At 38.4% G+C, this 72,089-nt stretch overlaps 1 long non-coding RNA gene and 1 other non-coding gene across 3 annotated transcripts; one reads left to right on the forward strand and one right to left on the reverse strand.

Annotated features, from left to right (window-relative positions):
- The first annotated feature begins 23,516 nt into the window (after positions 1-23,516).
- On the forward strand, positions 23,517-54,138 carry LOC103350142 (uncharacterized). Of its 2 annotated transcripts, none has more exons than XR_007923576.2 (4): positions 23,517-23,605; positions 25,070-25,164; positions 29,187-29,376; positions 53,474-54,138. It is a non-coding gene; the product is annotated as an uncharacterized lncRNA (long non-coding RNA). The 2 variants fall into 2 exon arrangements; XR_001794354.3 differs by having other exon boundaries at positions 25,120-25,164.
- Positions 31,696-31,802, reverse strand: LOC127493799 (U6 spliceosomal RNA). The gene has a single exon (XR_007924343.2). It is a non-coding gene; the product is annotated as a U6 spliceosomal RNA (small nuclear RNA).
- Positions 54,139-72,089: the final 17,951 nt, after the last annotated feature.

Here is a 72,089-nt window from a genome sequence, read left to right on the forward strand (position 1 = left end):
TAATGTGCTGTACATTGAGACTTAATGCTATAATGAGTACTCAAACAGTATATTTCACTTTGTGTTTCTATGGGGGTGCAAACTGTTGAAATCTTTACTTAATGTATACTAAACTGATCTTCTGTAAAAAAAAAAAAAAAAAAAAAAAGAAGAAGAAATTATCAATTCCCAGCTTGACTCTCACTGGGATTAAACATGACAATAGGTCTTATCTGATTTCATCATCATTTAAAAAATCATCTATTATTTTTCACTTTATGTTTGTGTGGGAGCAAACTGTTGAAATCTTTACTTAATGTATGCTATACTGATCTTCTGTATATAAAGAGAATCGAAAATGAATCCTCATGTGAATGGAAGGGGAGAGGGAGTGGGAAAGGGGAGGGATGCGGGTGGGAGAGACGATATGGGGGGGAAGCCATTGTAATCCATAAGCCGTACTTTGGAAATTTATATTCATTAAATAAAAGTTAAAAAAAAATGTGAAAAAAAAATTTAACTGTTGTCATTGCAAAATTCTGTGATCATACAAGGAACTATTGGATCGTACATTTTAAATGACTGAATTGTATGATAAATAAATTATATATCAATAGAAAAAAAAAGAAAAAGAAAATATGATTACTTTCTTAGAACTGTACTTTAGGAATCCATGAAATCCTTTCTCTTTATAATAATAAAAATGAAAAAAAACTATGACTGTCAACAGGACAAAGATCTTGCCTAGCATTATATACAACACCCTGCACAATGTCTGAGCTTACTAGCAGTTATGACTGTAGGTGTCAAATGAATTAATTAGTGACATATTAATAAGCAACACAAATAACTTATTGTCACATTAATACATTATAGTATACTATAAAGATATAAATTTTAACTTACCCAGAAGGAATTGAAATAAGACTTTTAGCACCTTCATGGTATAGTTTAGAGTATTCTTTCAACTATTACAAAATGTCATGTGGTCTTACTGTTTTTCCCTTTTTTTTTTTTAACTTTTATTTAATGAATATAAATTTCCAAAGTACAGCTTATGGATTACAATGGCTTCCCCCCCCATAACATCCCTCCCACCCGCAACCCTCCTCTTTCCCACTCCCTCTCCCCTTCCATTCACATCTAGATTCATTTTCGTTTCTCTTTATATACAGAAGATCAGTTTAGCATACATTAAGTAAAGATTTCAACAGTTTGCTCCCACACAGAAACATAAAGTGAAAAATACTGTTTGAGTACTAGTTATAGCATTAAATCTCAATGTACAGCACACTAAGGACAAAGATCCTACATGAGGAGTAAGTGCACAGTGACTCCTGTTGTTGACTTAACAAATTGACACTCTTGTTTATGGCATCAGTAATCAGCCCTTAAGGCATGCGGATCCGGCTGAAAAGCCCATGAGAGTATTTCAGGCATGGAAAGCCAAGACACTCTGGGGGAAAAAATAAAACAAACAAACAAACAACAACAAAAAAACCACCTAAATGAAAGTTCTCCGCGAGTGAGATCCCAGTGGAAAGAACGGGTCATCAAAGTAGGAGGTACCTTTCTCTGAAGGGAGGAGAGAACTTCCACTTTGACCATCGCCTTGTCTAAAAATTATCAAGAATCAGTGAACTCAGGGGGCTTCCATAGCCTTGGCAGCTCATGACAAGAGCCTAGGTTGATTACTGATGTTTTTCCCTTTTTAAAAATATTATTAATTCATTTGAAATGCAGAGTTACAGAGAGAGGGGAGAGAGTAAAAAGAGAGAGAGAGAGAGAGAGATCTTCCATTTGCTATTTTATTCCCCAAATAGCCTCAATGGCCATGTGTAGGCCTGGCAGAATCCAGAAGCCTGTAATCTCATCTGAGTCTCCATGTGAGTGAAAGGGTCTCAGATATCAGATGCATTAGCAGAGAGCTGGATTGAAGTGGAGAAGCTGGGACTCAAACCAGCACTCATGGGATATCAGTGTCACAGAGAATGTCTTAACCTGCTGCACCACAACACTGGCTCCTAAATTTTTTATCTTTCAAATCACAGCGCTCTATCTTGTCTAGTATACTATGATTATCAGTCTCCATTTTTACCATAATTGCAGGAGTGCATAAAGAAATAAAAAAAAGTTTTTGAAACATGTGAAAATGAAAACACAAATATCAAAACCAGTGGGAGATGGCAAAAGCAATATCAAGAGGTTACTATTGCATTAGTGTTTGCATGAAACAAATAGAAAGAATTCAAACAAACAATGTAATGATACATTCAAGTACACAGAAAAATAAGAACAAACCAAACAGCAAATTAGCAGGAGGTGAGAAATAATAAAGTCTGAGAATAAATGAAATTTAAGTTAAGAAAACAATACAAAAATCAACATAATAAAAAGTTGTTTTTTTAAAAAATAAACATTTAATTAAAGTTGTTTTTAAAAAATAAACAAACTAGATAAATCTTTAGCCAATTAAAAAGACAAAAAATTTAAATAAATAAAATTGCAGTTGAAGAAGGAGACATTACCATCAATACACAGAAATCCAAAGGAGCATAAGAAACTGTTAAGAACAGCTATATTTTAACAAATTGAAAACCTTAAAGAAATGGATAAATTCTTGGGTACATATAACCTATGAAGACCATAACAAGATATGGAAAATTTAAACAAACCCATAACAAATAACAAAATTGAAGCAATAGTTAAACTCTCCAATCAAAGTCCAGGACCTAATGGCTTTACATGTGAATCCTATAAAGCATTTAAAATGGCACTAACTCCAATACTCTTCAAACTATTTCAACATATTGAATATAGTGGAACCCTGCCAAACATATTTTATGAGGCCATCATTATTCTGATATCAAAATAAAACAATACAACACAGAAAGAAAGCTACAGAGCAATATTCTTGATGAATATAATTGCAAGATTCTCAACAAAATATTAGCCAAGCAAATCCAACACTATATTAAGAAGATCATACATCATGATCAAATAAATTTATTCCTTGAATGCAAGGGTGGTTGAACATTCATAAATCAATGAACATCATAAATCACATCAACAGAATGGGAGCAAAAACCATATGATCATCTCAATAGATGCAGAGAAACCATTTGTAAGATTTAACATCTCTTCATGACTAGAGAACTTCAGCAAATTAGGTATAGAAGGAATATGCCTCAAAATGATAAAGGCTATATGTGACAAACCAACAGTCAATATCATAGTGAAGGGGGAAAAATTGGGAGCATTTCCCCTCAGAACTGGAACAAGATAGGATGTGCACTTTCACAACCCTTATGTAACACAGTATTGGAAGTATTAGCTACAGCAATTAGGGAAAAGAATTTTTTTTAAAAAAAAAGGCATTAAAATTAGAAAGGAAGTAATAAAATATTCAAGTTTGCATATGACATTATTTTATACATGGAAAAACCTACATATTCCACCGAAAAGTTGTTAAACCAGTTCAGTAAGGTTGCAGGATACAAAATCAACATACAAAAATAAATAGCATTTTTATGCAACAATAATGATTTCACTGAATGAGAAATCAAAAAGAAATCCAATTCATAAGAGCTACAAAACATTTAAATATTTAGTAATCAATTTAACTAAAGAAGTGAAAGATCTCTGCAATGGAAATTATGACATTGATATAAATATAAATGACATACCAAAAAATGGAATGATAGTCTGTGTTTATGATTGGAAGAATTAATATTATTAAATGTCCATACTTCCTCAAGTAATATACAGAAACAATACAATTTCTATCAAAATATCAGTAACATTCTTTACAGAATTAGAAAAAAAAATCGAAACATTCATTTGGAACCACAAAAGACTCAGAATGACCAAAGTGACCCTTAAGGGGGAAAAGTGTCAAGCTGAAGCAGTCACAATATCTGATTTCAAAGCATAATACAAAACTATAGTAATTTAACCAGCATGACTGGCATAAAAACCAACACATCGATCAATGGAGCAGAATAGAGAGCCCAAAATTCAATCCATGTACATGCAACCACCTGATTTTTGACAAAGCTGCCAAGAGCATACATTGGAGACAGGAGGATCTTTTTAGGAAATGGTGCTGGCAAGACTGAGTATATGTAGAAAACTGAAAATAGATCCCTACTTCTCACCAGATACAAAAATCAGTTTAAGATGGATCAAGGCTCTAAATATAAGAATTGAACCTATGAAATTGCTAGAGGAACACATAGAGCAAACACTTCAATATTGGTGTAGGCAATAATTTATTTTTGCATAAGAACCCAATAACACAGGCAACAAAGCAAAACTAGACAGATGGTAGTATATCAAACTCAGAAGCTTCTGAACAGCAAGGGGAACAAGCAATAGAATGAAGAGACTTTCCACAGAATGGGTGAAATATTTGCAATATACCTATATGACAAAGTCTTAATATCCAGAATATATCAGGAACTCAAAAAACTCAACAACCCCCAAAACTACCAATTCAGTTAAGAAGTGGGCAAAGGACCTGAATTGGAAGTTTTCAAAGCAAGAAATACAAATAGCAAACACACACACACACATACACACACACACACACACACACACACATATATATATATATCAGGGAAATGCAAATCAAAATCTCTATGAGATATCACCTCACCCCTGTCAGAATGACTGTTTCCAAAATGACAAAAAGTACCAAATGCTGGCCAGAATGTGGAGAAAAGGGAACTCTAATACACTGTTGTTAGGAATGTAAATGAGTGCAGCCACTATGGAAAACAGTACGGCCATTTCTTAAAAACTAGAAATGGAACTGCTGCATGATGCAGCAATTCAACTGCCAAGTTTATATCTGAAATACATGAAATTATTGTATCAAAGAGATACTTGCTCCATCATGTTTATTGCAGTACTTTTCACAATAGCCAAGATGTGGAATCAATCAAGGTGTCTATCATAAGGATAGAGAAAATATGGCATATATACACAATGGAACACTACTCAGCCAAGAAAAGAATGAAATTCTGTCATTTGCAGCAAAGTGGATGGAAGTAGCAGACATCATGCTAACTGCAAAACATCAGACACAGAAGTGTGGTTGAATGAGAAGGCCATGCCAAGATGGCCACTGGCAAGCGAGCATCAGTTACTCAGGAAATGGCTTCAGACCCCACTAACAAAGAAGCTTGCCTGGCAACAGGCAGTGATTGGTTATGGCATAAACCGCTCCTTGACTGGATTGGCTGCCTCAGCTATACAAGCTATACAAGCTCTGGCCTGCCCTCACTTCCGGTGTCTGTGTGGTGACTCCACACCTCTTGCCCCCATAGCACTCCTCCTCTCAGAACAAATCCACATTAACATCTGGCGCCCAACATGACTGAGAAAGAACCAGCATGTCAGATTTGGCGAGGTCCCCTCTTGATTTCGGCAAGTAGGCCCCTCAGTGTTTTGTGTGCTGTTCATTTCTGTAAGGGTGAGCACAGAATCCCCTCCTAAGGCCCTTTCCTTGTCCTTGTCCTCAGTCGAAGTGACCCCAGGTTTGGCACACACCTCCCAGAAGCGTAATGCCGCTACTGGGCTCCTCCTTTTACTTTCGGTTTGTTCAGCAAATTCACATAAGGGACTGATCATCCCAGAATTCAGAACCAAGTCATCTTACCTCACTCGAGAGAGGTGATGCTCCGGAGATATTGGCCTTGACCTAATGAATCAAGGAAGTCCCCCGCTAGGCATAGGACATACTTACGATCTGATACACCACTGTCTGTTCATCTAACATAGGGATCCCCTGCAAAATACCATCAGCCACCGAGGTTCTAGGAATTTGTTTTGTTATGGCAGCAGTACTGTGAGTGTCTTTCCTTTGGCTAGAGTTGGCGTGGCACACCACTTTAAAGCGCTCAAACATGGGAAAGATACCCCCCTCTCAGAAGCCCACGCAGATTACCAAACATAATGAATCTGTGAGTGATAAGAGTCTGTCACTCCAGGCCGCTGCCTCACAGGCAACAGTTGATGACTTAGGGAGAGAACTCTGACAGTGAAAATGACATGACAGCCAACAACACAGCAATGCCTAGTCAGCCACCCCCTCAATATCCATGGGATGAACTTAGATGACCTCGAGGCAATAACCCATGTGAAATCATCTCATCTGCACCCAGTGAGGATCCCCACATTTGTGGCAGTCCTTGGGCACCTCAGGCTCTCAGGGCAGCCACTAGAGCCCATCTCACCTGTATGTTTGCCGTTAATATAGGAGCAGACGCAGAATTCAGGCCCTGGATTCCAATGCCCATAGAAAGGCTTCTGCTAACCAAAGGCCAAGGATATGCTTGTGTCTTTCTTTTATATATATATATTTTTTTTTTTTTTTTGACAGGAAGAGTGGACAGTGAGAGAGAGACAGAGAGAAAGGTCTTCCTTTGCTGTTGGTTCACCCTCCAATGGCCACTGCGGCCAGAACGCTGCGGCCAGCACACCGCACTGATCCGAAGCCAGGAGCCAGGTGCTTCTCCTGGTCTCCCATGGGGTGCAGGGCCCAAGGACTTGGGCCATCCTCCACTGCACTTGCTGGCCATAGCAGAGAGCTGGCCTGGAAGAGGGGCAACCAGGACAGAATCTAGTGCCCCGACTGGGACTAGAACCTGGTGTGCCGGCACTACAAGGCGGAGGATTAGCCTATTGAGCCGTGGCGCCGGCCACTTGTGTCTTTCCAGAGAATGTGGGACAGCCCATTTGGGTACCAGCCTGAAACATCAAGCCTGCAACTGACAGTCAACCAGAACCAGCTGAACAAAACTGAGAGAACCGCCTTGTTAGCAGATGCAGATGCACCTGTCAAGCTGATGCTCTATCATCCTGTCCTGAGGAACTGCCCATAGCCACATCCATTACTGCTTTATACCCCACTTAGCTCTGGTCAGCCATTTGAAAGATAAACAAAAAGGGAGAAATGTGGTGGAATGAGAAGGCCATGTCAAGATGGCCACCGGCAAGCAAGCGTCAGTTACTCAGGAAATGGCTTCAGATTCACCTGGCAAATACACCTGCCTGGCAACAGGCTGTCATTGGTTATGGCATAAACCGACCCTTGACCGGACTGGCTGCCTCGGCTATATCAGCTGGTGTACCAACTGAAATAAATGAGTATGCGAGTTGCTTGCCTCTGGCCTGCCTCTAGCCTGCCCTCACTCTGTGTCTGTGTGGTGACTCTGCACTTCTTGCCCCTGTGGTGCTCCTCCTCTCAGAACCAATCAACCTCAACACAGAAGGACAAGTACAGCAGTTCAAACAATCCAAAACCTCAACATGAATAAAGAATGTGGATTGCAAGATGCAGGGATGTGTGGAAAGGATTGAAGGAGTTTGGATTTAAAAAATAGGGGGAGTTGGATATGATTTATGAATTGTGAATAATATACTAATATAGGATATATGTGGGTACTCTGTCAAATTCTACAATGTTTGCTTTGTAAATTTGAAACTATTCTGAGAAAAAGATTAAAAAACCCCTTCTTTTAAAGGAGATTTCTTTCTGAAGAAAATCTAAGGAATGAACCATCCATTGGGAAGAAATATGGCCAGATTACACACAACATAAAAGTGCTAACCATCCATTCCTCACGGCTTTACTTATTTAGTTCTCAATATCCTCTATAGCATCAGACCTGGCAAGGGCCTGATGAAGCAACTGCTCAGGCAACTTATTCTCTATGTCCTGTCCAATCAGTGGTGACTAATATAAAAGGGTAAATTTCCTTCAAACTGACTAAATGATTCCTGAACCAACATCTTTCCAATACATGTAACTGGAATCGCTTAACAGCCAACTGGCAAATTAAGTGCCATCTCTGGTTCTTGGAACAATCTTCTTCCCAGGGAGAAGAAATTTATCTTCTTTAGTCTAATGGATACAGGAATGAGCCAAAAGGCAATTTGCAGCTAGTCTGCCTTTGATATTGGATCTAATTTCTGGATTCTGTTTTGATCCTTATGACCAAACCTCCCAAATCCAGATCAGCCCCCCAGAGAATTGGAAATGAATCTTTGGTAAATGATGCTTTGGATCTTTGGTAAAGTTTTCTCTGCTGGTGGCCATTTTCTTGACAATTATTATTTCAGGGTTTGGGCTCTGGGATGAGCCAGATTTGGATGTGAGTCCTTCTGTGGAATTTTTTTTTTTTTGGAGGGAGACCCACAAATTCCATATTCTAGGTACTAATTTTCTTATTTGTATAGAGAATATAGTAACACATGTTTTCCTCATAAGAATATTGTGGTAATTAGTTGTGATTAAGAATGTGATTTGCAGAGGACTGCCTTGGAATAGTAAAATATCTTTCCTAGAAAATGTGATCAAGCAGTTGATAGACAATCATGTCTATTATCTTGAGATCAAACAGGGCTTCCCCGTTTTGGGAGATAGAATGCTTAATTTGCCCCTCTTCCTTAACCCATCTTTCCCCCACTGTTTTCCATGGCATTTAATGGGACTATCAGCTAAAAATGCCAGATTTCAAAGGTGCTCTTGATTCTTTTTCCTTCCTTCCTCTTTATGTACAGTCTTTCATCAAGTCCTTTGAACTCTTTCTCAAAGCATTTCCTGAACTACAGCACTTCTCACGGTTTTCATTCTTAACCACAAAGGTTCAAGTTAATATCATCTCTACCTGTACTCTTGTGGCAGACTCCTGATTTCTCATTTACTATCATTTACCTAAGGTGCACATATCAGCAAATGGATGTTTGAAATATATATGTCATAATATAACGCTCCTTTGCTTAAAACCCTACAAAAATTTTGATTGAATAAAGTCTTCTCATCATGGTCTTCAAGGCCTCCCTATTTTGGGCTCCAACTAACTCTTTGGCTTCATTTCCTCCATGTCTTGCTCAATTTTCTCAACATCCCTCTTTTCCACACATGTGGTAGATTTATTATTACCTTTGAACCTCTGTACATGGGGTTCTGCCTATGTAGAATACACATTTTTCTTTGGGCTATGCCTGACTAACTCTTTCTCATGACTGATATGCCAACCTCATTGTTATATCTTCAGAGTCGCCTTCCCTACTGCCATTTTTTTGTTATTGCTGAAGGAAACCAGCTACTGGGTCATGGGGGTTGGAGAAGCAGCTCCTCTCTCTGCTCTTTTGTTAAGCTGTTTCTCCTCCTCCTCCTCCTCCTCCTCCTCCTTCTTCTCCTTCTCCTTCGATATCTATTTGAGATGTAGGGGGAGAAAGAAATAGGCAGAGGGCTGCCATCTGCTAATTCACTCCTACTATGCTGCCAGTAGCCCTTGACTGGGGCCAATGTTGAGAATCGGAAACCCAATCCAGGTCTCCCAAATAGTTGGCAGGACCTTATTACATGAGACATACCCACTGCTTCCCAGTGCCTGCATCAGCAGGAAGCTGGAGGCAGAAGTCAGAGGCAGATAGCAAACGCAAACACTACCCTAGGGGATGCAGGCATCTCAACTGGGGTCTTGAGTGCTAGGCCAAACATCTGCCCCCCATGACCATTCCCATCAATCTAGTCCATCTCTAAACCTAGTAATAAATATTTTCCTCCACAGCAATGATAACTATATGTTTAATTTTGTTTTCTGTCTCACCTACCCATTCTCTAAGACTATATACTCAATTATTAAGAATCCTTAGCTCTCATGGCATCCTCAATGTGTACATCAGTGAAGGCACATGGTGGTGCATAAAAAGATTGGACACATTGTAGTTAATAAATGTGTGAATCTGCACCTCTATGGCCTGCCAATTATCGATAGAAACTAAGAAAGCATAAAAAGAAGACAGTTAGTTCTGAATTAGATTTTGCTGCCTTTTCAACAATTAAAACCAAACCAAACCAAAACAAAACAGACAGAACCTTTAGATCTGACCTTTTTAAGGAACACCTACAATTGAAAGGTCAAACTTTATTGCATTTCTACCACATCTGCATATTTAATAAAACAATGGTTAGCAAGAAGAGCAGTAATTCAGCAATGAAACATGATAACGATTCTTTTAACTTTTTCTATAGATTATTTGAGGCATTAATGTTCAATGGAGAACACATTCTGAGGGAAATTTAATAAATATTCAACGTGAAAATAGGTACAAGTAGTAAATATAATCATGGATTTTCTCCTAATTTCCATTTTCTCTCTTTAAGATAGTTAAGGTATATATGTTCTCCAAAGGAACGGAAGAAATTCAAGGAGTTATTCCTTGTTACTATGACTCAATAATTTGGTATTCACCATGGAGAAGATTGATACTACTGGTCAATAGAGGAACTGAACAAGCGTATAGTTTAACTTCAGTTCAAGGTACGTTGTTCCTGGTTTTTGGAAACATCTTTCCAAAAATTACTTTGGAGTTACACATAATAACTGTACATATTTAGAAGGTATAATGTGATCTTTTGAAGCATGTATACATTGTGTTGAAACATGCATTTTTGAATAGCTAAGGAGCTAAGATATTTTGATCACAAAAAGACTAAAGAGTACATACAATATGACCCTTAAATTCTGTAAATATCAAAGTTTAGGTTTCTGTAGACAAAATAGAGTAAACAATTGATATGCACTAATGAATGAAGTCAATATGGACATTGCAGTTTGCCTTAGAACATTTGATTTCTTGTGAAGCAACTTTTCATATCTATTTACCTGTTTTTATCTTTGTGTTAAAAAATAGATGACAGAATAATGAAAAGTAATTTTATCTGTTCAGCAGATAATATATTTTCACACACTTTCAGGACCTTACAGTATCAAAAGAGGAATAGTAGCAAAGATTTATAGACAAAAACAAAATAAGCCAGAAAGAAAGGCTGCAGACACATAGAGGCAGGTAATGGATTTATTTATTAACTTAAATGAAATAAGCCTTACATTTCATTTTATAGCAAATCCATGCTTCAAAATGTGCCTTTTATATATATCTGTACATGTGTGCATTTTTACACATAAATCAGATAGTTTTAAAATTTAGAGCAACATAAAAGTTGTAAGTATAAATTACCAGTCAGTACTCTCTAATCATATGGCTATAAAGTAACAGAATAGTGAAGAAAAGTTTGTGAATTTCATATAGGCGCAGAAGTTTAGTGTCGTTTAGGTTCTGGACATTGCTGATTTTCCTAGCTATGTAAAATATTCTCAACCATTTCCATGTGCTGTATCCCCATCCTTGCACAGAAAGCGTAAAGGACAGTTCCTGAGATGTGAATGCACAGCAGTGAGGAGATGGGTGAGTCATTCCTGGAAGCTGCAGGATGGTTGGGTGCTGATTGCAGAGAGGGAGAGCGTCTCAGAAGACATGCCCCACATCGTGAAGATTGACGAAGACACCCAGCACATGCTGCATAATAAAGTTCTTAGCAAATGGCAATAAAAATACACTTGTTGGAAAGACAGTCTGTAATCTTGATGTTAAAAGAAGTTTAATCAAGTTGAAATGTGTTTCAGTCTCCAACTGGATGCAAAAACTCTGAACACCAAAGGTTATTTGCCTCCCACAAAAGAGTCCCTTAAGTTCTGACATATGACATATAATTAAAAAAGCTGCATATGCATTCATTTTTCAGTTAATATAATATGTTAATTATTTAATATTTTATTTTTCAGTTAATATATAATGTTTTAGAGCATTAAAAGTGGCCACCAGGGGCCAGTGATGTGGCGCAGTAGGTTAACCTGCAGCCTATGATGTCACCATCCCACATGAGGGCCATTTGGAGTCAAGGTTACTCGCTTCTAACCCATTTCCATGCTAAAGCACCAGGGAAAGCAGCAGAAGAAAGTCTAAGCCCTTGGGCTCCTGCCACCCATGTGGGAAACCTAGATGAAGTTCTGGGCTCTTGGCTTTATCCTGGCCCAGTGCTTGCAATTTCAGCCATTTGGGGAGTGATATAGCAGCTGTCTTTGTCTCTGTCTTCCCTTCACACTTTAACTATACTTTTCAAACAAATAAATATTTTTAAAGTGGACACCATAAAAAAGGGTTGGAGGTGAAGTCAATGAACAGTTAACCATGTGACATGGGGAAAATAAAAAAGCTCTAAGTACGTACAATGCAACTCAAATAGCACCGTGTTTTGGATTCATTCAGCACATGATCACAGAGCCCATGTCCTTCCTTACAAATCAAAGCATCTTTTCAGGTCTATTTAACAAATTTTCATTTTCTTGAGGTGAGAGCTGAGTCCTCACAGTTATATTCCCACGTGAATATGGTAACTGACAGAGAATAGGAACCTACAAAGTTCTTCAAGTTCAATGATGACATTTTTTAGAACTTAGGAATATCATATTTTATTTCTCTATAAATCTTTTTATCTAATTACTTACTTGTTTATATTTGGAAAACTGTTTCCTCAAGAGTATTTATGTTGATCACACAGTCATTAGCAATGAAGTGCAAAAATGTCGCTAACAGGATTCAACATTGCTGATTCTCCAGGGAGGGGCTCTACATGGCTTGACCATATAATAATTTTCTTTGTAGGCCTCTTAGTCACCTGGGACAATTCACTTATCCTCTCAGGGACATAGATTTCTCATATATGAAATGAGAATAATATCTATTTTCTACCTACTTCACAGTTATATTATGCACAATCATTTGGAGTCCATTAAAAAAAGTCCTATTTAATTATGTTTGTTATTATTTCCTGCCTCCAGGAAGACAGAACCAATAGGACTGATAGACAACAAACACCTAGGTAGATGGATGGGTAGAGAGTTGGATATACAAAACTTTACTAGGGGAATGAGCTCACGTGATTATGGAGGCAGAGAAATCCCGCAGTAGGTTGTCTGCAAGTTGGAAGTGTCCATATCATGGCTCGATCCAAGTCAAAAGGCTTGAAAACCAGCAAGGTTGATGGTGTAACTCTCAGATCAAGGTTGAAGACCTAAAAACTCAGGAGGTCATTGGCGTTATCTCCTAGAGTCCAAACACTGGAGAACTTGGTGTTTTCATGTCCAAGGACAGGAGAGAGAGAGAGAGTGGATTCCAATTTCTGGCATTATATTTGCTTTTGCTTTTGTTTGCTTGCAACACCACCAACATAGGACGCTGACCAATTTTCCCATCTCAGCCATTCACACTCACCCATCAATATCCTCTGGAGACACCCTTACAGACACACCCAGAATATCGCTTTACCATGTATTTTTTAATCCAGTCTATTTGACAATTAAATTTAGCCATCACAGATGTCATCCAAATTATATTTAAATGCATCTAGACTTGCAGCAAAAATAAACAAACAAAAAAGTGAAAAGGAGAGCATAACTGAATTTTTTTCTCAAGTAAAGCCAACTGAATGGTTCTCTGTTGGAGGGTCCAGAATTAGAATATCATCTCTTAACAAGGCATAGAGAAAATTCTAAAATATGAAAGAACAGAGTAAGGAATGGTTTTATGGGAATTTTATCTGAACAATGATAAAGAATTTAAAAAATAAGAAAAATTAGCAAGAATGACAAGTTCTAATAAGGTTTCTAGTTCACTTTTGTATTTTTGAGACAAGTGCCTCTTGGTTATATGTTTGTGGCTTATCCACTTTCCGTACTATGTAGGTTAAATCTGCACCCCTGGGCAGACTTCTCCCTAGTCTGCATGTTTCTGGGTCAGGTCTCTCTTTCTGTGCCCTCTCCCTGAGGCAGTTTTCATGTCGAGAAATGCAAACCAATTTTAATATTAGCCTAAGGTAAACATAATTAGGAGGGTAAATTTTCTGCCAAAAAAGTCATGCAATGCATTTCAAACTCAAATGTAATTTTTGTGAAATTGAAATTATGCTCTATACATCTTCTTATTGAAGAAGCCTATGGTTAGATACAATCCATAAATTACTACCATTTATCCAATGAGGTATCATCAAAGATAATTTTTTAAAGTCACTACCATCTACTTACAAAATATTCAACAATTCCAACATGCCAACAAATTGAAAGACCATAGATAAATACATAGAACTTCATAAGTACTTACTATTTATGAGACATTATGGGTAACTGAAAGATCAGAAAGTAAGATGAAGATAATATGGGGAAAAGGAAAACAGGAAGGATAATTATTACTTCGCAGGGGGTTGATTCAATGAATGGGAATAGAAAATTGGGCATCACGAGTGTTGCCATGCACTCCATGAGGACAGAATGGTTTGCCTTTTCCTTCAGTATCTTCTTCCAGCAACAGGGAAAAGGCTCATTAAAACCACTATAAAATGAAAGATAGGATAGGGTGGGAAAGGAATAAAGCAAATCTGAAATAATTAGAATATATATATATTTAAAAATGATCTGACAGAAGGAAAAATGTACAGGTGCATGACTAATGAAAACCAATTTTATTTAATTTTTTAAAAGGCTTGTTTTTTTTGAGTTCGTTAGATGAAATTTCAGGACATTGTGATCTACATTGTTATATTCTATACTTTTTTTCTATTGTCAAATTGGTTTTTATGTGCTGCATTTTTCTCTAATTCACATACTTGTACAAGTGTACTTCAAAATGTTAATGGAAAATCTATATTATGATGTACAAAATATGCCCAAGGTCTCTGTTTATACAATCCCAGCAATAGGGGCTAAGTGAATCTCAAAGTACCATATTCTGTCCTTATTGTTAAATTAGTAAGCCTTTATCTTTATGCACCAAAATAAGCTTATCTTTTACATCCATTTTTCCATGAAATATTTGAAGTTTATCTGTATATGTTTTCTGCCTTCATGTTTAAAACCAGGACAGGTGGATAATTTTATAGTTACCTACAAAAGTATCAGTAGCAAAGATGGTACCTGGGTTCTTCTCTTCCTATTATATAATAAAGTAAAATATCCAAATTTTATTTGTATAATGCTACTTTATACAGTACTGCAAATGAATTAGCTATAGTGAAAATATGTTAAAATACAGTTACGAGGAATATAGTAAAAGTATACATCTGAGGTAAATCCACAGAGTGCTTACACAGGCAATACTGCTGCTGCTGCTGCTGCTGCTGCTGCTCCTGCTGCTAAAGTATTTTAGAAAGACGATGAAACCAAAAGAGTGAGGTATTCCACTGAAATAATCCAGTGCTGGGAAAGCTCTATGTCTTATTTCAGTCAATTATGTTTTGCTTGTTCATTATATTATTTATCTGAATTTCTGTATTCATAATGTTTTTCTGCTTATTCACTAAAAGATGGTTTTCCTGGTTAATCAAACAAAGGTGATTCACTTCTTCACTTCCACACTGATGGAATTCCTTTTTCCAGTGCCAGAGAACATTGGATTCCGAAGCAGAGAATGCTGACTGGCCAACAAGAGTGGATATGAATTCCACACACATTTTGAAGATTTCCATCTCAGATGTTCTCCCATTTGGCGTTGGTTTTCTCTTAAAAGTAGCTTTTAAACACAGACCTTGCTCATGCCACTGGTTAATCTTTAAACAATTACAGGTACAGATTTGACTGGTTCACCTTTTCCAACATTTAAGGACCTCTCATTGCACTTCCTCCACTGATTTCCTGCTGCAGATTTTATTTTTAATAGAAAACTTTTATTTAATAAACATAACTTTTGAACGTACAACTTTTGGATTATAGTGGTTATTCCCCCCATAACCACCCTCCCACCTACAAACCATCCCATTCTTCATTAAGATTCATTTTTAATTATCTTTATATACAGAAGATCGACTTTATACTAAGTAAAGATTTCAACAGTTTGCACCCACGCAGACACACAAAGTATAGAGTACTGTTTGAAGACTATTTTTACTGTTAATTCTCATAGTACAACACATTAAGGACAGAAATCCTACACGGGGAGCAAGCGCACATTTGTCATTCTATGAGTCTGCTGTGTATCCTGCTTCCCATGTTGGATCATTCTCTCCTTTTTAATTCTATCAGTTAGTATTAGCAGACACTGGTCTTGTTTATGTGATCCCTTTGACACTTAATCCTATCTTTATGATCAGTTATGAACTTAAACTGATCACTTTAACTAGTAAGATGGCATTGGTTCCTGCCAACTTAATGGGATTTGGAATCCCATAGCAAGTTTCTAGCTTTACCCTTAGGGATAAGTCCAAGGGAGCCTGTGCTGAACTGTACATCTCCTCCCTCTCTTATTCCCACTCTTATTTTTAACAGGGATCAATTTTCAGTTGGATTTAAACACCTAAGAATAACTCTGTGTTAAAGAGTTCAACCAGTGGTATTAAGTAGAAAAAGAGAATACTAAAAAGAATAAAATAGTAAGCTGTTCCTTGACTACCAGGACAAAGGCTGATCAAGTCATTGCTTCTCATAGTGTCAGTTTCACTTCTATGGGTTTCCTTTTACGTGCTCAGTTAGTTGTCACCCATCAGGGAGAACACATGATATTGTCCCTCCGGGACTGGCTTATTTCACTCCCTGCTGCAGACTTTGTGATGTCACTAAGAAGGAAGTCAATAGGCAATGGCAATTTTAGGCTTTACTCTCTAGTTCATAAATCATTTGTTTTCTGAGACAGACAAATGAGTGGTAAGAATTTGACCTGGTGTCCTTTTTAATCAATATTCTTGAAAAAAAAAAAACAACAAAAAAACAAAAAAAAACCTATTTTAGAGAAGGGCTCAGGTGCCTCAGTGATTTGAAAGAAACAAGCAGGGATCTAGAGTTTCTAAAGGTGCTACACAAATTTCGGACAATGACCTCTTCTGTCAAGTTGCACTGCCGCCTCTCAGCTCAAGAGCCATCTCCTGTGCTTCTTGCATGCCGAAGGTGAATTGCATAAGCACTTAGTGAGGAAACAAATGATCCACACAAGCAAAATATTAAAAACAGCACCTAAAAGTAGGCAAACTAGCCTGTGTAAGAATTCAGTACTGGACCCTTTGACCTTATTCTACTGATATAAATGGATCTGCCATGTTAATAGGGGTTTTATGGATATTAGGCATGGAAAAGAAAGCAACCTACGCTGTGAACTGAGGGAGTAAGCTGCATGTTTCTACGGCTTTTGAAGACATGGAAAGTTTGTCAACAAGCTGATCTTGCCCATCTATGATTATTAATGGCTTTCAAAGTTTCAGAGGTTGGCAGTATATCGTTCCCAACATTTCATATTATTCTGCCTTTGTTTATATCTCCGTGGTAGACATACGCTCCATTTTAAATGAGAAGCTCTTCCTGAGAGACAACCTCAAAGGATTCTATTTATGCACGCAAGGCTTGAAATAAGACATATCCTAACCTTTAATTATGAATTACTACCTAAGTTTCAAGGAGTGTGAAAAGGATGGAAAACAATGACAATATTGTACTGATTTCTCTTGAAGATGAAAAAATGTTGGGGGTGGCTTACTGGGGGTTCTTTGTGTAAAAGTTATATGCTGAAAGCTCTTGCTTAGGCCGGCGCCGCGGCTCACTAGGCTAATCCTCCACCTTGCGGCGCCAGCACACCGGGTGCTAGTCCCGGTTGGGGCGCCGGATTCTGTCCTGGTTGCCCCTCTTCCAGGCCAGCTCTCTGCTGTGGCCAGGGAGTGCAGTGGAGGATGGCCCAGGTGCTTGGGCCCTGCACCCCATGGGAGACCAGGATGAGCACCTGGCTCCTGCCATAGGATCAGCACGGTGCGCCTGCCGCAGCATGCTGGCTGCGGCGGCCATTGGAGGGTGAACCAACAGCAAAAGGAAGACCTTTCTCTCTGTCTCTCTCTCTCACTGTCCACTCTGCCTGTCAAAAAAAAAAAAAAAAAAAAAAAAAAAAAAAAGCTCTTGCTTAAAAAAAAAATAAGGTCTGGCACAGGTCACACTGTCAAGGGTAAACAATCATTCTGAAGTGCTTTGTTTTGTGCCACAGTGGAACTTAATCCCTGAGGAGTCTCTGTCTGTCCATGCATGCATGGATCTCACTGTTCCTCTAGTACTGGTACATGCTTTCAAGCACAGAGCTTGGACTGCAAGGCATTTGATTTCTGGTAATTAATCAGCTCATCATACATGCTGTGCTTCTTCCCCCAGGCCCAGCTGAAGTGAGTGATCCAAATCTGGCTTCAGGAAAAAAAGAAAGCATTTATGCTCTGAGTACACAGAATGAAGTCCTGATAAACAGTTTTGGTGAAACATTGAATTCAGATGGCATTATTTTTCCTTTTAAGCCATACGTTGTCTTGAAAAAACACACACGTAGCAAAAAAACTAAAACCAAAACAAAAGCCTAGCAAAAACATGCTGGATGCCCTTTAAACAGAAAGCAGTTTGTCCTAATAAAAAGTTATCAAGACGGGCTGGTATTTGTGAGTTGGGAGCTGCAGGCTTTTGAAAATGTTTGTCTGCAATGTGAATGTTCATGTTTTAAACACCTTTTAGTTTGTCTCTTTATCCACAGAATTTCTGGTTTGACTTTTCTCTGTAATAACCCAATTACTACTAAGTTTATCAGTTGCAAAAAATCTGCAATTGCTTCAGTAGTTCTTCATGCTTTGAGACTTGGCAACCTTCATTCTTTTCAATTACTTACATGTCTGCTTCAACAGCCATTCGTAAAGTCAGGTGTTGTTATTAGAACTGAGAATACACTCATATTTGTCTTGCAGGTAATTTTGAGCCCTCTTGTTTCTATAAATAATGTAGTCCTATAATGAATTCTCTTTTCTTGCCAATTATTCTGCTCAAAACTGAGATTAATCAATCAATCAGTTGTCAAAAGCATTTCTGAATTGGCTGCATTTGATTTATAGAAGCGACACATGAACGTTAAGCAGTGGAAAACATGGCATATCAAAAATATAATAAACTTTAATAGTTTTGAAGACAGCATGAATTTAAATGAATGCCAACCCACATAATTTTCTCCAAGACTGATAATATTGCTCATTGCTATGATGCAATAATCTTATCTTTAATAATTATTTCACTAGGCTGCAGACTTTAAGTCTTTTACAATGATGGGTTATACAATAGATTCTCAGGAGACATATTACTGTTCTGGACACATTTTTGACTGTGACAGTTGGGGAGGGCTCTAACCCCTGTGCTACACTGCTGGTCCCAGGAGCACTTCTAAACACCCTACAATGCACAGGACAAAGGCCCAGCAAAGAGTTGTGTGATCTCCAAAATGTCCATAGCACAGAGGTTGAGAATTCATGGACTAGTTATCTATGTATACCCATTGATGAGTGTGCAAATCAAACAGATTTCACAGACTGTATCCACCTGTGTTAGTAACAATAAGAACAGATGATCTGGACTCCAGAAGCCCCCTCATGCATCTCCCCAGCCACCACCCTCCCAAGGATAACTGCTTTTCCAATTTATTAGGAGGTCTAAGTGGAATCACAAAGTATGTTACATGTATTTTATACACAATCTGTGTAGACACTGCTCTGTTTCCACTGGAATCCTGACCTCTAGTGAATTCTACAAATTGGACACAGGATTTATTTTGACTCAGGGAAAATTGAGGGACTGTATGTATTCACTGAAGCTTGTTACTTAGTATTACTTAAGTGTTGAAAACGAAGGTGGATTATTACTTTGCTCATCTTTACCCTACCTCATCTCATCCTTCTTGGGCCTTCTGTTGCCACCTGTTCCCTGGTTGGGGTCAGAAGCTTTGTCATGATGGGAAAGGGAGATAGTGATTTATAAAAGAAAGCAGCCAGGGGCTGGCCAAATAAGGGGAAGAAGCATTCTCTCAGCTTTTGTTTGTTTTACTTCAAATGAACTCACACACAGAAAGAGAGCCCTTGAAGTCACAAGTAAATAATGTGGATTCTTAGCCAAATGGGAAAATGGTCATGAGATGTCATGTTTTGTATCCTTGTGCTGTTTCCAATTTTTCCTGCTTCTTAGTTCTAAGCATACCATCCTCATAAGTAAAATAAACCATATTGGGCTAGAGCTTAAGTTAAATATCAAAATCACTGCATGCTGACCGTGAAAACTCACTCATGCTTAACATTTGTGGGTTATCAGGATCAAAGAAGACTTCGATATCTATCAAAAAATTTAGCCCACCATGGTTTAGTCTTCATTAACCTGGTATGTATTTGAAGAATTCAATAGAGTTAATGCAGACCAAGACTGAGCTGAATGTTTTCAACTTAGGAAAACACTTATCCTCTTGCAGAGATAGGTATCAGTTTTTAAATATTGGGAAAGGGCAGAATAACATAAGGTTCACACATGGCAGTCTGAATGCAATGAGCTCACTACAGGACTGAATTATGTGCTGTACATGAAGAGGCACAAGACCAAATTTGTCTTTTTCATAATGCTTCTAATACTGATTTGAGGTACTGGGTAAATCACACTGAGTCTAGACAACACAATTTTTTTGTTTAGATCTGAAATTATTTTAAATGAGAACAAACCCAGTTGCAAAACCATGGGTGGCTGCAGGCATCAAAATAAGTCCAGATACTCCTCTAACAAATTTCACTTACAAATCTATTCCCCACAGAGAAGTCTGGATAATGGGGAGGACTTGTGATGCAGAGACTGGGGATATTTACCTTAAAACAAACGCCTATGCCTTTGTGGAGCTATTGCCTTGCTGCATAACAAGTACTTAGATAGTCCATCATTTTATTTAAAAATTTCAATAAAATCACTGGTGTGTTTATTACCACTTACCATTTCAATACATTTCCTGCTTGAAAGCAGAGATATTTTATTCATTGTACCTGAGTGGGAACAACAATGTTGGGGGTGAGGCCTGAAGGTGGGATGGAGATCAAAAAGGAAAATAATTTGCATTCAAATGCTAAAGATTTTCCAGATGCTCCTAGCAATAACAAAAATGCTCAGACTAAGAGAACTGTAGTCAGAGACAGGAGAAATTTATAGATTTAAATTAAGAATCTAAAATCATTCCAGGAAAATATTTAGCATAGTGCCTGTTATTACATAATTGCAAATATGTCATTTTATTTAATATGTAGATACAAAACATACTAAAAATTCTAAGAAAGAGAATGCTTAGAAAAATCATTTTCTTTCATTGACTTTGCTTTTTCTGTTATGTCTATTATTTATGCTAAGACTACAAAAATTAGAGACTTGCCATATCGCCACCACAGGTAGAGTTTTTATTCTGTGTTGTGTTATTTTCTGTTTTTATTTAATAATTAAAATTATTTTTATTTATTTAAAAATAGAAACACAGAGACAGACAGAATAGCGGAGAGATCTTCCATTATGTGGTCACTTCCAAATGCCCACAACTGCCCAGGCTGGGCCAGGCTGAAGCCTGGAACATGGAACTCAATCCAGGTCTCCCTCATGAATGACAGGGACCCAAGTACTCAAGCCATCACCTGCTGCTTCTTAGGGTGCATTTTAGCAAGAAGCCTGAATCTGAAGCCATGCCAGGACTTAACCCTGGGTACTCTGGTAGCGGATGTGGGCCTGCCAAATGCTTATTGAACCACTGTGCCAAATGCCTACTGCAGGTGTTACGTTGATTCCAAAGTCAGTTTTTTCTTCGCTACTTCTGGGAAGCTCTTTTTTTGGTAATAAAGTTTCCCATGCATTCATACACAATACTATAATTATTTGAACATATACTTAATTTCTTTCACTTTGGAATTACCAATCAAGTCACATTTCAGAGTCATACAAGTAGTCCTTGGTGTTTTACCAGCTAGTCAGTGCTGGCCAAAGAAAAAACAGCAGTTTGCTCTGTTACAAACAAGGTTTCTTTCCCTTTCACCTTTCTCCTTACCTCTCTTCCTTGACTCAACATAAAACATGGAGGTGAAAGGGAGGCATGGAAAGTACAAAGAATAATTTTCTATTTCCTCTTGTTCCTCAAGCCCAGAAGCTCAGCCTTTGTTGGGAGAGGAAGAGATTCGTGAGGTGAAAACACGACTGAAATTTTAAACCAGCCCAAAGTGAACTGTAGTTGTTGAAAAGTGCTCAGAGATTCGAAGAATCTCCTACTCTCTTGAAGGGTTGAGGCACTGAAATTTAATACAGTATGACACATAGCTGTGATTTAGGGAAATTCATATTATATGTCTCTCCTCTAATTGAGACATATCAATAAGCTATTTATATAAATTATGCATTTCCAGTAGGATTTCATCATAATTTATATTGCAAATTCACAGTAAGCAGTATATGAAGACTGACATCTCCATAATTCCAGATGTTTCCTAAGGGCTAGAATATAGAACAGAGAGCCCTAGTCCATGTGGGCACATTGATGAGCACATGGTTGTGGGAAGAATCTGAAAGGACTGGCTTTCAATTTTAAAGTCGAAACAGATATTCATTTTATTTGAAATCCAGATTATTTTGATGCCTGTCATCTTCTATAAGGTAGCTGTAGCAAATAACTTCAGGAGGTGGTCCTGGAACCAAAGCCCTTCTAAGGCAGACTGGATACATTTGCTTTAGCAACTAACTCCTTATCATCAGGCCAAGAGTTCAAGATTATAATCCTTGTTGAATTGCATGCACCAGGAAATGTTTGATCTATACTCACTGGTAGAGAGCGCATAGAAGAGAAATTGGATGCCAATAGCTTTATTAATAACAAGAAAAGAGTAAGCCACAGCTTTAGAATAGTCATTTTGAATACTTCATATACAACTCCTCTATATATTGATTCCCCATGTGTTAATTTCTGGAAATGTTCTACAAAAGCATAGGTTTATAACTGCAAGAGCTGCTTGGCATGCCTGTTTTCCATATTGCAGCACCACTATGAGTCCCAGGTACACTCTCTGATCCAGCTTCCTGCTAATGTGCCTGGGAAGGAGGTAGAAGATGATCCAAGTGCTTAGACCCCTACCACTCTTGAGGGAGACCAGGATATGCAGTTCATGGCTCCTGGCTTCAGCCTAGCCCACACCTGGCTGTGGAGACCATTTTGAGAGGGAACAAGTGGATGAAAGCTCTTTCTCTCTCCTTTTCTCTCTCATTCTGCCTTTCAAATAAATGAATAAATAAATCTAAAAATAAAACTAAAAACACATGGAGACGGTTGAACAACCGATGTCACATGAAATTGCAAACATGGAAAGTGTACACTGAGCCATTCAGACTTTGAATGGAAGCACAGTACACCTTGTTTGTGCATTAATGCTGCCATTTAACTCAGCTGCTAGTGAGAAAGTTCATGCCATTCATGCCAATAGCAAACTCAGATTTTTGTATTGGGTGCTCTACAAAAAGAAGCACTAGCTTATAATTCTATGAAGTGTGCACAGAATAGAACTGCTTGGTGTATAGCCAGTTGAAGAGCCTCTGATTTATGTCACCATAAATACTTTATACACATGTGTGTTTAAAGTGAAGTATAAGGATCATTCCCAGCACAGAGCAGAGTTGCAGTATGAAGAACCAGCAGACCACCTGTCTTTATTGAAAATGACACAGTGGAATGTATCTGCAGTTGTTTGAATTGGGAGAGTGGGCCAAATTGTTTTACCAGAAATCCTCTCCCAGGAATGGAATGTTTGCACGTGTATATTGTTACATCACTCAGGGATTGATAGAACACTTCACTATTGTTGGGGACCTGTCTCATCATTCAAGGAATGTGTCTGGTTGAACATACGGGACATTTCATCACTTTATGGGAGATTAATGCCAAAATGAAACCACAGGTCTGAGTGAGAGCTTGTTTATTCACTTACTTCTTGATAGCCCTGTTTTCTAAGAAGTCAGTAGACAGAATTGTTTGCTGATAAGCTTACACAACAGCTAAGTTTTGACCTGCGGGTTGTTGATCATCTACAATGTGTTATCCAGATGGGAATGTCAGGAGATAGAACACAATTGAGTGGCATCTGGTGACTCAGAATCATTTGTCTGTTAATGAAGGAGAAATGAAAGTGTAATAATGGAATTGTTTTGGGGCCTATCATATACTGAAATACTGCAGAGTTCTTAAATGTTAGGTCATAAGAAACTGCATTCTTTTTCTGATATATTCCTATAGGAAAGTTTCTCTGAATACTAAAAATTATGACAGCAATTAAAATTAGTATGTGCTATTCATACAGTTTTCTGCTTCTGTTTCGAGACATTTTTGCCAAGTTCACAGCCTAATGTTCTGTGAGCAGTGATTTTCAACTGCAGTACTATGTTGACATTTTGAACTTGCATATTTCTTTGTTGTGGGGGCTATGCATTTTTTGAGTACAACTGTAGAATGTTCAGCAGCGAACCTGCTCTCTACTCCATATATTGCCATGTATATCCAAGATGAATTCTCAGTAATGTAGTTGGTAAATTTGGCAGGAGGTAGTCATAGAAGTCATCTTAGTGTGCTGTAATTTTTGGGACATTTTCAGAGGCAAAATGCACAATTTGAGCTCATTATCAAGCATATTTGATATTTTGTTTATTTAGAAACATTTCCTCTATCAAGGGACTTATTACCTAGATTTTCATGAGGACATTCATTTAACGGCAATTATTGCACACCATCTTAAAGGTCACATGTGTCATACTAGACCGAACCAGTTAATTGTCTAGCCACTCTGTGATTTGGCCTCTGATTCTCACCAAGTTATATCTTGAGCCTTTCAGGCTGTGTTTTGCAACATCACACTCCAAAAAGATCTCAAACATCCATCATTTGATTAAGATCCCATTATAAATTAAATAGTAAATATATTTGAAACAGTTTTTGAACCTGCTCCTATATGCTCATGTTCACTGCTTTTTAGAAGACATAGAATTCTAAATGTTGGGGATCTCCAATGCATTTGCAAAGGACAGTCACAGGGCCTGATTCATAGTGAGCTCCTCATTTTCTCCTTTCTACAGACTGGCAAGACTTCTTTTTTGATAGTCACTGCTGCCCATTCTATCTGCTGAGGTTTTGTTATCCACCAGAAGGAAGGCAGAAACTTATGAAGTGCTGCCAGGTGGACCTTTTATTTACTGACCTTTGACAGAATCACAAAGAACTCTTTTGGTTTAAGGGCTTTACTGTTAATTCTGCTGGGAAAATAGAAAACAGATAAAAATAGCAAAGATGGGAAAGTTGTGAAGGTTACAGATGCTGATAAAGTTCCTATAGTCTTATTTCCTAGTTAATGGTTCTTGATTCCCTTTTGAAGACAGGAACTGAAAACCTCCCTTTGAATTCTGTCGCGTGATTTTATTTCAGGAGTAAGGCCAATTCAAATGTCGCTTGTCTGACTCATCTACAGAGGTAGGTGATCTGCAATCCTTTTCACTTCAGGACTCTTGACTCACTATTGGAAAGGCTGGAGGCAGATGCAAAATTTTGGACTTTCCCCCATTATATTACTCTCTATTCACACAGGAATTACACCTTTCAGAAACTTTCTCACAATATGTTATATTCTAGTGTTTAAAGTCTTGATTACTTACCCACTCCATATAATGCACGTTATTTCTTTTCAAACTTGAAGGCATGCTTCTTTCATTTCCAGTTCCTCTTCCTCTGAGATATTTTCCTGTCTCCTCTTAGCTTTGTTTTTCTTAAAGCCTTTCTAAAGTGTGAAATCTAGGAATGCAGATGATTCCATTTAGGGCAAAGTCAGAGTCCTCTCTTTAGTGAACACATATTTAATGAATGTCAGGGACTCTTGGAGATGTTTGGGATATAGCTGTGAAGAAAACCAAAAAACACCCTCATAAAGATAAGATTCCAGTGGGTGGAGACAGATGGAAAACAAAGAAATAAAGCACACGATATGATAAATGGTGACAAACGCTATAGAGATTTTGAGGCAGGGGAGGAACACATATTGCTAGAGATATTTCTAATTTTCAGTTGGAGCGGAAGGGAAAACTTCATAGAAAAGAGATATTTTGAGTAAGCACTTTATTTAGGAAGTAAAGAAGAGATTTTTGTGACTTTCCAGAGGAACAAAAAATTAAGAGCGTAATTACATCAATTTATAATGGCTAGCAAGAAGAGTCAATGCAAAAGTCTTAAGATGGAAACATGCCTGAAATATTTGAGGAAGAGCAAAAGGTTCAGTATGCATGGGGTAGAGCGGGTGAGGAGGAGAGAGGTGTCAGAAGATGGAAAAATTGGAGAATTAATGCTTTTCTCACTTCCATGTTGCTATTTTTCCTAAAATATTCAGTGTTTTGTAAAACATTTGAGCAATAGCAGCTATACTGCAGTGTCTTCAAGATACCTTAAAATTTTCATTTCAAGAATCTCTTACTGTTAAGCCTCCAGTTATCAAAAGCACTGTATCTGGTTGAACCATTACAACACGCTATAAAGATGCTCAAACATTTGTCCATCCTAACATTTCACCTTGAAAATTACACCAAAAAAAGCAAACAAAATTAAACCCACAAGCAGATGAGCTAAATCACTGCTAGTTTGTGGCGACCTAAGTACCTCAGTGCTCTTAGTTTCAGGGAGCTCAACGTGAATCCCAGGTACCTTGGAGATTGAGGGCATCTCATTTTGCGAGTGCATCTCAGGGTTACAATTCTCCCAGTTATGAAAGAAAAGAATTGTAGATCATATTAATTTTAAGAATTTATAGTAATAAAAACTTATTTCTATTAAGATAAAATCCAAATCAAACTAGCTGAAATAATAAAGAGAATTTATTGGTTGACACATAACTGAGAAGTCTCAAGGAGTCAAATGTTAGAAGTGGCTTAGTCTAGCAAGATAGTGGGACCAGCAGACTAGTTTTTATTGTAATTTTTCCCCTATGGATACACTGGTTTCTCTATAATTGGTTTCACCATTCTAAGATTAGCTTTCCTTACAGTGCATTTTTTTTAAGATTTTATTTATTTATTGGAGAGGTAGAGTTACAGACAGTGAGAGGGAGAGACAGAGAGAAAGGTCTTCCTTCCGTTGGTTCACTCCCCAGATGGCCACAATGGCCAGAGCTGCGCCGATCCGAAGCCAGGAGCCAGGTGTTTCTTTGTGGTCTCCCATGAGGCTACAGGGGCCCAAGGACTTGGGCCATCTTCTACTGCTTTCCCAGGCCACAGCAGAGAGCTGGATTGGAAGAGGGGCAGCCAGGAGTAGAACCGGTGCCCATTTGGGATTAACCTACTGCATCACAGCGCCGGCCCTGGTGGAAATTGTTTATGGAAGCTCTAGGGACTTCATCTTTATATGATGCAATAGATGCCATCTATTTCAGTTCACAATTGATCATAATGAAAGGACTAAGAGTCAAAGGGAACACATAAACAAGTCTAGTACCTGCTAATACTAACCGATAGAATAAATAAAGGGGAGAGTGATCCAACATGGGAAGCGAGATACTCAGCAGACTCATAGAATGGCGGATGTCCTAAACAGCACTCTGGCCTCAGAATCAGCCCTAAAGGCATTCCAATCCGGCTGAAAAGCCCATGAGAGTATTTCAGGCATGGAAAGCCAAGACACTCTGGGGAAAAAAAAAAAAAAAAAAAAACTAAATGAAAGATCTCTGTGAGTGAGATCCCAGTGGAAAGAATGGGTCTTCAAAGAAGGAGGTACCTTTCTCTGAAGGGAGGAGAGAACCTCCACTTTGACTATGACCTTGTCTAAACAAGATAAGAGTTGGAGAACTCAAGGGGCTTCCATAGCCTTGGAAACTCATGACTGGAGCATAGGGAGATTACTGATGCCATAAACAGGAGTGTCAATTTGTAAAGTCAACAACAGGAGTCACTGTGCACTTACTCCTCATGTACGATCTCTGTCCTTAATGTGCTGTACATTGAGACTTAATGCTATAACGAGTACTCAAACAGTATGTTTCACTTTGTGTTTCTATGGGGGTGCAAACTGTTGAAATCTTTACTTAATGTATACTAAACTGATCTTCTGTAAAAAAAAAGAAGAAATTAGCAATTCCCAACTTGACTCTCACTGGGATTAAACATGACAATAGGTCTGATCTGATTTCATCATCATTTAAAAAATCATCTATTATTTTTCACTTTATGTTTCTGTGTGGGAGCAAACTGTTGAAATCTTTACTTAATTTATGTTAAACTGATCTTCTGTATATAAAGAGAATCGAAAATGAATCCTCATGTGAATGGAAGGGGAGAGGGAATGGGAAAGGGGAGGGTTGCGGGTGGGAGGGACATTATGGGGGGGAAGCCATTGTAATCCATAAGCCTTACTTTGGAAATTTATATTCATTAAATAAAAGTTAAAAATAAAATTAAACACTTCTAAATAAAAAAAAATTCCAGGGTAGGAATGGCATATTAAGGGTATAATAAATAGACATACATTGAGAAGAAAAAAAAAATAGATGCCATCTAGTGTGAAGGGATCAATGTCTTTGTCCCAGAATTCTCAACAAACACCTGTGATTCAATTATATTAGTTGAATAATTCATGGGCCAACCTTTGTATAAATTGTATGGCCAGAGGGATGTCATTTGAAAGAACCCAGGTGATGGCACCAGGTTCTCCTAAAGATCATAAGCCAAGAATAAGATGATAGGATTTGGTTCCCAAGCCAACCTGAGGTAATTGTCCAAAGCAGGAGGAAGATTATAACAAGTACCAACACTAAGAATGTATTCATGGCTATGTAAAATTTAAATGTAAAATGTCTTTGCATTTGTAAGACTTTGTATTGTCTGCTATACTGTAGCTCTTTATCTTGATTGACTTAATGAAAAACATTCATTTGAATGAATAAACATAATTGAATGAATAATCTCATAATATGAGTTTAGAAAGAGCATACTGGGGCCAATGCTGTGGCATAACGGATAAATTCCCCAGTGTCAGCATCCCATATGGACGTCGGTTTGAGTTCCAGCTGCTCCACTTCTGATCCACCTCCTTGCTATGGCCTGGGAAAGCAGTGGAGGGTGGAAATCCTTGGGCCCCTGCACCCATGTGGGAGACCCGGAAGAAGCTCCTGGCTGCTGGCTTCAGATTGGTCCAGCTCTGGGTGTTGCGGCCACCTTGGGAGTAAACCAGCAGATTGAAGACCAATCTCTCTCTCTCTCTCTCTCTCTCTCTCTCACTGCCTCTGCCTCTCTGTAATTCTACCTTTAAATAAATAAACAAATCTTAAAAAAAGAAAGAGTACACTTCTGTTTACTTTTGTATATTCTGTAGAAAACTTACAGTCCTAAAATCAATATTAAAGTCTGCATAGCTCAGCTATGTATTTTTTTGGAATGGCCTTACCACTGATTTCACCTTCAAAATGCTCAGTAGAATTGTTGTCAGATGGCTGTTTACTATTTTTGTCTCCAACACAGGAAGAAAATCAAGGATACATGGGTAAAGTTTAGCAACTGAATAAGATTTACTGTTAGCAAACCTAAAGTACTCATCGAGAAGGAGTATGGAGAGGCTGCTGTGTCCAGTGAGTTTTGGAATAGGAGCAGGGTTTGCGTGCTGCCAAATACCTTGCCTTTTTTGGAAGTCTCAGAAGTGTCATGTCCTCAGGTGCGTAATAGGAGTAGGAGTGTAAGCTATGGGAATTTTATGTAATGCTATTAAAATTAAGCTTATGTCACCGGGGGGACTTGGTGAGAAGCCATGTTGGATACTTTAGGCAGGTCCTGTTTCCGGGAAACAGCAGTTTTCAGCAGCACAAAAGGGGTGGGTGAAAGAGAAGTGTTCCAGGGAGAGCCTGGGAACTTCAGTCTCTCCTTGCTGACTGCCTCCTTGCCTAAACCACCCTTTCCTTTCTCAGAGATTTTCCTCTTTTAATCTTTATGGGAAGTTGAGAGAGGAAGGTCTGTCTCCTCCTATTTTTTAAAATTAATTTATTTTTAAAACTTTATTTAATTTTTTTTTAACTTTTATTTGATGAATATAAATTTCCAAAGTACTGTTTATGGATTACAATGGCTTCCCCCCCTTAACGTCCCTCCCACCCGCAACCCTCCCCTTTCCCACTCCCTCTCCCCTTCCATTCACATCAAAATTCTTTCGATTCTCTTTATATACAGAAGATCAGTTTAGCATACATTAAGTAAAGATTTCAACAGTTTGCTCCCACACAGAAACATAAAGTGAAAAATACTGTTTGAGTACTAGTTATAGCATTAAATCACAATGTACAGCACACTAAGGACAAAGATCCTACATGAGGAGTAAGTGCACAGTGACTCCTGTTGTTGACTTAACAAATTGACACTCTTGTTTATGGCATCAGTAATCACACTAGGCTGTTGTCATGAGCTGCCAAGGCTAGGGAAGCCCCCTGAGTTCACCGACTCTGATCATATTTAGACAAGGCCATGGTCAAAGTGGAAGTTCTCTCCTCCCTTCAGAGAAAGGTACCTCCTTCTTTGATGACCCATTCTTCCCACTGGGATCTCACAGAGATCTTTCATTTAGGATTTTTTTTTCCCCAGAGTGTCTTGGCTTTCCATGCCTGAAATACTCTCATGGGCTTTTCAGCCGGATCCGCATGCCTTAAGGGCTGATTCTGAGGCCAGAGTGCTGTTTAGGACATCTGCCATTCAATGGGTCTGCTGTGTATCTCACTTCCCGTGTTGGATCGTTCTCTCCCCTTTTTATTCTATCAGCTAGTATTTGCAGACACTATTCTTGTTTATGTGATCCCTTGGTTCTTAGTCTTATCATTATGGTAAATTGTGAACCGAAATTGATCACTGGGACTAGTGAGATGGCATTGGTACATGCCACCTTGATGGGATTGAATTGGAATCCCCTGGTATGTTTCTAACTCTACCGTTTGAGGTAAGTCAGCTTGAGCATGTCCCGAATTGCACATTTTTTATTAGTTTTAACAGAGTCACTGTGATTTGTAGATACAATTCTAACAACATAATGATATAATGATATTCCCTTCCTCCTCCCTTTCCATCTCTCTTTCTTTCTCACTCTTTTTTTATTTTTCAGTTAACCTATTTTAAAATTATATTATAATAAGAAGGCTTAGTATTTAACCAAATAAGAAGTTTAATAAGGAAAAAAACAAAAAGACCCTAGTTTATTGGGAATGTAGACAGTGGTTAAAAACAATAATTGATAGAAAAATGACCATTTCACTTCTATACAGTAAATTTTAAACACAGCTCATTAATACTGTAGTAGTATAATATTCTTAACCATTGATTTAACAAAGTTATAAAACAAAATTTTACAAAACTATATTTGCAGCAATACTGATAAACACAGACAATTCTTTTTTCTTTTTTAAAATATTTATTTATTTTTCACTTGAGAGTCAGAGTTACACAGAGAGAGGAGAGGCAGAGAGAGAGAGAGGTCTTCCATTTGATGGTTCACTCCCCAAATGGCTGCAATGGCCGGAACTGCGCAAATATGAAGCCAGGAGCTAGGAACTTCCTCCAGGTCTCACATGTGGGTGAAGGGGCCCAAGGACTTAGGCTATCTTCTACTGCTATCCCAGGCCATAGCAGAGAGCTATATTGGAAGTGAAGCAGCCGGGACTGGAACCAGCACTCATATGGGATGCTGTTACTTCAGGCCAGGGCGTTAACCCTCTGTGCCACAGCGCCAGTCCCTTTTTTTTCTTTTTTTAAATTTTAGCTTCTATGTATAAGGGTAACAAGTAGTATTTGTCTTTGTGGATCTGGCTTATTGTATACACCATGATGTATTTCAGTTGTGTGCATTTTTCTGCAAACGGCAGAACTTCATTCTTTTTTATAGCTGAATTATATTCCACCGTGTATATTTTCTTTATTGGGCCATCTAATGATGGAAACCTTGAATGCAAATTTTGGCTATTGTGAACAGTGCTGCAATAAACATGGTGGTGTAGGTAAAAATATGGAATGCTTCATGAATTTATGTGTCATACTTGTGCAGGGATCACACTTATCTTGTCTGTATTGTTTCAATTTTAATAATCATTCTGCTAAAGTGGGCACTCCTACTACTTTTTTATAAAAGATTTATTTATTTATTTTAGAGGCAAAATTGCATGAGAAGGACAGACATAGAGAGAGATCTTCATCTACTGGTTCATTCCCCAAATAGCAGGAACAACAGGAGCATGGCTGATATGAAGACAGAAACCAGAAGCTGCTTCTGGGTCTCCCAAGTGGGTGCAGGTCTCAAGTACTTGGGCTGTCTTCCATTGCTTTCCTAGGATATTGCAGGGAGATGGATTGGAAGTGGACTAGCTGGGACTCAGACCAGCTACCATATGGGATGCCTGTGCTGCAGGCAGAAACGTAACTTATACCACAGCACCAGCCCTTTTTACTACTACATTTTTAAATTTTTTTCTCCAAAGAAACCTTTCATTTAATGATTATAAATTTCATAAGTACAACTTTAGAAATATAGTGATTCTTCCCACCATACCCATATTATAAAATAAGGTATTATAATGTCTCTAGCTTAGTTTTTGTTGTATAAGATTGCTTTAGCTATTTGAGGCCTCCTCTGTTTCCATATGAATTTCAGCATCACTTTTTCTATAACTGAAAAGAATGTCTTTGGTATTTTGATTGGTATTGCATTGAATCTGTAAATTGCTTTTGGAAGAATGGACATTTTGATGATACTGATTCCTCCAATCCATGAACATGGAAGATCTTTCCATTTTTTTATATCTTCTAGTTCTTTCTTTAATGCTTTGCAATTCTCATCTTAGCTATCTCTGATATCCTTGGTTAAATTTATTCCAAGGTATTGGATTTTTTTTATAACTATTGTGAGTGGGATTGATCTCTGAAGTTCTTTCTCAGCCATGGAATTGTCTGTGTATACAAAGGTTGTTGATTTTTGTGTATTGATTTTATATCCTGATACTTTACTAAATTCTTCTATGAATTCCAATAGTCTCTTGGTGGAGTCTTTTGGAATCCCTATATATAGAATCATGTCATCTACAAATAGGAATAATTTGATTTCCTCTTTCTGGATTTGAATCCATTTCATTTCCTTTTCTTCCCTAATGGCTCTGGCTAAAACTTCCAGGAATTTATTGAATAGCAATGGGAGAGTGGACATTTTTGTTCCAGATCTCAGTGGGAATGCTTCCAACTTTTCCCCATTCAATAGGACCCTGGCCATGGGTTTGTCATAGATTGCCTGGATTGTGTTGAGTAAGGTACTTTCTATTCCCAATTTGCTTAGAGATTTCATCATGAAAGGGTGGTATATTTTATAAAATTCTTTCTCTGCATCTGTTGAGATAACTATATGTTTCTGTTCTTCAGTTTGTTAACGTGATGTATCACATTGATTGATTTGTGAATGTTGAATTATCCTTGCCTACAAGGGATAAATCCCACTTGGTCTGGGTGAATGATCTTTCTGATGTGTTGCTGAATTTGATTGACTAGAATTTTGTTGAGGATGTTTGCGTCTATGTACATCAGGGAAATTGGTCTGTAATTCTCTTTCTTTGTTTCATCTTTTCCATATTTAGGAATTAAGGTGATGCTGGTTTGATAGAAATAATTTGGGAGGATTCCTCCCTTTCAATTGTTTTGAATAACTTGAGAAGAAGTGGAGTTAGTTCTTTAAATGCCTTTAAATGTAGGTTGTGTGTGTCCAGGAATCTATCCATTTTTTTAGGTCTCCCAGTTTGTTGGCATAAAGCTCTTTGTAGTAATTTCTGATTATTCATTTTATTTCTGTGGTGTCTGTTGTTGCATTTCCTTTTTCATCTCTAATTTTTTTGATTTGGGTCTTCTCTCTCATTTTTTTTGGTTAGTTGGGCCCATGGTGTGTCAATTTTGTTTATTTTTTCAAAAAACCAACTCTTCATTTTGCTGATCTTCTGTATTGTTTTTTTGGTTTCAATTTTGTTGATTTATTCTCTAATTTTAATTATTTCCTTTCACCTACTAGTTTTGGGTTTGGTTTGCTGTAGTTTTTCTAGATCTTTGAGGCACATTTATAGTTCATTTATTTGGTGCCTTTCTAATTTCTTGACATAGGCACCAATTGCTATAAACTTTCCTCTTAACACTGCTTTTGCTATATCCCATAAGTATTGATATGTTATGTTGTGGTCTTCATTTGTTTCCAGAAGTTTTTTGATTTCTCTTTTAATCTATTTTACTACCCACAGTTCATTCAGGAGAATGTTGTTCAGTCTCCATGTGTTTGCATATGTTCTAGAGTTTCCTTAGTTTTGACTTTCAGCTTCATTTCATTATGATCCAAGAAGATGCATGGTATGATTTTGATTTTTTAAAATTTTCTGAGACTTACTTTATGGCCTAGCATGCAGTCAGTCCTACAGAAGGTTTCAAGCACTGATAAGAAGAGTGTTTATTATGCAACTGTAGGATTAAAAGTTCTGTAGATATCTGTTAGGTCCATGTGGTCTATAGTGTTGATTAACTCTGCTGTTTCCTTGCTGATTTTCTGTTTGACTGATCTGTCCATTGCAGAGAGTGAGGTATTGCAATTGCCAATTACTATTGTATTTGAATCTATGTCTCCCTTTACATCCCTTAATATTTTTTTAAATAGCCAGGTGCCCTGTAATTAGGTGCATATATATTTATAATAGTTACATCTTCTTGTTGAATTGTTCACTTAATCAATCATTCTTTGTCTCTTTTAAGAGTTTTTATGTTAAACTCTGTTTATTCTGATATTAGGATGTCTACACAGCTCTTTTTTTTGTTTCTGTTAGTGTGGGATATCTTTTTCCATCCTTTCACTTTATTCTGCCTGCATCTTCGTTAGTGAGATGTGTTTCTTGTAGGCAGCAAATAGATGGATTTTGTTTTTTAATCCATTTAGCCAGTTTGTGTCTTTTAACTGGAGAGTTAAGCCCATTTACATTCAAGGTGACTTGATAAGTAACAACCTTGCTGTGCCATTTTTTCCATAAATACTACTATTTTTTACTTTGGATTTCCTTTGTTATTTTACTGTGAGATTTCCTTGCTTTACCTTTTTTCACAGTGATTACCATATTTTTTTGTTTCTATGTGCATTACATCTTTTTTTTATTTTTTTATTTTTTTTATTTTTTGACAGGCAGAGTGGACAGTGAGAGAGAGAGACAGAGAGAAAGGTCTTCTTTGCCATTGGTTCACCCTCCAATGGCCGCCGCGGCCAGCGCGCTGCGGCCGGCGCACCGTGCTGATCCGATGGCAGGAGCCAGGAGCCAGGTGCTTTTTCCTGGTCTCCCATGGGGTGCAGGGCCCAAGCACCTGGGCCATCCTCCGCTGCACTCCCTGGTCACAGCAGAGAGCTGGCCTGGAAGAGGGGCAACTGGGACAGAATCCGGCGCCCCAACCAGGACTAGAACCTGGTGTGCCGGCGCCGCTAGGCGGAGGATTAGCCTAGTGAGCCACGGCGCCGGCTCTTCTATGTGCATTACATCTTATGCATCTTTTGCAGGGCTGGACAGGAGGTGACAAATTCTTTCAGTTTCTGTTTGTCAAAAAAGGTCTTTATTTTACTTTTATTCATGCAGTATAGTATTCTGGGTTGACAGTTTTTTTTTCTCTTAAGACTTGGAATATATCTCACCATTTTCTCCTAGTCTATAGGGTTTCTGATGAGAAGTGCACTGTGAGTCTAATCGAAGATCCTCTGCAAGTAATCAAGTATTTCTCTCATGCACATTTTAGAACCTTTACTTTATGTTTTACTGTGGAGGATTTGATTACAATGTGTTATGGTAAAGATCTTTTCTGGTCATGTCTTTTAGGAGTTCTATGTGCTTCCTGCACCTGGATACCCCTTTCTTTCTCCCCTTTCTTTCTTGGGGGAATTTTTTGTTATTTTTTCACTCAAAAGTCCTTCTAATCCTTTCTCTCTTTCCTTCCTTCAGGAACTCCTAGAACCCATATATTGGATTGTTTGGTAGTATCCTGTAGATTCCCAACAGTGTTTTTCAGTTTTCTAATTTCTTCTTGTTGTGTTTGGTCTTAACTATATAATTTTCTGTGCTTTGTCTTCTAAGTCAGATATTCTTTCTTCTTTTCACCAATTCTGTTGTTAAGGCTTTCCACTGTATTTTTTTATTTGTTCTACTGAATTGTTCATTTCCAAGATTTTCTTTGATTTCTTTTTAAGATCTCAATTTCGTGCAAGAAATTTTCTTTCAGGTTATGTATGGATTTCATTAGCTTGTGATTTTGCTTCTTATTACATCTATGTAATACTATGATTAATATTTTAAATTCTATTTCTGGCATTTCTTCAATCTCATCATCTTCACAATCTAGTATTGAAGTGTTGTGTTTTTTGGGGGGTGTCATATTGTTTTCCTAATTCTTATTTCTTGAATTTGTGCATTTGTTATTCGATGTTTGTGGAGACACTCATTGGCTTCTTTGTTTTTTTCACTGTAGTGGCTTTTATATTTTCCCTAATACTTCTTTTTTTAAGATTTATTTGATTTATTTGAAAGACAGAGTTACAGAGAAAGGGGTAGAGACATGGAGAGAGGTGTTCCATCAGCTGGTTCACTCCCCAGATTGCTACAATGGCAGGAGCTGCACTGATCTGAAGCCAGGAGCCAGGAGCTTCTTCCAGGTCTCTGACGTGGTGCAGGGGCCCAGGGACTTGGGCCATCTTCTATTGCTTTCCCAGGCCATAGCAAGGAGGTGGATCAGAAGTGGAGAAGCCAGGACTAGAACTGGCACCCATATAGGATGCCGGCGCTTCAGGCCAGGGCTTTAATCTGCTGCACCACAGCGCCAGCCCCTCCCTAATACTTCTTTATACTATTTTAGGGCATCATTTCTGCCTACCCTGGGAATGAAATTTCTTCACTAACTTATGTAGAGGTTCTACTGAAGGTGCTAGAGTTCTGTGAGAAGTTGTTAGTAATGGCTGGAATTTTTGCATTCCATCATCTTTACATGAAATTTTTGGATATTGGAAGAAACAAATTTGAATATTCACGGACCAAAAAGGAGCAGGAGTAAGAACTATGACAAAGAAGGGAGAACACTTTTTGCTACTTTCCAGATACTGGCAACAAACGTATCTCCTGCCCTAAAAATTTAGAGCTACTTGGCTTGATCTTAAATTCCTTTGATATCCCTTTGGATGAGCCCAGCATTGCTAATGTAAGTGTAACAGGTTTTACTAATCATTGTGCATACTCTGCCCTGTTCTAGTGGGTAATTCTAGAGCTAGTCAATTATCCGTGACAACATTAGTTAAGGAATCTACAGAATCCTGTATTTGCTCCCGGCCCTAGCCAGTGGTCTGGGCTAAGTCATCCAAGGCAGCATATGTCTTGAGGCAACTTCATTTCTGTAAGAATTAAAATTTTCCTCCTTTTGTTATTACAATGGAAAAGTTTGCCAGGGAATTGTCTTGCCAATTGCAGTTACTCAAGGAAGATAGGAAAATAATCTGGAAAAGTATGTCACTTCGAAGTGCAACAACGTTAATGTCTCTCTCTTCGGTGAGAAGTTTGTGGCAAAAGCAAAACTTTTATTTATCTTTTTTTGCCTTTTGAAGCAAAATTTGAGTCCTTAACTGGTTCAAAAGAGTAGGTAGGATTATCCTCTGGGTGTACCTGTGAAGATTTAAGGGCTAGAAGTTTAATTATTATCAGATGTACCCAGCTAGAAATTCTCTGTACCTTAACTACAGTAGGAGTGCTAAGTAGCACTGGATGGGCTCTTTCCATTTAGGCTATAATTGGCCCGAAGTGGGAAACTCTCCAAGTTTTTGGCAAAACCAGATTTCCTGGGGAGATCGGTTGTTTATGATTTTTGAAATTTTGTGCTGCTAAATTTTGTTTCCATGTTCTGTCAGAGCCTTCTGCACTTGTCTTGAATTAGTTGCATACTTTAATTGATATTGAGTGTCTGAATCAAAGAAAATGTTAGAGATGAGAAACGACCCACCTTAAAAATTTCAAAGGGCTTAACTTCAATGCAGTGTTGGGTGACATCCTCATCCTAAGGAGAGAAATGGGCTATAGTTTGAAATATGATTCTGAGATATCTTGACATAATTTGACAAGAGTCTGCTTAAGACTCTTTTTATCGTTATCTAAGGATTTGCAGAGTTACTCTGGAGGCAAAGGAGGGGCCATTGTCACTATAGAAGGACCATGGAAGCCTAAAACATGGGATTCTTTATTTTAGTAGGATTTTGGGTACTTGTTGAACCTTATCTCTCTAGATCAAAAAGGCTTCCATACTTCCAGTGAGCATTTCAACAAGGACTAATAAATATGTGTGGTCATTTGCTGGCATTGTGTTAGTGAAGCTTATCTGTCAATACTCACCAGTGTAGGTTCCTCTCCATTGTATAAGAAACAGTAGAGGAGGTAGTATGGTGTGGCTGCCAAGGGGGCAGGATTGAGTTATTTCCTTTATAACAGTATGTTGTCCTTATCCCCTAAAGATATGACTGACTGTTTGAATTAGGGCCTCTATTCTCAGATGGGTACAGTTTCTTTGGGTATATTTCTTTGACAACTTTCCACTGAGGTGCCAATGGGGGAATCATTTTATCATCTAAATTCTACCACCCATTGGGACCTTTAGGGTAACCTCATTGCTCAGCCTATTCTAACTTGACAGAATGATAGAGTAACTCAGCTGACAGAAGAACCAGGCATGATAGAATAAACCAGATGTCCTAAGGTTGTGTTATTAGAACCATTTCTGAAACCTCTTGGAAGAGACTTTTTTGCTTCCCCACCTGTCAGTGTATATATTCTGATGGTATGGTTATTCACTTTATGCTATCCTTTGCAATGAAAACCAGCCACTTACAGAGGCTCCACAATTTCCTGGATGAGAACCAAAATCTCATAGTCATGTTTAATGGAGAAGTATTTTGAAGTCAGTAAGCCTCCTTCCTTCCAAATTGCTGTGTACATGTGCAGTATGAGAAAGCATATTTAGAGTCTGTGTAAATGTTGGCTCTCTGGCCTTAGGCAAGTTTTAAGGCTCTAGTCAAGGTGATAAGTTTGGCCTTTTGACTGACATGTTGGGTGGTAATTCCTGGACCTCCACACTTTGCTTAAGATCTACTATACTATATCCTGCTATTCTAACTAACCATTTTCTTCATAAAATTATTACCATCAGTGAACTTTTCAACATCCATGGTTTTCAGAAACTCACCTTGTAGATCAGCTGTTGGGTGTAGCTGCAACTGTCCTCAAGCATTCAGGTCATCCTGCATTCAATGAGTGTGTCCAGCTGTTTAGAAAAGTAGACCACAGTTTGCAGAAGCATACCCAATTTTTAGGTGAATACACCAAAGGTTATTACTTTCCTTTCAGCTACACTCAGGGAGAAGGGCTTGTCTAACTTAAGAATACTTTGTCTGGCAAGATGGCAGAATAGGAAGGGAGCACACTGATATTCTGGGAAGAGACAGTTTAATAAAAGTGGAGATACTGCAGGTTCAAGGAAGAGTTGCAGAAGAAACAGCAGAGGAAACTCTTCTAGAACTAGTGATTCACGGTGGACATTTGTGGAGGGAGTGGATGCCCACGGCTCGGGACACCAGCCACAGAATCCACGCACCAGCGTAGAAACCTCAGTAGCCCGAGACACCGGCGGGAAAGCAGAAGGAGGAGCCTAGAGGAAACGAGCCTTGAAGCCCCATGGAGGAAAATTCACCAGGCTAACTAGAGGAGAAAGAAAGAAAAAAAAAAGGGACTGATACGGACATGAGTCTCTCTCTCTCTCTACTCACCTCTGAAAGGCGATAAAGACAAAGAGCAGGCGTCATTTTGGACATACGTAAAAGCTGCGCAACCTCAGAGCTGCACCTGCCCTCAGCCAAGCAGAAAAACCTGACTCTGGAGGGGGGATGAAATAACAGGAGGTTAGGACCTAGTAAATGTGTGGAGCTAATGAACTGAGACTGTGAAAAAAGAGACGGTGGGTGAGAGAACTCACGGAGTTCATGTGAGTACTCTCCAGAGATGCTACAATTCTGTAACCTTGGCAACCCAGTGGGAGACTGCAGGGGAATTTGAGCCCACACCGAGGCAGCACAGATTCTTTGTGTGGTCCTTGGGAAAGAGCAGACGAATATTATACCCACAGGAGCCAGAGATCTGAAGGTGACTACCTTCAATTCCACTCAACTGTGTGGAATTACTTCCCTTCTGAATCAAAAGAGAGAGAGAGAGAGAGAGAGAGAGAGAGAGAGAGAGAGAGATTTACCATGCCTAACCTGGGTATGTCACCTTTCACCTTACACAAAAATCCACTGAACATGGATTAAAGATATAAATCTATGACCCAACACCATCAAATTATTAGAGAACATTGGAAAAACCCTGCAAGGTATAGGCACAGGCAAAGACTTCTTGGAAAAGGCCCCGGAAACACAGGCAGTCAAAGCCAAAATTAACATTTGGGATTGCATCAAATTGAGAAGTTTCTGTACTGCAAATAAACAGTCAGGAAAGTGAAGAGACAACCGACAGAATGGGAAAAAATTATGCAAAAGATAAAGGATTAATAACCAGATTCTACAAAGAGATCAAGAAACTCCACAAAAACAAAACAAACAACCAACTTAAGAGATGGGCCAAGGACCTCAGTAGACATTTTTCAAAAGAGGAAATCCAAATGGCCAACAGACACATGAAAAAATGTTCAGGATCACTAGCAATCAAGGAAATGCAAATCAAAACCACAATGAGGTTTCACTCACCCCAGTTAGAATGGCTCACATTCAGAAATCTACAGATGCTGGCGAGGATGTGGGGAACAAGGGACACTAACCCACTGTTGGTGGGAATGCAAACTGGTAAAGCCACAATGGAAGTCAGTCTGGAGATTCCTCAGAAACATGAATAAAACCCTACCATACAACCCAGCCATCCCACTCCTTGGAATTTACCCAAAGGAAATTAAATTGGCAAACAAAAAAGCAGTTTGCACCTTATTGTTTATTGCAGCTCAATTCACAATAGCTAAGACCTGGAATCAACCCAAATGCCCATCAACAGTAGAATGGATAAAGAAATTATGGGACATGTACTCTATAGAATACTATATAGCAGTAAAAAAACAATGAAATCTGGTCATTTGCAACAAAATGGAGGAATCTGGAAAACATCATATCATGCTGAGTGAATTAAGCCAGTCCCCAAAGGACAAATATCATATGTTCTCCCTGATCAATGACAACTAACCGAGCACCAAAAAGGAAACCTGTTGAAGTGAAATGGACACTATGAGAAACAGTGACTTGATCAGCCCTTGTCCTGACTGTCGAGGAACAACTTAATACTTTATCCTGTTTAGTATTTTTTTGTTCTACTTAATACTATTGGTTAAACTCTGTAATTAACACACAATTACTCTTAGGTGTTTAAATTTAAGTGAAAAGTTATCCCTGTTAAATATAAGAGTGGGAATAAGAGAGGGAGGAGATGTACAATTTGGGATATGCTCAAGTTGACTTGCCCTGGTTAAAAAAAAAAAAAGACCTTAATGAAAGATCTCTGTGAGTGAGATCCCAGTAGAAAGAATAGGCCATCAAAGAAGGAGGCACCTTTCTCTCAAGTGAGGAGAGAACTTCCACTTTGACTATGACCTTGTCTAAATAAGTTCAAAGTTGGTGAACTCAAGAGGCTTCCATAGCCTTGGCAACTCATGACAAGAGCCTAGGGAGTTACTGACCCCATAAACAAGAGTGTCAGTATGTTAAGTCAACAACAGGAGTCACTGTGCACTTACTCCCCAAGTAGGATCTCTGTCCTTACTGTGTTGTTCAATGTCAATTAATGCTATAACTAGTACTCAAACAGTATTTTACACCTTATGTTCTGTGTGGATACAAACTGAAGAAATCTTTACTTAATATATACTAAATTGATCTTCTGTATAAACATATAATTGAAAATGAATCTTGATGTGAATGGAATGGGAGAGGGAGCAGGAGATGGTAGGGTTGCGGGTAGGAGGGAAGTTATGGAGGGTGGGGGGAAAGCCATTGTAATCCATAAACAGTACTTTGGAAATTTATATTTACTAAATACAAGTTTAAAAAATTTTTTAAAAATCTAAAAAAGAATACTTTGTACAGGGTCTATTCTCATCACACTTTTAATCTTTTGAAAGGACTCATTTTTTTGTTGTCCTTTCATGTGAGTCAGAGTCAGGACTCTTCAAGACTTTATATAGGTATTATATATTAATCTGAACCCTGGAATCCAGATTTCATATAAGCCTTCCTTGCCCAGCAATGTCCTTAGCTGTGTATTTTTGATGGTCCTCCACGCTGTATGGCTTTCTTTTGTTTATGTAAGACTGTACAATTTCCTGGGGCCAGCATTCTCCCAGAAAGGTTATTTCCCATCCAGAGATCTGACCTGAATGGTATTTTCATTCACGTCCTCCTTAGAGAAACTTCAGATGAAGCTGTCTTCTATGTATTATAAATTGGCTTCAGTGTTCAATTTCAACTCTAATTTCCTGGGTGAGGACTTTTGCCAAACAAATGAAGGGTATCCCTAAATCCTTGAGGAGGAACTTACCAGGTATAGTGTTGAGACATATGTGAGGATGGATGAGTTAATTCAAAGATGAGCAGACACTGGGATTATGTGTATCAGGTACAAAAAAGAAGATATTTTTCAGGTCTAGGAATGGGAACCAAGTAATGCCTTCAGGTATGCCTTCAGCTATCTGGGCTAGGATTATATAGGGATTTGGTACAGTAGGATGAAGTGGGAGAACAGCTTCATTTATAACTCTTAGGTCCTGAACCATCCTATATTCCTCAATTTGCTTTAAAATTAGTAGAATGGGGGTATTTCAAGAGGACCAATATATAACTAGGATTCTATGGTTGAGAAATTTATCAAACGTTTGGAGAAGTCCCTGTTTGGCTTAGGGTTTTAAGGGATATTGTTCTCAGTGATTAAACTTTGCCTTGCCCTTTAGAAAGACTTTGAAAGGGGCAGCATGCATAGCCTATTAGGGTATGCCCTGATATCAGACCCAAGGATATATTCCATATTGGATTTAAATGGAGATCATCTATCCAACTTCTTGTTGATGTTCCTAGGAAGGCAATGGAAGATGGCCCAGGCACTGTGGCCCCTGCAACCCATGTGGCAGATCAGATTGGAGTCCCTGGCTCCTGGCTTTTTTGGCCTGATTGAGACTTGGCTGTTGTAGCCATTTGGTAAGTGAGGCAGTAGATGCTATCTTCTCTCTCTCTCTCTCTCTCTCTCACACACACACACACACACTGTGTTCCTCTGCCATTAAAATAAATAAAGAAATCTTTAAAAAAAGGTAGATTTTCCAATTTGGGTTTTGTCTTGACACTCATTAGTATCATTATAAAAACTTTAGATTTAGGATCAATAAACATGAGAGAAGTGCCCAAGGAAGATAGCAGATGAATGCTGAGAAAAGGAGTTGGATATTCTTGCATGAACAGAAACTGGTGGCAGTTGAAGTCATCTCCTATCTGACAAAACAAAGGCAAAGTAAATTGCCAGGAATGAGTCTTGCTATCAGCTCCTCTGATAGTGCAACTCTTTGATAAAAGGAATCCTACATAAGAACTCAGAACAGAGTAAGGAGCCACTTACTTCCACATCAATTAAAAAACTTGTATTTTATTTTTAAAGAGATTTATTTATTTGAAATAGCAAGAGAAAGAGAGAAAGAGATAAAGAGAGAGAGAGAGAAACAGAGAGATATTGTATCTTCCATCTTCTGGGTTACTCTTTCAGTGGTTACAACAGCCAGACCTGGGCCAGGTTGAAGCCAAGAACCAGGAAGTCCACCCAAATCTCCCACAAGGGTGGCAGGGGCCCAAGTACTTAAATTGATTTCTGCTGTGTTCACAAGCATAATAGTAAGAAGATGGGTCAGAACTGTAGTAGCTAGAACTTGAACTGGCACTTCATATGTGATTCTGGTGTCAAAAGTAGGAGTTTACTGTGCTGCAGCATAAAGTGAATTCAAGAAAATTGATACTCTTTCCTGTTCTAACCAGGCTCATCCAGGTCTCCAGGAATGTGATAGTCACATGGGTTGTAGAGGTTGATTAGTTTCCTGAACTCCTTTCAGTCCTCAGATAAGAATTTGAGTGAACTGGGAGTCTTTGCTCTCCTTTGCAACCTGGGGGAATCCCATTTCCATTGCCTCTCTTGTTTATATTGAAGGTAGAGGCTGAACAGCTTTACAAGTAGGGAACTTCCTTTTGCTAAAGATATGGATTGAAGCATTTTTTTCTTCAACTTTTTCTCCATGGTAGAACGTACCTTGTGCTGGCTCTGAGGTTGCAGGATGATGGTTACAGTGAATGCTATCATATGAGCCTGTTGTCTGGATGGTTATTTCCCAAGTTAAAATTCCTTTTTCCTTGTCAGCCTTGTTTCTGTTATTAAACAGCTCATGAAATATCTAGCATCTGGTTTATGGAAGTTTGGGGCTATATCTCAAGACCACATCCAGATCACTCATTCTGGGCATTAACATGGATACGGAGAATGAGAACACTGTAACAAATGATAGGGAAAATATAAGCCTAAAGTAAGTGGGGACACATTGGGGTATTATAGGTGCTGGAGAAAGTGACATGAAGGTGGCCATGTGCCAAAAGGTTTCCCACAGAGATAGAAAGTGTTTTCAAGTGTCAGAGGATAACAGAATTTATTTACCATAGATTTGCAGAGACTTACCACATGGGGACCAAATGGTGCACTGGTAAGCATGGTGCAAATGCGCAGTGAAGCACTTATTTTAAAGAAGCAAACAGGCTGATCTTCAGAAGGTGTAAGTGAAAGGACAGGCGATATAGAATGTCCACAGCCAGATGGTGATAGAAACTTGTGGACATTGTGGGCACTGCATGGCCAGAGAGCAAATTCCAACTACTCTTATGTGCTTTCTTCGCAAAGGACCTGATGGTGCCTGATCTGCCTGGTGCTGACTTTTGCCTTTCCTGCCTCCAACAGTTATTGGAGTGAGCAAACACAATTGATTGGTTTAAGAGGAGTTAGGCTGTAGTGGGTTAGAACAGAGTGAATAAGCAAGTAAAAACAGATAAAAACCGAGACTCTCAAGCACAAGGGAGACAAGGATTGGAAGCAAGATTCACCAGCAGATTTCTGGGTGGACTTTCACTCCTGTCTGGCTTGCCAAAGACGTTGTCTGATGGATGATAAAAAATAATTTGAGGATGATAAAATAGATAAATTTACTGGGTGAATAAGTTTTATTAACAAAGTTCAGTGCACACCCAAGAGGAAATGTAGGCACACTCAAGAGTGTCCTATGGCCAACAAGGTTCATGATTATCCTTTTATATGATCTGGAGGAATGCATATTCATAGAAGGTGATTTTGGGGTAGAGTTTGGGTACCACCCATTTTGTTGCCTTTTTTTTTTTTTTTTGGAAGTCTTGAAAGTATCATGGCATCAGGTTCATTATGGGAGTAGGAGTTCCAGCCGAGGAAATTTTGTTGTAATGTTATTATAGTTAGCTGTAGGTCAATGTGGGGACATGGTCAACAGCCATGTTGGATATTTTCAGTTGGTGTTAGTTCTGAGTGGCAGAATTCTGCAAATAGTGCTTTTTAGCAACACAAAAATGGTGGTTTGGGTGGAATAGGTGTTGTTGTAGAGGGCTGGTGACCTCAGTTCTTTCCTTGCTAGCTCTCTCCTCGCTTATATCAGAATAATTTGAAGTATAGCATGAACCTATTTTGGAATAGAATGAAAGCATTCTAAGAGGCAAGAAGAACTTTGCAAGTTAAACACCTACAGTAAAGTTCAGATATATGTTCTTTCCCTCTCTAAAAAATAGAACAACATTTCATTGCCTTTTGCTTTGTTAAGTCACAAGTCAAGTTTAATTTTCAAGTTAACTCTTCTCGTTTGCAAATTCTCAATCAAGGAATCAGAGTAGGTATGGATTTGCACATTGTTAAATAGCTTGTATATATAACTTTATTTAATTCTCACAAAAGTCTCATAAAGCTGTGTAAAATAAAGGTTAAAAATCCAGATATTGGATTCAGAATGCTTAGCATAAAATTGTGGGTTTTTTTTTTTTTTTTTTGTACTTGCTAGCTGTGTGACCTTGGGCAGGCTATTTAATTCTCAGTGTCTCAACTTCATTAAATGTAAAATGGGGAGACAGTTTTTACCTCTCAGGTTTGTTATAAGAAATAATGGAGTTAAAATATGCAAAAAACTAAAGAGCATGCTTGGAGCACAGAAAGCATTCAATTAGTATTATCCATTGTTATAATGCTGCTACTGCTTCTGCTTCTCATGTGTGTGAAACAGGGCTCTGAAAAATATCAGTAATCACCTCACAGTTTCATCCAGAAATATCTTGAAGCTTGTTTCAAATGAAGGTATGTTTCAGTTGGACCCTGCAGGTCTTTGGATGAAACCCTGATCCTTCCAACACTTTTCTTTTCACTGACATGTACATACAACTTTCTTAGCAGTAAATTGCCATCTGGACAAAACCAGGGATTTGGTATATTATTCCTAAGAACCATAGGATCCTAACACAGGATTTTACACCCTGTAGGAGTTCAATAAATACTGATAATGTGTTCAGAGATACCCTGCAGGCATCCAAGCATTGAAAATGCTACCAATAGAAGACCTTCTTCAAAATGTACAACTTAGGAGAAAGATGAAGCTTCTAAGCCCTTCTCATTAGCCTTCTCTCATAAGTATCACACCGCAGAGTTTATTAGATCAACTGATTGCTAATTTACGGAAATTGGAATGCCGAAGAAAATAATTCAGCTTCACATGGGAAAACTAGAAAACATATTTGGAATCATGTGTTGCCAGTTTACAAATGGAACACCAAAACTTATGCCAATAGGCCCCAAGATTCCTTAGATATATGAAAATTCTTACCCTCTATCTATTATATGGTCAGAATTGCTGCAAATAAGTTACCAAGAAAAAAGCTTTTTATTTTTCAGTGCAATGGTTAGAAGAAAGCATGCCATAAAATGCCAACACAGAAGAGCATAAAATTTTGGCTGCTTGTATTTTTCTCATCCATATTTTTTGACATAGGTATTAGTTGATAATACAACATTATTGTGCTTTAAAAAACATAGTAGTGTTGAACTTTATCCTACTTGAATTGGTTATAAAAATTTTGAAACATTTTAACTCATGTTTACTTTGTTCTAAATTGAGTGACTGATAGTTTCTGAGAAGCTACACTGACACACAACTTCATGAAAAATCATGTTAGGCACTAAGAAGAAACAATTCTTAAGAATTAAAAAATGAATATTCAATGAAAAGAACACACACACACACTCATAAAATACCAAACATATCACAAACAAAAACATAAATTCAACAAACTCAAGTACTCAGACATCTGTCAAAGAAGCTAATTGGGGTCGGCGTCCTGGCTCACTTGGTTAATCTTCCGCCTGAGGCACCAGCATCCCATATGGGTGCCGAGTTCTAGATCTGGTTGCTCCTCTTCCAGTCCAGCTGTCTGCTGTGGCCCTAGTGCTTGGGCCCCTGCACCCGCATGGGAGACAAGGAAGAAGCACCTGGCTCCTGGCTTCAGATCAGCACAGTGCCGGCCATAGTGGCCATTTTGGAGTGAACCAATAGAAGGAAGCTCTTTCTGTCTCTCTCTCTCACTGTCTACAACTCTACCTGTTAAATAAATAAATAAATAAATAAACAAACTAATATGTCAACACTGTACAAGGGTGCTTCACAAAGTTTTTGGACAAATGGAATTCAAAAATGTTTATTTTGGTATAAAGCAAAGATTTAAATCCAGGCAGGTATTAAAGCTCAGAGGGTTAAAACACTGCTTGGGACAACAACATCCCATATCAGACTGCCAGTTTGAGTCCTATCTACTCCACTTCTAATACAGTGCCCTATTAATGTGCTAGGGAAGCAGTGGGTGATGGTCCAAGTATGTGAATTTCTGCCATGGTGGGGGGGGGGGAGCTCGGCAGGAGTTCCTTGCTCCTGGCTTCAGCCTGGCCTAATCCCAGTTTTTATAGCCATTTGCAGAGTGAACCAAGAGATGGAAGGTCTCTATATCTACCACTATCATTCTGCCTTTCAAAAAATAAATAAATCAGAAAAATTGATATTGATGCATATTTTTAATAATGTGCATTTCCATGAATTTTTGAATATCTCTCTATCTTATCTTTTACCTAGAAAGATTCTTTTTAAGCCATAGAAAAGGTTATTCTTGGCTGGCGCCACAGCTCACTTGGCTAATCCTCTGCCTGTAGCGCCTGCACCCCGGGTTCTAGTCCCGGTTGGGGCGCCGGATTCTGTCCCGGTTGCTCCTCTTCCAGTCCAGCTCTCTGCTGTGGCCCGGGAAGGCAGTGGAGGATGGCCCAGGTGCTTGGGCCCTGCACCCCATGGGAGACTAGGAGGAAGAACTTGGCTCCTGGCTTTGGATTGGTGCAGCCTGCGCAACACTTCAGCTGTAGTGGCCATTTGGAGGGTGAACCAACGGAAAAGGAAGAACTTTCTCTCTGTCTCTCTCTCTCTCTCTGTCTAACTCTACCTGTCAAAAAAAAAAAAAGTTACTCTTTCTGTGAGTGGTGTGTGTATACACCTTTCGGTGATCTGTGAGTTTTCCAAAGTGTATTTAGCAACATGTCACTGACTGAGAATTAATTATATTTCATAGAGAACATTTGATGTGCTGTTCTATGTGTTTTCACTCTCAGATGTTTAGCAGAGAATTTAAAGAAAAAGACTTGTTCAAAGATTGTGTGTTAAATTGTCAGAAAAGCCTGTAATTTTCTAGGACCTAGAATATTCTGCAGTTAATGACCTGAAAGTAGAAAACCAGATTAATCTGATCTCAGTGTGCTAAGCATGATCAAATCAAGGTGCAAAGTAACCCAAAATAGCCAGCAAGGGAGATAAGCAACAAGGTAAAAAGTCAGAAAAGACTAAAGAGTTTCCACAAATACAGAAAATGACATTTTTTGTCCTTGGAAGTATGGATCTTGCCAAAGAGGCAATTGCTCTTGGGTAGAATCTAACTGAGAGCATGGAGTCCCACAAAAATCTATTTGTCAGCACTTTAGTACTTTAGCACATTTTGTATATAAACAATAAGAGAATGGATCATTTGAACCCTTTCCTAACACTGTGACTTTCTGTAATAATTATTTTTACCTCTTTTTATTTTGGAAACAATGAGTATACTGGAGGAAAAAATGATTAAAAATACCCAAATGCAGATCACGATTTGATTTAAATCTGTTTTCTTTTGTCTTCCACATTCATAGATTTACGTTAATTCCATTTTTAATCCTCAGGTGGTGCATTACTCTTGCAATTCTCATGCTCTATTTTCTTCTTGGTTTGCATAAATCTTTGTCTAATTCAACTGAAAATGATGAAGTATATTGATATTTATAAATGCTGAGTATTTGGCTAGAGGACATGAACAATGACGGGCGATTTGGAGAGAGGAGAAACCGCTCGGCAATAACCACGTACATAGGCTTTCAGGATGTGCTCTGCTTCATAGTTGTGTGGCTTCTTAGGGAAAAGGGGATCTTAGAGCATCCACAGAATAAACAGGTGCATTCTATCTCGAACTCAGCTCAATTTTTCTTTCCAGGAATTTTGGGCAACATGACTGTAGTTCTTATTTTAAGCAAACTTTTCACTTCCTGTTGTATTTCTTCAAGTTGATTCAAAACTCTGCATTGCTTTGGGATGGAATTGATGGGACTTGAGCTGCCCAGGCTGAACCATGACTGCTTTCTGCCACTGAGTGTCAGGGAGAACTACGTCATCACTGGAGTCGCAGAAAGTATATGTACACTTGGCCTGGTGCTTAGAGATATGGTCCTTGCTTTGCCTAGTGTGTATTAAAGCAGGGTAAACATTCTTTCTGTTCCCCTGAGCCTGGGTTGTCTTCATCACTTGTCATGGGTTACTTGAATCACACTGAGGCAATTGTACACTAAAATGGTACAGATATCAATGTAGGTTTTTTTTTTCTCTCAGTCTGGTTAAAAACATGAAATAGGGGTCGGCTTTTGATGACAACAGTTAAGATGCCATCTAGGATGCTGGCATCCTGCATCATAGCACCTGCATTAGAATCCCTGCTCCTCTCCCATTTCCACCTTCCTTGCAAATGCCCACCAGAGGAGGGAGCAGGTGCTGGCTCAAGTACTGGTTCCCTGCAACCCCCATAGGAGACCTGGAGTGAGTTCCTGGCTCTAGGCTTCAGTTCGGCCCAGACCTGCTTGTTGTGTTCTCTGGGCAGTGAACCAATTCCTAGATGATCTGTGTGTGTGTGTTTCTGTCTCTTTACGTGTGTGTGTGTGTGTAAGTGTGTGTGTCTGTCCCTCAGTAACTCTCTCTGCCATTCAAATAAGTTAAAAAAAAAGTACATAAAAGCTAAAAAATAGAAGTCTGAAGTAAGCAGTAAGATGGAAAGATAAATTTACTGTGAACTGGTCTCAAGTCTAAGTTCAATGCTTGCAATTCTCACATCTATTCAATTCTTAGGTTTGTGTCTCTCCTTCGCAATGCTATAGCATTATTTTTAGCTAGTTACTTGAAGTTATTTCATCTACAGATCTTTTCCTTATTCAAGACAAATTGCATTTAAAAGTCCTCAAATCACTAGAAGTACTTGATGGAAATAAAAGACCCAGCAGACACATCTGAGGCAGTGGCTCTTGTATAGTCTAATCATTTATTTAAATGAAGCAACATAAATGTTTTATGCACAAATAATTCAATAAGTTACAAGTCTAAGAAAGTTGACCTGTTTTTAACAGAATTTTAAATGCCTTTTATCCTCCATAAAATATTTCTATCTAAACCATGGTCATGACATTTCATTTATTTTTTTTTCTTTTTTTCAGTTTTTTTTTTTAGCTTTTATTTAATGAATATAAATTTCCAAAGTACAGTTTATGGATTATAATGGCTTCCCCCCTCCCCCATAACTTCCCTCCCACCCACAATCCTCCCCTCTCTCGCTCCCTCTCCCCTTCCATTCACATCAAAATTCATTTTCAATTCTCTTTATATACAGAAGATCAGTTTAGCATATATTAAGTAAAGATTTCAACAGTTTGCACCCACATAGAAACACAAAGTGAAAAACACTGTTTGAGTACTAGTTATAGCATTAAATCACAATGTACAGCACATTAAGGACAGAGATCCTACATGAGGAGTAAGTGCACAGTGACTCCTGTTGTTGACTTAACAAATTGACACTCTTCTTTATGGCATCAGTAATCACCCTAGGCTCTTGACATTTCATTTATAACAAAAGGAGTTTTCTGAAAATCCCCACCATTTCCCTATTTGTAATCAGGCGTACTGATGAACATAAGTTCAGTTTTCCATTACAGGATAACAGAGCGATAAGATAAAGCTTCAATTTCAAGGTTAAAATAATATTGCTTAATTCTTCTGTGTATTTTCACCTTGAATATTTTGTTTTTTACTGCAGTAGTTATATTCAAAGTAATTAAGATGCCACAACTCTCTTTGAAGCCTAGAGGATCTAATCACTTACACAAAAAAGGTTTTATTCCCATAAGTTAACTGTCAGCAATTGCAGATGTTTTTGAGCAATCTTACATTCCGGAGTTCTGCCACGCCCCCTGACTAAGCAACAGGGTGAACTTTGTTTCTTGGTGTCCTCCACAGTTTTGTAAAAGAAAACTTACACACTTTAAAGTTCACCACGATTTTAGCCCCTAAAAACAGTACATAATAAACTAACTTTATTGATTTTCTATAGAAAGGTAACATTTTCTACACATTAGGCTCCATTTTCTAAGTTAAGAAAACAGTCAAGATTTGCAACCACTCCATTCAGGGCTGTTTAACTGGGTGATTCTCTGTTTATACTTTTCTTTCAAATAGCTTCAACAAACCACTTACAAAGCAGAATTCCATGAGCCATCTTTTCCATAACATTTGGCAATGCTGTCTTGCTTTTTTTTTTTTTTTTTAAATATTTACTTAAAGGGCAGAAAGAGAGGGAGAGTTGGAGGGAGGAGAGACACACACACATGAAGCGAGAGAGAATGAGAGAGAGAGAGAGAGAATTTCTATCCATTGGTTCACTCTGCAAAAGCCCAGAACAACCATGGCTGGGCCAGCCTGCAGACAGAAGCCAGGAACTCCAGCTAGGTTTCACAAATCATGCAGGGGAGAATTGTTCAAGTCAATAGATTCTGAAATATGATCTCATATCAAAGTAGATATTATTCTTATGATTGGTGTGTGCATGTATTTTCGTCAAGCTGTGATATTTGCTATTTGACCATGCTTTAACTCTAGAGACTTTGGAAAAATGTTTGCTACTACATTCAAATGATAGATAAAGCTGAGAAGAGGAGCTACCAACCGAAAGCAGCTGCCACCTGCTTTGGCATAGTTTATATGCAGTTGCAATGAATATATTACTAATATTCTGTCACTGATTTGTTGACCTGAATAACACCAATGAGCCTGAACATAAAACAATGGGATTTTAGCAGTACTGCTAAGAGAGTCTTCTGGTATATTGTTAAAATAACAATCAGGGATAAAGTTAAATTAAAAGTAATTCTGGGGGCCGGTGCCGTGGCTCACTTGGTTAATCCAAAGCCTGTGGTGCTAGCATCCCATATGGGCGCCGGGGTCTATTCCCGGTTGCTCCTCTTCCAGTCCAGCTCTCTGCTGTGGCCCGGGAGGACAGTGGAGGGTGGCCCATGTGTTTGGGCGCCTGCAACCACATGGGAGACCAGGAGGAAGCACCTGGCTCCTGGATTCGGATCAGCACAGCTCCGGCTGTTGTGTCCATTTGGGGAGTGGACCAACGGAAGGAAGACTTTTCTCTCTGTCTCTCTGTCTCTCTCTCACTGTCTATAAATCTACTTGTCAAAATTTAAAAAAAAAAGTGATTCTGGGGTGGATCCTTGACACAGTGGTGAGGATGCCTGATGGGTTACTTCCATCTCATGCTGTAGGGCTTAACTTAGAGTCCTGAGTCTGCTTCTGACTCCATGCACCCGGCAATGCCCACTGGGGGTCAGCAGGTTATGCCTCAAGTACTTGGTACCCATTGAAAGACCTGGATTGAGTTCTGGGTTCCTGGCTTTGGCCTAGCCCAGTACAGACTTTTTGTGGGCATTTGGCAAGTGACCCAGCAAATAAGAGATATCTGTTGGTCTATCTGAGACTTTCAAATAAACCAAGTAAAATTTCAAAAAGTTAAAAGTAATTATTTTATCAGGAGAATAACATTTAAACCTTTAAAAACTATAAAAGCTCTTAAGGTTATAATTCTTTATAGATTCACTCTGCTTATTTAAATCTAAAGAATTGGAGAAAAAGAGGAAACTTAAAATTTAATGAAATTCAACCTGTTATTGGGTCAAAGATTCTTCTATTAACAGAATGGATAAATATGTAATGTATTTGTTGAATGCAAATGTATGTTGACTGAATGCATGACTGAATGAATGAACTGTGTACCTTAGTTGTGTTCCCATGAGCATTATCTACACTATTCTATCAAGTCCATTCTATTATTTTCAAGTAGAAAATAAGAAAAATGTTGTGCCAAAATTCTATGTGGCTAAACCATTTTGAAATATTTTATATCATGCGTTTATTCTCCTTTGTAGGGCCTCATGGGAACATGAGAAAGCTGTCTGAATTATTTGAGTGGTGTGGAAGTATTAAATTTGGGTAATATTCTTACCTATCTTTGTAATGAAGATCCAAGTGTGGATGAACTGCATAATCTACCAAACTTTTGACACCATATTGGGCGTATCATTTGCCCTTCATCCTAGCATGCATGGATCTGTTGACTTTAAGTTCTCAAAGACAAAAGCTTTCAGTGCATTTGTAGTACAAAAAGACAAAAGAGATAGCCATTGGCAGATGGGGCTTTGTTTTTGGAAACTTTTAATTAATATCAACTTACAAAAGCCAAAATTGAGCACTTATAAAAGAAGAGAAAAAATAGAAAAGCTGATTGGAAGTTTCACCTCTTAATTCCATTTCAGATGTTGTAACAAAGCTAAATCTATAATTTATTTTATCTACCTCTTTTTTAAAGGTTTATTTATTTATTGGAAAAGCAGGATTAGAGAAAGAGAGAGAGATCTTCTTTCTGTTGGTTAACTCCCCAAATGGCCACAACAGAGAGGGGCTGGTCTGGAGCCAAGAGCCAGGAACTTCTTCCAGGTCTCCCATGTAGGTGCAAGGGCCCAAGTACTTAGGCCATCATCTGCTGCTTTCCCAGGCACATTAACAAGGAGCTGGATTGGAAGTGGAGTAGCTGGAACTCCCATATGGGATGCCAGCACTAAAAGTGACAGCTTTACCATCTATACAACAATGCCAGCTCCTAAATCCATATTTTATCAGAACAGTCTTGAGAATAAAAAAATCCTAGATTGTGAATATTGATCTGTGTAAATGTTTGAAAGCAGTGGTTCAAAATACAGGGCAACCATTAATTGTTTACTGCACTATTGCTCACAGACCTCATGATTTTAGATTTGTTGGCAGTGGAGATGAACTTTGGATGTGATTTTTGCTTCAGATAATGATGTTCCTGAGAAGTAGAAATGGAATTGTGCAATCTGCTTCTGCTCCTAACTCCATAAATTGCTTTGCTTTGACCTTGGAAGGTTGTAGAATATTCCTCATATTACTGTCTGTATAATCAGAAATATCAGCCACATATTGTCCGTGATGGTCATAAAGTTGTTGAGAGCAGCTGATTGGTCAAATGTCACCTAAATTGGCAAAAACAGACTCATTCTGAAGGGAAGGCAAGGTAAGTTTAAAAATCTATAATTCAGGGGCTGGCGCCATGGATTACTTGGTTAATCCTCCTCCTGCGGCGGTGTCGACACCCCATATGGGTACTGGGTTCTAGTCCCAGTTGCTCCTCTTCCAGTCCAGCTCTCTGCTATGGCCCGGGAAGGCAGTGGAGGATGGCCCAAGTTCTTGGGCCCCTGCACCCACATGGGAGACCAGGAAGCATCTGGCTCCTGGCTTCGCATCGGCATAGCTCCAGCCATACCAGCCATTACGGGGGGTGAACCAACGGAAGGAAGATCTTTCTCTCTGTCTCTCTCTCTCACTGTCTAACTATATCTGTCAAATAAATAAAAAAAATCTATATTTCAAAATTTATACTGACTCCTTTTCAAAAAGCTCAAGATGCATTATAGACATTGTGCCATTAACCCTAATAAGCCTCCAACATGGCTCCAGTTAAGTACAAACAAGGGAGAATCTTCTTTCTTTCATTAGTTATGTTGAGATTCTAATATCTCTGTGAGCTCTACTAAGTAACTGATGGCAGGTGACACAGAAACAACTATACATCTAGTTAGATGTATAGATGGCAAGAGAGATCGACAAAGGTTTCACCAAGTTTCATTGTTGTTGAGAATCCATTAATCACCAGTTTTCTATTTAGGCTGTTTTATTGTGTTAATGGAGAATGGGATAGTAGATGGAGGAGAAGGTGGTATGGGAGTGGGAGTGGGAGGGTGGGTATGGGGGGAAGAACCACTATATTCCTAAAGTTGTACTTATGAAATTTGTACTCATTAAATAAAAGCTTTCTTAGGAAAAAAAAAAGCTTCCATATCTTTTGGTGAATTGCATATCACTTGCCAGGCACAACATATCAGTATTTAAAGTAGAAGACGTCGAATATTTCTAAACAAAAGAAACAGTGGAGACTCCCGGGGAATGGATCTATATTTATTTTTAAAGTAATCAATAGTTGTTTGCAACTAACTGCACAGTATAATCTGTAAGTAAGGTAAGACTAAACGCACACATCTGATTTATGATATGATCTAATCAGTTCGGATTAGGGCACAAATGATAGGTGATTCTGAGACATTTTGTTTGGCAAATTATCATCGTGAACCTTCCATGGCTGGATTTGTATTTTATGTCCTTTGAGTATTTCAAAGAAAAAGTAAACTTCCTTCAACTACTGAACTACTATACTGATTGAAGTTAAGTACTGCATTTTCTCTAAAAATCAATGAAGCTAATAACACAAGCACAGGGCAACATATCCCATTCAGCAGTCTTGAAAATACTTAAATATTATAATTGATCTGCAGCTGAGCACATTTTGATCTATGGATCCAAGCTGGATGAACTATCCTTCTCAGTTCATCATATTCATGTGAATAAGAAAAGATTTAAACCACAGAATATTGTTGTTTTGTTATCAGAGACAAGTCATGAAATTGTTGCATAAGGCCTAAAGTCTCCTGTTTGCACTCCTATAATGAACAGCACTGAGTACTCTAAATATGTAGATTACTTTCAAATAAACATTGGATTTAAAATTGGAGGCTTACTTCTCTATAAAAAAAATGAATTCTTTTTATCAACTGCAAAAGGAATTTATTAAAAAATAATAAATATTGTCTTCAGAGAATGTACCTGGTTGAGACGTTGTACTTGGGATGTGCCTAGAAAACAAATGTATCCTATGAAAAAGGTATTTTTGTTTTCTCTGTTTTGAAGATGAGAAAAGTGAGTCTAAAGTTACCTATCTAAGCATATAGCCAGGGCTTTGGGGATCCTCTAGATCTGAGATTTGACAGCAATGCCTATGCTAAATTGGCTAAACTGAACTACAATTTGGCAAGTGCTTTGTTTATAAGCTTGCAGGAATGGTCTATCCTTTTTTTCATTGCTGCTTATGGACAAAGCACGGGCATGCTGTGTAATGTAGAAAGCTAAAAACATTGCTTTTTATCAGGCTTAGGTTTGGTTTATGCCTCAAATTACAACTGTTTTGCTAATATAGGTAAGTCATTAATATTTTCGCTTCTTGTATTTGCTTTTAACGTACAAACTCAAGATGATATCCAGCTTCTGTTTTTACTAAAAAATGTTGGAAATATTTCTTGCCCTTAAACAACATACTAATATAACTGTTTCTAGAATGAGGAATCCAATGCTCCTCTTTGAGACAGTCTTTGCAATGATATCATCAGTGTGTCCAGGTTCATGAAGAGTGACAACTCATGAACACTCTGCAAAAAGGAAAAAGGAGGAGTAGCATCATACTTTTTATGGTATGCAGTGTGTGCTCCCTGACATCAAGTAGCTCAAAGTAATAGCCTAATTATGAATGGCAAAAAATGGAGTATTTGAGGATCCTATTATGCCATGGGCAAAGTCAGTTCCATCTGCTGTCTGTCTACTTAGGGAGAGAAATGCCCTGTCCTTCTCAGGATACTGTGCTTGCTGTCCACAATAAAAGTTCAATGGGGACATTATTCATAGTTTGTGAAGACTGCTGCATGGTAGCTAAATTGCCTTTTTTTTTTTGTACAACCAGTGCAGGCAGTTACAAACATAAGAAGTGTCTACTTTAATATTCTTGCTGTCAATTCCTGTTATCTCTACAAATCAACACCTTCCTGACTTGTCTAACTCCTGTAGTGGCATTTCCATCTTCCACTCACCAAAGCTCCGTAAATTAATTCATTTTCTGACAAATATTTATTGAATGTCATTTTTGTCTCTTGTTTCACACTGGCCCACATACCCAATCAATTGCCAGGTCAGCCAACTCAAATCCTTTTGTAAATGGGATTAGATATAAATAAATTACAAATCAGACAACATCAATCACCAAATTTTTCCATGTTGAATCATTTCTCCAAGTAGTCTGAAGTCATTGTTTTCAATTCTCCATGTGGGCATACTATGAATTACTCACAAAATGGCAATTATAGATACATTATCACAGTGCTTGGAAAATCTTTGTTACACTTTTCCTAATAAACTCCTCAATATGTTAATCTGCTTACTCCATTTATCGTTTACCTGTGTCAACCTCCTCCCACTTCCATGAGATCTATCCAACCTAGCATGTGAGTTTGCAGTAAGGTATGCCTGTTTTCATGAAGCTGTCTTTGATTTCCCCAAATGAGGTAATTATTCACTCTTTTGAGTGTCAGTGGCATTTTTCTCTGCTTATGATGGATATCTTAGTTGTTGTTTCTACTTGTAATGAGTCATGCAATTGCTTTACTATTGGTCTGTAGAATTCATAAGAATAGAGATAATAGTCTACAACATTATAGGAATTTAATGAGTAATTTTAAATTGATGCCTTCCATGAACAATTATTTATTAAAACTGAAAAGAAGTAATGTCACTAACATGTAATGACTTAGAAAATCACAATCCTCCAAGAAGTGCTTTCATTTTAAAGAAAAGATAGAGTAGGCATTCATTGTTTAGTTTTGAATCATATATTTCTTCTTCTTGTGGTAATGGCATGTTAATTTCCTTGAGGAAAACCTTGTTCTCTCAGATTGTACTTTTAGGATGGAGCTCATACTTACTGTTTCAGTCTCAGTTGTGTGCAAATATGATAAATAGAACTTTTCCTTTGCTCTTGATTAAGTCAGCAATGTAGCTCTTTTTGAAGTTGCTAAAGTGAGGCCATTGGCCTTCATCACTTGTCTGAAGTCACATTTGGGCCTGGGTATTTCAGGTATGTTATCCAGTATATCTTTATAGCTCACCTTAAGCCAAAATACCAATTACCATTCATTGCAGTAAACAGAAACCACAAGATGTTTTAAGCAGGAAAAACATTAAAAGGGCAGACTAATACTTACAAAATGAGTGTGGGCAGTTAACCTCACATTGAAGACAATGATTAGGATGCCTGTTGTCTTACATTGGAGTCTCTGTTTCAGTCTCTGTCTCTCTCTTTCTGCCTCTTTAATAAAACAAGTATACAAGAAAGAAATTAAAATAATTAAAATTAACAAATGATTACAAAAGGATTGGACATCCTGGGGGACTGGACTCCAGGATGGATTTCCAGATCACTGAAGAATTGTCCTGCCAGGGAGGCTATATGGGAAAATGTGTGTTGTGAAAGAACTATGCATGGATTAAAAAAAAAAATTGAACCAAAATAAATTCGTAATTTAGTTCTATTTTCCATGAAATTTTGACATCTATTCATATTAGAAAATATGGAGTGAGGAGAACTGTTCCTTCAAGAATCCAATGCAAATGTTACAAACCTATGAACAAGAATCAGGACCAGAAAGGTTCTGGCTCCAGAATCTTCCTCTGACACTATCAGAGCTGGCTCCAACACACTGGAGTCAAGTTGTCCATTCTGTCATCTCTTAACTCTCACAAAGCTAGAGGTGATATAATAGAAGAATGGTGCAGGAAAATTCTATTTCTTCATGAACTCACTAGTCAGCAAAAATAAATAGTAATCAGCACATGACATTTTTTCTTTCTATGTTCTCAGTGTTTTTTCAGTGACTCTAAATGAAGGAACCTCTTTTATCACACAGCCAAGGTACAAGGATGTCTAGAAGGTATAGTTTTTGGCTTTTCAATCATTACTGAGGAAGAAGGTTGGTTACAAAGAAGTAGAGAGATAAAGTGAGTGCATGCAGAGAGTTTGAGGAGGATTTAACTCACTTTAAATCAAAATGTTCTTGGCCAGTGCTGTAGCATAGTGGAAAAGCCAACACCTGTGTTGCAGGCATCCTATATAGGCAACAGTTCAAGCCCAGGCTACTCCACTTCTGGTCTAGCTCTCTGCTAATGTGCTTGGGAAAGCAGTGGAAGATGACCCAAGTGCCTGGGGACCTGAATCCACATGGGAGACCCAGAAGAAGCTCCTGGCTCTTGGCTTCATATCAATCCAGCTTCGGCTGTTGCAGCCATTTGGGGAGTGAACCTGCAGATGGAAGATCTCACTCTGTTTCTCTCTGTGTAACTCTGCCTTTCAAATAAATAAATAAACCTTTAAAACAATAAAAAATAAAAAATCCTTAACATACAAAGTTCTGGTTAGCTTAGGTTATTTTCTGTATGACAGAACATCAAGCCGTATAAAGCAGTTCAAACATTTGTACAAAATAGAGAAAAAAATTCAGGAATTATCTGGGATCAATTTCCTAAAACATGCTATTAAACATTTCAGAAGCCCTTGGATGAATATTGTTTGAGACTTTTCAATGAATAAAGACTCCCTTGTTTCTTTCAATGGCATCTCATTTTCTTCTAGTCATAAATTCATAGATTTTTTTCAAAGGTACCAAATTTTTCAACAAGTCTACTAAGGTAGACTAGATGACATGGAAGGTAAACAGTATGGGTAATTTTAAAAAGAGTTGATTAATCTATACCATTTAGTCATTCCTTTTCCAAAATAAAATATTTTTAAAAATTTAGAATCCCACATGATTGTCAGTATATTTAAATTGAAAATGTATTATAATGCATGAAAAGGAGAGTGAAATAACCTTCTCATTGAGTTTTTTAAAAAAATTATTTGTTATACAAGTTTCATATATTTCATATATACAAATATACAGGTTTAGGAACATAGTGACACTTCTCCCCACCCGCCCTATACCATCCCTCCTGCCCACGCTCCATCCCTTCTTCCTCCTTACCTTTTTCTCCACATCCCTGCCAGCATTTGTCATTTGTTGATTTCTGTATGCGAGCCGTTCTAATGGAATTGAGGTGAAACATCATGGTGGTTTTGATTTGTATTTCCCTGATGGGTAGTGATCCTGAGCATTTTAATTGCCTGTTGGCCATTTGAATTTCCTCCCTTGAAAAATGCCTGTTCAAGTCCTTTGTCCATTTCTTATTTGGATTGTTTGCGCTGTTGTTGAATTTCTTGTGCTGTTTTTAGATTCTGGATGTTAACCCCTTATTGAACAGCAATGGTGAGTGTGGGCATCCTTGTCTGATTCTGGATCTTAGTGGGGAATGCTTCCAGCTTTTCCTCATTAAATAGGATGCTGGCCATGGGTTTGCCATAAATTTCCTTGATTGTGTTGAAGAATGTTCCTTATACACCCAATTTGCTTAAGGTTTTCAACATGAAAGCATGTTGTATTTTTTCAAGTTACTTTGTCTGCATCTATTGAGATAACCACATGCTTTTCATTTTTTTTAGTTTGTTAATGATGATGTATCACATTTATTGATTTGTGAATGTTGAATCATTCTTTCATACCAGGGATAAATTCTCACATGGTCTAGGTGAAATGAGATTTCTGATGTGCTGTTGGATTCAATTAACTAACTTTTTTTGAGGATTTTTGTATGTATGTTATTTGTCTATAGTTATCTCTGTCTGTTTTATCTTTTCTGTTTTAGGAATTAAGGTGATGCAGGCTTCATAGAAGGAGTTTGGAAGGATCCCCTGGTTTTGAACAGCTATAGAAGAATTGGAATTAATTCTTCTTTAAATGTCTGGTAGAATTAACAGTGAGCCATCCGGTTCTGGGCTTTTATTTGGTGGGAGGGTTTTTGGTTGGTTTTTTTTTTTTTTTTTTTTTTTTTGACAGGCAGAGTTAGACAGAGAGAGAGAGAGAGAGAGAGAGAGAAAGGTCTTAATTCCATGGATTCAACCCCCAAATGGCCGCTACGGCGCTGATACGAAGCCAGGAGCCAGGTGCTTCCTCCTGGTCTCCCATGCGGGTGCAGGGCCCAAGCACTTGGGCCATCCTCCACTTCACTTGGGCCACAGCAGAGAGCTGGACTGGAAGAGGAGCAACCGGGACAGAATCAGGCGCCTCAACCAGGACTAGAACCCGGGGTGCCGGCGCCGCAGGTGGAGGATTAGCCTAGTGAGCCATGGCGCTAGCTGAGGGTCTTTATTTCTGATTCAATCTCTGTCTCAGTTATTTTTCTGTTTAGGTTTTCTGTTTTCATTACTCAATTTTGGTAGATTCTATGCAGCAAGTAATCTATCCATTTCTTATAGGTTTCCCAATTTGTTGACATATTACTATTTATAGTATTTCCTAATGATAGTTTTTATTACTGTGATGTTTGTTGCTAAATTCTCTTTTTCATCTCTGATTTTATTGATTTGGGTCTTCTCCCTCTTTTTTGGTTAGTTGCACCAATGGTATGTCAATTTTGTTTATTTTTTCAAAAATCAGATCTTCATTTCACTAATCTTTTGTATTTTTTTTTGTTTCCATTTTGCTTATTTCTTCTGTAACTTTAAGTATTTCTTTCCTGCTACTAATTTTGGGTTTGGTTTGTTAACGTTTTTCTAGTTCCTTGAGATGCAATGATAGCTCATTTATTGGGTATGTTTTCAATTTCTTCATGTAGGCACCGATTGCTATAAACTTTCCTCTTAATACCATTTTTGCTGTATCCCATAAATTTTGATGTGATGTATTATCATCTTCATTTATTCCCAGAAATGATGTTCAGTCTCCATGTGTTTGCATATGATCTAGAGATTCTTGAGTAGTTGATTTTCAGCTTTATTCCATTGTTGTCAGAGAAGATACATGATATGTTTTCAATCTTTTTTCTTAATTTTCTGAGACTTGCTTTACAGCCTAGCATATGGTCTATTCTAAACACAGTTCTATGCACTGATAAGCAGAATGTGTACTCTGCACCTGTGGAGTGGAAAGTTTGTAGATATCAGTTAGGTCCATTTGGTTTGTTTCTTTGTTGATTTTCTGTCTAGTTGATCTGTCCATTGATGAAAGTGAGGCATTGAAGTCCCATGTTATTGTTGTATTGGAGTTTATGTCTTCCTTTAGATCCATTTACAATTTCTTTGAAGTAACCAGACACCCTGTAATTAAGTGTATATACATTTATTATAGTCACATCTCCCTATTGAATTGTTTCCTTAATCATTACATAGTGTCCTTCTTCATCTCTTTTCACAGTTTTTGTGTTAAAATCTGTTTTGTCTGATATAAGGATGGTGACACCAACTTTGTTTTGGTTTCTGTCAGCGTAGAATATCTTTTTCTATACTTTTACTTTCAGTCTGCATGTATCTTTGTTGGTGAGATGTGTTTCTTGTAGGCAGCAAATACATAGGTCTTGTTTTTTAATTCATTCAGCCAGTCTGTATCTTTTAACTGCAGAGTTGTGGCTGTTTACATTCAAGGTGATTATTGATAAGCAACAACTTGGCCTTTTCATTTTTCCATAAGTATTTCTGTTTTACTTTATTCTTTTGTACTTTTACTATAGGAGTTTCTGCCTTCGCATTCTTGCATAATGATGGCTATCTTTCTGTGTTTCTCTGTGTAGCACATCCTTCAGCATTTTTCTAAGACTGGTTGAGTGGCAACTAATTTTTTCAATTTCTGTTTGTTATGGCAGGTATTTATTTCAGCTTCATTCATAAATGAGAGCTTTCCAGGGTACAGTATTCTGTGCTGATAGTTTTTTTCCCTTAAAATTTGGAATAGATCTCACCATTCTCTCCTAGTCCAAAGGGTTTCTTATGAGAAGTCAGCTGCGAGTCTAATTGGCAATCCTTTAAAGTTCTCTGGTGTTTTCTCATGCACATTTTAGAAACTTTTCTTTAGGTTTTACTGTGGAAAACTTGACTACAACACATCGTGGTGAAGATCTTTCTTGGTCATATCTGTCAGGAGTTCTATGTGCTTCCTTTACTTAGCTGCCCTTTCTTTTTCCATATTGGGGGCAGTTTTCTGTAATTATTTCACTAAGTAGGCCTTCTAGTCCTTTCTATCTTTCCACACCTTCAGGGAATGCTAAGACCCATACATTGGGTCATTTGATAGTATCCCATAAATCTCCAACACTATTTTTATGTTTTCTATTTTCTTGTTTTGTTATTTTTGGTCTGACTGTAAGATATCCAAATATTTGTTTTCTAGTTCAGATATTCTTTCCTCTGCATCACCAAGTATGCTGTTAAGGTTTCTACTGATTTTTATTTGGTCTATTGACTTCTTCATTTCTAATATTTCATTTTGATTACTCTTTAAAATCTCAAATTCCATGGCAAATATTTTCATTCTTATCAAGTATGAATTTCTTTAGTTCATAGATTTGTTTGTAATTGCTTTGTAGTAATCCTAAGATAATTTTTTTTTTTTTTTTGGACAGGCAGAGTTAGACAGTGAGAGAGAGAGAGAGAGAGAGAGAGAGAGAAAGGTCTTCCTTTCCATTGATTCACCCCACAAATGGCCGCTATGGCCGGTGCACTGTGCCGATCCGAAGCCAGGAGCCAGGTGCTTCCTCCTGGTCTCCCATGTGGGTGCAGGGCCTAAGGACTTGGGCCATCCTCTACTTCACTTGGGCCACAGCAGAGAGCTGGACTGGAAGAGGAGCAACCGGGACAGATTCCAGCACCCCAACCAGGACTAGAACCCGGGATGCCAGTGCCATAAGAGGATTAGCCATGTGAGCCGCAGCACCGGCCCTATGATTAATTTTTATATTCTGTTTGCGGCATTTCCTTAATCTCTTCATCTTCACATTCTAATATTGAAATGTGTTATTTCTGGGGTGGGGGGGAAGTCATGATGTTTTTCTTATTCTTTTTTCTTGAATTTCTGTGTTTGTTTTTAGACATGTATGAAGTTGATTATTGGATTTTTTTTCCTCTGATTGCATTTATCTTTGAGCTATGTCTCTGTGGCTTAATGGAATGTCTGCACTTTCAGTGAATGTCACGAAGTTTGTGGTGGGTTTTGAAAGCAAGCTCTGGTCAAGGCTTGAGGGGGAGTGAGTATCTATGATAACATCTAAATTGGGCATGGTAGATCTCAATGCTCAGGTGTTAGCCCCCAGTGTGTTACATGCCACAACTATATGAACTGCACAAATGATCTACACAATCTTCACTGTGAACAGAGTTCCCGCTACAATGACCTGCTGTAGGCAACCAAGGAGCTTCAAGTGTGTGGAGCTGCTCCTAGTGATTGCCCTGAGACCCAGCTATACCCTGTACCTTCTCATGTAACCACTGAGGCCCATAGTCTCAACACACAAGGCTCCCACAATCACTGTTTGGTGCACAGGTTTCTCGCTGCCCTGCCAGGCTGTCCAGCCATTAGAGAGGCAGATGTTCCCTGAGATAGCTCTGCCTACATATCTTGCTCCTGGGAGGCTGTGGGCACCTCACCATCCTATGTGGTTGCCCAGCCACCTCCCAGCCCAGCCAGGCTCAGAGTCAGTGGGGACTGCGGATTTTTCCCCCTCACTAGGCACAAGAGCCACTGAGCAAATGTTGCTCTCTCTGCGCCACTACCACTTCTCTGCTGAGAAGATGATGTCCTGTCTCAGGCAATTGTTATGCACGTGCACGTAGTCTTTGGCAGCTCCTGCCCTAACCCTACAGGGTGCCCTCCCTTTCTCAGCGAGGCAATGGGCGCTATTGTGGAAGAAGTTGGGGAGAGATAAGCGTGTCCCCTGTACTTCCACTGGGTCTGCAGGTAATGGCTAACAACCACTAGCCCTTAGGGCTCCAGCCCAGACTCACACTGTGCTCTCCCTCTGGCTGTATCACCACAGGTTGCTGCAGTCCGGTCTTACATCCATCTCCAAGCTGCTTCCCACTCCAACTCTCTATCACTGATTTTTTTTTTTTAAGTAAAATGATAGTTGCTATATATTTTGCATACTGAAATGTACACAAGGGAAAAAAGAGCATGAACAAGAGATGTTCAGCAAATTTATTTGGTACAAAAACATCATGAAGTACAGTAGTCGTTGATCTATATTAGGGCAGAATATGAATTAATATAAAGGTGTCACTATAATATCTTAGTTAATTAGAAGAGTTAATAAAGGCTTTAGGTGCTGCAAACAAATTGCATGGAACATAAGTATTTGACTCATGGGTCATGCAATTTCACAAATGTAGGAAATACCTTGTAGAGATTTATCACTCAGAATATATTTGGTAATTTACATATATACTCCATATTTGCAGTCATTTCATCACTTGCCATACTTTCTCCAAATTTAAAAAAGAAGAACATAATTTGTATAGGAATTATTTATGGACATCTGTTAAAATTTTGAACTCACAGACCACATAAGCAAAAAATATTTTAGTTGAATGTAAAGAACTGACTAAAGAGATGAGTAATAGTGTGCCATTTAGGGCTGGCTCAAAGTTTCTTCAGACAAACAAACTGAAGTGTAGCTGAAATGGGGGAAACATATATGAAAGTAGAAACTGCCAAATGAAAGTTGATCTTTTGGGATAGTTTCTTAGGGAACTCTTAGGACAGTAATTCTATGTAGTGATGAGAAAATGATTTTCCCACTCTCCCTGAAAATATATTTTAATGTAACTATAATTAGTTTAGTTTCTTATTTTTATGTTTTATAGTATTATATGTTATAAAATGGAACTGTTAACCACTTCTGTCACTTATAATCATGTTTGATTAGTGAATAGACACAATCTGGTGTGACACTTCAACTTAAAATTGTCTTTCACGATGCTTAATGTCTTACTTAATAAAGTGGAATAAATTTTATTCATTAGAGGCTTATTTTCAATGGAAAGTGAAATTAGTGGATCCATGAAACATGAATAAATATGAAATTCACGCTGGATAAGGAGCATGTTAGTTTTTGTTGAAATAAAATTTATGAGCAAGAGATTTCCTAGAGAAGCTGAAGATTCTAATATGGTACCACTGAGATGAATGAGTTACTCATTTTCTATCCTAGAAAGTATGTGTCAGAACACTGGTTTTCATTGGTGGGGAGACCACGTTTCCCGTGGCGTCATAGCATGTTCAGAAACTTTATCTCATTGTTTTTCTTTACTGCAGTGAGCATCTTCCTTTCGCAGAGGCTCTTCTGTGCCCAAAGTTGCTTGAGATACATGAAAGCAGTATTGTAACAGTGCTGAGTAATATGTTTTCATTTGTTTTAGTGAAAACATAATTAAACTATGAAAAATGGTTGTGAATTCGAAGGTCCAGTGAACAGCCTCATTTTTCTTTCCTTTTATTCCTTTTAAAAATTATTTGTTTATAGGTAGAGTTACAGATAGAGAGCGGAAGAGACAGAGAGAGAGGTCTTCCTTCTGCTGGTTCACTCCCCAGATGGCCGCCCGCAATGGCTGGAGCTGGGCCAGTCCAAAGAGAGGAGCCAGGAGCTTCATCCAGGTCTCTTTTGCGGGTGGAGCAGCCAAGGACTTGGGCTATCTCCCATTGCTTTTCCAGGCCATCAGCATGGAGCTGGATTGGAAGTTCAGCTGCTGGGACTATGCCAGCACCCATATGGAATGCCGGCGCTGCAGGTGGAGATAACTACTGTGTCACAGTGCCGGCCCCAAGAGCCTCATTCTTCCACTGAATTATAAACTAGTTTAAATAAGACAAAGGGAAAGGCAAATTGCAGACAGAAATACTTGCTTTGTTACTGATATTGCCCTCAATTCTCAGTGTGGTTTATATATGAAGATTCATTAGCTTTTTGATGTTGAAATTTAAATTTGGTAGAATATCTAGCAGTGAAAACTTGCAGGAAGAGGGCAGTATCCTCATGGCCAAACTGACTATTTGATCGTAATAAATGAGAAGCCATACTCTTTATAGGTAGGTTTCGTCTTGAAGCAGTGAGGAAGGAGTTGTCCTAGCCAGGCAAGCTTTCATTTTAAATTCTTCAGTCTCATTAAGAACTCAAATGAGAATACTTTAAAAAGTTTGAGAAAAAAAAGAAATTAAAAGATAAGTTAATTTTGGCATAAACAAAATTGAAATCATGCATAGTTTTTTTCATATCACACATTTTCAAGAAGTTGTTGAAGAAATATTATATGTATGGATTTTAAAATATTTTTCCATGAGTATACACTTATCTTGTAATTCCAATTTCCATGGCCTTTTTGCAGTATTCCAGTATGTGAGAGTAAATGAATGAAGGAGTGGAGAGGCCAGGAACTTGAATAAATAGAGCTGGTTTCACAACAAAGAAAGCTTCAGGACAGGAGGAGATGTTTCTTCCCAATAAAAGATACTGATAAAATTTTATACCAAAATACCAAGTTTAATCTTAAGCTCATTAAGGCACAAATAGGTGTATTTCCAGAGTTGAATCTCACTTCAAATAAATGAACATGCAAAAACTCAAATTTTTAACTTGTATAGTCAACCCATACTTATTGAGTGTCAGCTATGTACTAGGCAGTGGTAAAATGAAAACTCTAATTTTTGCATAGGTAATAGAAAAATTCTTATTTTCCATAGTCAAGGTAATTCTAAGCCAGCAGGGAGACAAATTTTCAAGTAAACCAATGGAGTACAATTTTGGTTGTCAGAATGGAAATAGGTACAATATAAAGTTGAACTTTGAAGAGGTAATTTTTGAGTCTGTGTGGCAAAATCAGCCAAGACAAGAGAAAGCAGCATTTGAGTTCAGATCTGAAAGTTAAGCAATAATTTGTCAATTTGGTAAGTGAGGGAAAGGTGTCTTCCCTAACCTAAAGAAAAACCTGAGATTCGGAGGCACAAATCCATGAGAAAGTCTCTGTTTGGGAAATGTGATTGGCTAGTTCACTGAAATGAACAAAATTTGCAATAATTGAAAAGTTTGTGCTTGAAGTCTGCTAAGTGTTTTGTGTGTATCATTTCATTTTGCCACACAACAACTCCAGGAATTAGTAAGTATCATTGTCCCCATTTTACTAATGGGAAGCTTGGAGTTTGAAAAAAAATGATGGTACCATGGATTGCAATCCTGGAGAGCTTGCTTCCAGAGCTTGTGGTGGAGCTACCGAGCTAGCTTACCTCTAAAATGGAGTGACGATAGATGAAAGTAGATATGCAGATGGAGACTTCATCCTAAAATGACTTGTAGTTTCTGGTTAGAAGTTCATATTTTTTTCTCATGATCAGCATGAATATATTTGCATTTTGATGGAAGAAATCTTCATAGAAGACAGAAGCTCATCCTCTGAAGATGTTTTTCTCTTTTCAAACACTTATTCATAAATTTTTAAGTTTAAAAGAACAAAAAAGTTTAAAATAAAGTAGAATTCTAACATGAATATCCAAATCAGAGTACATTTGTTGCCCATCTTAATGCAAATGACATTATCCCAGCATTTATTGAAAGAGAATATCACAGTTATAGATACTGTCTGCATTCCAATTCCACACAACTGAATACGAATGTTAACAGCTTTTAGTTAAAAAAAAAATCCTCCCAAATCATTTGATCAATCACGTACTAAGCTAACCCAGGAGCATATCATCAAATACCAGTTGAGTTGGTAATATGCAGCAGGCATTGTTGTAGGCAGTGGGGATGGAGAAGTAAGTGAACAAAAGTCTACGCCTTCATGGAGCTTACACTGTCATAAAACAAGACAAAAATTACATGAATATAAGAAGATGAGGATATCAACAGTTAAGTGACACAGAGACAAGAGAGGATTGGGTGGACAGAAAAGGGTGGAGGGTTTTAATAGTGAGTGTGGTGGTCATGGAAAACCTCATTGAGAAGAGTCATTTGAACAAAGATCTGAAGGAGAGCAGGGCACGAGCCACTTGACAGTCCTTCTAGGCAGAGGGAATAGCAAGTGTAAAAGTCATGAAGAAATAATGATGAGCTGTGGTGATCGGCCTGATGGAGTTTTTAAGACCAAATACAGAGCAGGTGCTGTGATGTAGTAGGTTAATCCTCCACCTCTGGCACCAGCATCCCATATGGGTGCTGGTTCTAGTCCCAGTTGCTCCTCTTACAATCCAACTCTGTGTTACAGCCTGGGAAAACAATAGAAGATGGCCTAAGCACTTCGGCCTCTGCACCCACATTGGAAACCCAGTAGAAGCTCCTGGCTCCTAGCTTCGGATTGGCTTAGCTCCGGCGGTTGCAGCCATTTGGGGAGTGAACCAGCGGATGGAAGACCTTTCTCTCTGTCTCTTACTCTCTCTGCCTGTAACTCTACCTCTCAAATAAATAAATAAAATCCTTTTTAAAAAATAAGACTGAATACAGGGGCTAGTGCTGTGGCATAGTGGGTAGTCACCACCTGCATTGCTGGCATCCCATTTGGGCACCAGTTTGAGTCCTGGCTGCTCCACTTCTGATCCAGCTCTCTGCAATGGCCTGGGAAAGCAGTAGAAGATGGCCCAAGTCCTTGGGACCCTGCACCTGTGCAGGAGATCCCGAAGAAACTCCTTGCTCCTGGTTTCAGATCGGATTGGTCCAGCTCTAGCCGTTGCGGCAATTTGACGGGTGATCCAGTGGATGGAAGACCTCACTCTGTCTCTCTATGCCTCTGTGTAACTTTGCCTTTCAAATAAATAAAATAAATCTTAAAAAATACCAAATATATGTTAATGATTTCAAGAATATTTCAAGAGAATATATAATGTGCAGGTTCTTATGTTCAGTTATCTTGGTTTGAACTCACTTTCTTTTCTTATCCATTGTTTTATCTTAGGCATGGGACTTAGCCTCCTTGCTTTATTATCTATAAAATATGAACAATAATAGCACCAGTAACGTTGTTATGAATGACATATATGAATGATATATGCCTGGCATGTGTAAGTGAACAGGAGGGCCAGGTGTTGTGCCTGAGTTAAGCTGCTGCTTGTGGTGCTAGCATCCTACCTCAGTGCTGTGGTTCATGGCTGGCCTGCTCCTTTTCACATCTATCTCCTTGCTTAATGTGTCTGGGGAGGCAGAAGATGATGGCCCCTGTACTTGGGCCCCTGCCACATGGTGGAAGACCAGGATGGGGTTTCAGGCTTCTGGCTCTAGCCTGGTCCAGCCCTGACCATTACAACTATTTGGGGAGTGAACCAGCAGATGGAAGATCTTTCTGTGTCCCTCCCTCCCTCTCTGTCATTGTGCCTTGCAAATAAATAAAAACAAATATTAGACGAAAAGTGAAGAGAAAATGCTAGTTGATAGGAGAAAATTGTCATCATGTATTAAATTCCAAGAGTACTTTGTTATTTTCAAAGCATCTTCTCAATGGGTAGAGCTCAGTATTAGAGCATTTGACTGGAAAGCACCTTTTCAGACATACTAGTTTGAAATTGTTGTATAGATAGCAGATGGTATGGAGTCTACTGTATTAATGAAGAAATGGAGCCCTGAAGGCTGAGGCACTTGCTTAAGGTCATGTTATATTAGGGATGGAACTAAAACCTAGCTTTTCTTTCTAGTTTCTGGGCTTGGCCCGTTTTCTTCTCCAGCACTAACCTTCCCAGTAACAAAGAGCTAAGCAAGCATGGAGAAACCCTTCTAGTGGGAAGACAACGTGGAAGGTGAACAGAACAAAGGCCGACATGAAAAGGGAGAGAGTCATTCCGAGCAAGGAGAATGAAAATTCGCATTCAAGAAACTCATGGAATTTTTTTTTTTTTAACTGGGGGGCGTGGAAACAGGGTGAATGAGTATCAGTGATTAGACCACTTCAAAGCCGAAGATTTATATTTAGAAATACAGGGAACTAGGCAGCAAATGTAGGCAAGTTGAGGCCAGATGGCAGAGAACTTTAAATGTCACGCTAAGGCATTTGAGCTTTATTTTTTTGGCACTGAGAAACCATTGACAATTTTTAAGCAGGAGAGTGATATGCAAAAATGTGCATTTTTAGGAAGAAAATACGATAGAATTGATAGGAGATAAGGAAGAAACAGAGAGAGAAAGAGCCATTCAGAGAATATTGAGAGTACTCCAGGGGAAAGGTGAAATGTTCAGAGGTCCAAACTGGATAAATTAACTCAGCTAAAATTAAATTGATTTCAATACAGAAGCTTCCTCTTTTATTAAAGCAAGCTGCCCTGTGTTTGGGAGTTTAGCTGTTTCCAGGTGCCTCAGGTGGGACGCACGCATGCAATAGGCCCCTTACTGAAACATCTTGCCTGTGTGGTGCTCTGTGTTTCCAAGGGTGGCAGTTTGAGTGGGATATGTCACACATGCTGCTTTGGAAACATGCAAGGAAACATCAAACGCACATGCTGTGTAATGCATAACTTAGAACAAGAAGGGGAATTTTTCCCCCTACTTAAGCAGCTGCAGTTAACACCTTATGGAGTTTCCAGTGCTCCTGGTATCATTTCTACTGGCTGCAGTAGCAGCTACCCCAGGAAAGCAGCTGGCCCAGTAATTCCCAGAGTGCATCTGAGAAATGCAAAGCTACTTGATGGAAGGCATGGGGTGAGGGTGGAGGGTGTGCATCATCTATTCGGAAGCAAAGGCTACTTTGAGGAGATAACCAACAACCAAGGCAACATGACTGGTGACATACAACATTACCCAGATCCCTCCCTCTAGCATGGCAGTAGCTTCAAACACAACACAAGACAAGACAACACAACACAAGCAAACAAAAAATAAAGCAAGCCCATATTTATGGCCAAGTTATAGATTCATCAGTTATCCCTGATCATTTCTTGGTGTATATTAGTGCCAAATAACAGAAGAAGGCATTGTTTACAGTGG

This window comes from Oryctolagus cuniculus, chromosome 7, assembly GCF_964237555.1.
Source record: "Oryctolagus cuniculus chromosome 7, mOryCun1.1, whole genome shotgun sequence".
NCBI classification, from domain to species: Eukaryota; Metazoa; Chordata; class Mammalia; order Lagomorpha; family Leporidae; genus Oryctolagus; species Oryctolagus cuniculus.